General features: G+C 54.9%; 17 protein-coding genes across 17 annotated transcripts; 6 read left to right on the forward strand and 11 right to left on the reverse strand.

Annotated features, from left to right (window-relative positions):
* Positions 1-7,811: 7,811 nt before the first annotated feature.
* IUM83_14016 (Gag-pol fusion protein) lies at positions 7,812-8,663 on the reverse strand (the record flags this gene model as incomplete). The annotated part of the gene is made up of 1 exon (XM_067938731.1): positions 7,812-8,663. One exon carries the CDS (start codon positions 8,661-8,663, stop codon positions 7,812-7,814), a length of 852 nt encoding a protein of 283 aa, XP_067787425.1.
* Positions 8,664-8,795: 132 nt separating this feature from the next.
* IUM83_14017 (uncharacterized protein) lies at positions 8,796-10,210 on the reverse strand (the record flags this gene model as incomplete). The annotated part of the gene is made up of 2 exons (XM_067938732.1): positions 8,796-9,247; positions 9,319-10,210. 2 exons carry the CDS (start codon positions 10,208-10,210, stop codon positions 8,796-8,798), a joined length of 1,344 nt encoding a protein of 447 aa, XP_067787461.1.
* Positions 10,211-12,034: 1,824 nt separating this feature from the next.
* IUM83_14018 (uncharacterized protein) lies at positions 12,035-12,916 on the reverse strand (the record flags this gene model as incomplete). The annotated part of the gene is made up of 1 exon (XM_067938733.1): positions 12,035-12,916. The coding sequence occupies one exon, from the start codon at positions 12,914-12,916 to the stop codon at positions 12,035-12,037; it is 882 nt and encodes a 293-aa protein (XP_067787458.1).
* Positions 12,917-14,107: 1,191 nt separating this feature from the next.
* IUM83_14019 (uncharacterized protein) lies at positions 14,108-14,965 on the forward strand (the record flags this gene model as incomplete). The annotated part of the gene is made up of 3 exons (XM_067938734.1): positions 14,108-14,209; positions 14,293-14,422; positions 14,481-14,965. The coding sequence occupies 3 exons, from the start codon at positions 14,108-14,110 to the stop codon at positions 14,963-14,965; spliced, it is 717 nt and encodes a 238-aa protein (XP_067787459.1).
* Positions 14,966-15,422: 457 nt separating this feature from the next.
* IUM83_14020 (Histone-lysine N-methyltransferase NSD3) lies at positions 15,423-16,617 on the reverse strand (the record flags this gene model as incomplete). Its single annotated transcript, XM_067938735.1, has 4 exons — positions 15,423-15,506; positions 15,590-15,713; positions 15,775-15,882; positions 15,962-16,617. The coding sequence occupies 4 exons, from the start codon at positions 16,615-16,617 to the stop codon at positions 15,423-15,425; spliced, it is 972 nt and encodes a 323-aa protein (XP_067787446.1).
* Positions 16,618-17,195: 578 nt separating this feature from the next.
* IUM83_14021 (WD repeat-containing protein 91) lies at positions 17,196-18,771 on the reverse strand (the record flags this gene model as incomplete). The annotated part of the gene is made up of 3 exons (XM_067938736.1): positions 17,196-17,333; positions 17,410-18,102; positions 18,175-18,771. The coding sequence occupies 3 exons, from the start codon at positions 18,769-18,771 to the stop codon at positions 17,196-17,198; spliced, it is 1,428 nt and encodes a 475-aa protein (XP_067787546.1).
* Positions 18,772-18,868: 97 nt separating this feature from the next.
* IUM83_14022 (WD repeat-containing protein 91) lies at positions 18,869-19,894 on the reverse strand (the record flags this gene model as incomplete). The annotated part of the gene is made up of 4 exons (XM_067938737.1): positions 18,869-19,384; positions 19,462-19,543; positions 19,643-19,737; positions 19,820-19,894. The coding sequence occupies 4 exons, from the start codon at positions 19,892-19,894 to the stop codon at positions 18,869-18,871; spliced, it is 768 nt and encodes a 255-aa protein (XP_067787456.1).
* A 372-nt stretch (positions 19,895-20,266) lies between these two features.
* On the forward strand, positions 20,267-21,187 carry IUM83_14023 (glycoside hydrolase 31; the record flags this gene model as incomplete). Its single annotated transcript, XM_067938738.1, has 1 exon — positions 20,267-21,187. One exon carries the CDS (start codon positions 20,267-20,269, stop codon positions 21,185-21,187), a length of 921 nt encoding a protein of 306 aa, XP_067787547.1.
* A 2,444-nt stretch (positions 21,188-23,631) lies between these two features.
* Positions 23,632-23,967, forward strand: IUM83_14024 (glycoside hydrolase 31; the record flags this gene model as incomplete). The annotated part of the gene is made up of 1 exon (XM_067938739.1): positions 23,632-23,967. One exon carries the CDS (start codon positions 23,632-23,634, stop codon positions 23,965-23,967), a length of 336 nt encoding a protein of 111 aa, XP_067787549.1.
* Positions 23,968-25,063: 1,096 nt separating this feature from the next.
* On the reverse strand, positions 25,064-26,965 carry IUM83_14025 (PEK protein kinase; the record flags this gene model as incomplete). The annotated part of the gene is made up of 1 exon (XM_067938740.1): positions 25,064-26,965. One exon carries the CDS (start codon positions 26,963-26,965, stop codon positions 25,064-25,066), a length of 1,902 nt encoding a protein of 633 aa, XP_067787548.1.
* Positions 26,966-27,175: 210 nt separating this feature from the next.
* IUM83_14026 (Sterile alpha motif, type 1) lies at positions 27,176-28,435 on the forward strand (the record flags this gene model as incomplete). Its single annotated transcript, XM_067938741.1, has 1 exon — positions 27,176-28,435. The coding sequence occupies one exon, from the start codon at positions 27,176-27,178 to the stop codon at positions 28,433-28,435; it is 1,260 nt and encodes a 419-aa protein (XP_067787551.1).
* Positions 28,436-28,533: 98 nt separating this feature from the next.
* On the reverse strand, positions 28,534-30,701 carry IUM83_14027 (Phosphatidylinositol 4-phosphate 5-kinase its3; the record flags this gene model as incomplete). Its single annotated transcript, XM_067938742.1, has 5 exons — positions 28,534-28,655; positions 28,726-29,101; positions 29,162-29,323; positions 29,392-29,627; positions 29,702-30,701. The coding sequence occupies 5 exons, from the start codon at positions 30,699-30,701 to the stop codon at positions 28,534-28,536; spliced, it is 1,896 nt and encodes a 631-aa protein (XP_067787550.1).
* A 154-nt stretch (positions 30,702-30,855) lies between these two features.
* Positions 30,856-33,134, forward strand: IUM83_14028 (Hormone-sensitive Lipase; the record flags this gene model as incomplete). The annotated part of the gene is made up of 3 exons (XM_067938743.1): positions 30,856-32,383; positions 32,450-32,578; positions 32,641-33,134. 3 exons carry the CDS (start codon positions 30,856-30,858, stop codon positions 33,132-33,134), a joined length of 2,151 nt encoding a protein of 716 aa, XP_067787492.1.
* Positions 33,135-33,268: 134 nt separating this feature from the next.
* IUM83_14029 (putative secreted RxLR effector protein) lies at positions 33,269-35,567 on the reverse strand (the record flags this gene model as incomplete). Its single annotated transcript, XM_067938744.1, has 3 exons — positions 33,269-33,677; positions 33,748-35,051; positions 35,145-35,567. The coding sequence occupies 3 exons, from the start codon at positions 35,565-35,567 to the stop codon at positions 33,269-33,271; spliced, it is 2,136 nt and encodes a 711-aa protein (XP_067787443.1).
* Positions 35,568-38,869: 3,302 nt separating this feature from the next.
* Positions 38,870-39,307, reverse strand: IUM83_14030 (uncharacterized protein; the record flags this gene model as incomplete). The annotated part of the gene is made up of 1 exon (XM_067938745.1): positions 38,870-39,307. The coding sequence occupies one exon, from the start codon at positions 39,305-39,307 to the stop codon at positions 38,870-38,872; it is 438 nt and encodes a 145-aa protein (XP_067787471.1).
* Positions 39,308-39,933: 626 nt separating this feature from the next.
* IUM83_14031 (uncharacterized protein) lies at positions 39,934-41,409 on the reverse strand (the record flags this gene model as incomplete). The annotated part of the gene is made up of 5 exons (XM_067938746.1): positions 39,934-40,395; positions 40,451-40,648; positions 40,732-41,040; positions 41,196-41,220; positions 41,336-41,409. 5 exons carry the CDS (start codon positions 41,407-41,409, stop codon positions 39,934-39,936), a joined length of 1,068 nt encoding a protein of 355 aa, XP_067787473.1.
* Positions 41,410-48,074: 6,665 nt separating this feature from the next.
* IUM83_14032 (uncharacterized protein) lies at positions 48,075-50,618 on the forward strand (the record flags this gene model as incomplete). Its single annotated transcript, XM_067938747.1, has 5 exons — positions 48,075-48,148; positions 48,264-48,288; positions 48,444-48,752; positions 48,838-50,094; positions 50,169-50,618. The coding sequence occupies 5 exons, from the start codon at positions 48,075-48,077 to the stop codon at positions 50,616-50,618; spliced, it is 2,115 nt and encodes a 704-aa protein (XP_067787470.1).
* Positions 50,619-67,624: the final 17,006 nt, after the last annotated feature.

The following is a 67,624-nucleotide window of genomic DNA, read 5'->3' on the forward strand; positions in this document are numbered from 1 at the left end:
CCCACCGGGGAGAATTGGAGAGTGGGTTGTCTTGCCGACAGGACTGCGACGCCATCGTATACTTTAAACCAAAGAGACAGCGCGCACTTATCATGGTCGTTATCTTACAATCATAGAGCCATGCAACGCGTTGTGTTACGCACTACTAGTACATTTTGAAGATGCCAATCCCTGTCCTATCACTTGTTTTATGACGTTATGAGGTAGCCGGGCTCGAGTGGGCAGATGGAATGATGGCACAAGAGGCTATCACGCGAAGTCAGAGATGTAATTATTGCGGCTATAGTTTACCTGTCAGACGATGGCAAGTATAACACGTCGTCCGTCGGTGAGCTTTGAGTCTTTCTGGTCTTCTTAGACGCTCTTGGCATTTATTGCTTGCGCGACTTTTCCTAGGCGCAGCGCTGGTGTCGAACATCTCACGTGTCAATATTCTACCGGCTACGGTTGGTGTCCGTGAGCTCCAGCACCGAGCGGGTCAAGCCGTCAGGAAGCGCACAGCTCCTAGACCAGGTGCCAAGAGATATTCCGGTTTGGTGACCGGCCACACCGCGCGCTTCGTAGCTTGAACACGTGCTCGGGCGACAGGAAGAGCATCGGCGTGTGCGGGCGGCTCGAAGTACGTGGTTCTCTTCTTCGCCTGGATGTCGTACATGACTGAGTCGAACACCCAATCTGGCAGCAGTCGAGACTGCAGGAACTTGAGCGGCCCAGCGACAGCAGCACATCCGGCCGGGTCTCACGCTGGCACCGGCATGTAGATGCTCACGTCGGGGCATTGGCGGAGCTCTTCCACGAGTCTTGAGCCGCCGACGGTGTCGGGCGCAGCGTACGACACCGGCAGCACCGTGTTGTTCTCTGCACGACAGGCGGCCTGCAGGTAGGCAGGTTGTCGGACGACACGACGGTCTCCAGCTCGCCGAATGCCGAGAGGAACAACAGTCACAGACACGACAGACCATACGTGTAGATTCATGTGGGGTTGGCCTACCTTAGAGAGAGTATTTCGTCGGGAACAAGGTGAGCCAAGGCGCACAGCGGCACCACTTCACTTTATGCATATGTTGTTTTGCTCTAAAAACCGAAGACTAGGTAAGCAACGGCACAGACATGAGACGTTGGATTGGTCAAATAAGCATTGAAGCATTGGTGTTACCATCGAAGTTGTTACGATCTCAAAACACGGCACGTGCGTCTAACTACTAAAGGCCAAGCCCTTCCTAACTTGGCCCGAAAATTACCGTCGTTCATGGGAGTGTTGGCGCTTCCAAAGTTCACTGAGTTTAGTGCCCTGCGAGCATTTTCAGTAAGTTGGTCCCACATAATGAGGTCCTGGAAATCGCCCGCCTCCGTAGTGGAATCGAGGGCGTGATCCATGGGCCAATGGCTTTGGTACGCCACCTTGGTGGTCGTGCCATCGACTGTGCCAGCATTGGGAGGGGCATACTTATGGTATCCGCTGTGTGCCGACGGCGTCACCGCCAAAATCTTTGGGTTCTCAACGTCAGGGTTATTAATCCACACGACAACGTGCTCCCAGTCATGACGATGGCCAATGCCCGAGGGCGGTTCGTCCTTGGGGAAATACCAGCAGTACATGATGGCCCAGACGTCCTGGTACCAGCCGGAGCGGCCGTAAACTTGCGAACCCCATCCAGATCCCTTACAACCGGCACTAGGAGCGCCCTTGGTCTTGAGACCACCGCCGGTCTGGCCGGCTTCGTCCACCGCAGGGTATGCGTGGCACCCGTTGGTGATATGGAGTTGCGACTTGAACTTGACAGCAGCCTTTTCCGAGATCGTGACTGGCTCAGGTTGTGGGAACGGCTTCACCTGGTCGTGGTCAATGGTGATAGTCGTCCACGGACCCGGATCCGGAGTCGGAGCAGGAGTGGGTGCAGGGGTCGGCGCTAGCGTCGGTGCAGGCGTCGGAGCTTCCGTCGCTCGCGGGTCCGGTCTCACCGACGGAAGTGTTACATTCGCCGGAGTGGCCATAGGAGACCTGGTGTGGCGAAGTATCTCCGAAATGTTCAGGTACTTGATAGTGGGTGCCGGAGTGGTAATAGTGTCCTGCTCTTGCGATGCACTTTGGGTTTGAGTAATTTGTTGGATTTGGGCTTGCGTTGCAGGGGCAAGGGCCACAGCGGCGCCCAGGAAAGCGTAGACCTTCATCGTTTTAAGTAACCAGGGTGTTCCTCCGATTCGAGCCCAATTGCAGAATGGCACGGATGAGAAACTGTGGTAAATTGACCTTCCGACAGCAACAAAATTCGATCACACAAAGATGACCGATTCAGATCGTACATGTTTTCTTGGTGCACGCAAAGCTGTGCGAAGAGCTGTTTTCCTTGAAGAGCACATGTGTGACACATCATCTGTCACACATTGTGTCCTCACCCAGCGACGATGGCTGTGCTCACACTCTCGATAGAGAACTGTAGAGTGCCAACCTCCTCTACATATTACGACATTTGCATAAGCTGGTTGAGGTGAGGTGATAATAGGCTTTGCAGCATTCGCCGCTTTCAGTGTATCATTTTTCTCCTTCAACGTAACACAGCGAAAAGATGTGAAAATCACCACCATGAAGATAGTGAAGCAGACCTGTTACCTCGCTCGGCTGTGAAGCGAGTCGTATAGTCGTCGCTGCGCGGCCGTGTCTACCTCCTACGTCTCCAACGCCCAGATGGCCGACAGCGATATCAATCGCTGCGCCCGACCGTCCACCCTCGTGTCCGGTCGAATTTTATTAAGGTGGGGTTACTAGAACCTCTTTTACACTCAACTCAACCAAACACAAGCTAATGCCAACCCTCTGCCGACACTAACCCACGTCCAGTCCAAAATCACGCGTCCGTCGCCAGCCCTCGCTAGCCACTTTCCACGCTGTCCGTCAATTCCTCGTCGTGAGCCTCAACCGTCCAACGACAGTTTCTTGGCTTCGTAGCTAACGCTACGGAAGTCCCTCGTTCCTCAGGAGGACTAACGTCCCCGTTCTTCGTGTGCGTGCTCGCTGCGTCTCGCGATGCAACTCGCGCTGCAGGCGGTCTCGATGTGTGCTCGAGCCCGCAAATTCTGTTCTGTCGCCCGCAGTCTCGTGCCTCGGCCGCCGTGTCGAGTCAACCCTCGGGTGCCAACTGCAAGCCCCGAGTCCTGCTGACTGTGCCACTCTTCGTCAACTCGGCCACTTAGGAGCGTCCGCTTGGCTCCGCCGACCGCTCCCGAACCACTCCGATGCCGCCCATCATTGCCGTGCCCTCGTTCAACATGGGCGTTTGCTTCACGTCGCCGCTCACCGTCATCGCCTACGTCTCGCTCGCCGACATCTGCCACAGATGGGTCCCTCGGCTGGGCCCATCTGTTACACGACTTCTCCACTTGAAGGGTCTTCCACGACCCTTCCGGCCTGGAGGAGCGCGTCGTACTCTGTGACTGACAGCCACCATCCGCCGTTATCGTTCCCTCGCTGACCGTCTCTGTCTCGTTGTATGGGTCGCACCTCGTATTCGAGTACGTATTGCCCGGCTACATTTCTTCTACGCCGTCGTCGAACTTCCACCACTCTTTCACTCGATCCGATGCTTCGTTCCTCACTTGCCATTGCGTATCGCATTCTCTTTGCAGGTCGATTCGCCGTGGCTGCACGAATAGCGGCCGTCTCTGCTCCCACAAGCGCTCTTGCCGACGCTGCATCTTCTTCCCGTTCGAGCGAGCCTTCATACTCCAACTGGGCTTCAATATCGGCCGCTGCCGTCTTCAGTAGTGTAGAAGAAGGTTGATGGTAGCTAATCAAAAATGACACGTGGGCTAAAAATTGCTCAGGTTCGCCCGCGACGTCCTCCCTCTCGACCAAGTAGTTGTCATAGCCTGCGGCCTCGATGATCCGCACAGGACCCAGCCATTGATGCACTAACTTCGTTGCTTTGGGCCCTCGCGGGGGCTTGTACAACCACGCCCGGTCACCCGTCGTGAATTCTCTCTTCTGTCGCACTTTGCGGTCGTAGTACCGTCCTTGGCGCTGCTGCTCACGCTTCCTCGCCGTCTCAGCACATTCACGGCTGCTCCGCATGGCAGTCAAGAGCCGCCGGTGATAGCTCGCCAGCTGGCCAGCTTCGGTCACGCTCGCTCGCCTCAGTAAATCGTTCGGGTCTCGTAAGCGCCGCCCCATCATAAGCTCATTGGGAGATAGTAACACCGTAGAATGTTGACCACTATTGTAAGCATAAACAGCGAAATCTATCCACAAGTCCCAATCTCGCTGCTCTTCATCATGCATATAGGTCGCAATGCAGTCCTTCCACGTGCGGTGGAACCGCTCAACCAAACCAATCATATGTGGCCTGTATGGCACAGGGTTGATCTGTTGCGCTTGCAACATGACCACTAGTTGCTCGATGGCCTTCCCCGTCAACTCGGGAGCCCCGTCCGTAGGCAATTCGCGAAAAGCTCCGAACCGTAGTACAATGTGCCTCATCAAGAATGCCGCCACCGTCTCCGCGGTATGTTGTTGCACCGTTGTGGCAACAGCATATCGTGTCACGTACTCCACTGCAGCTATTACGTATCTCATTCCGCCATCCGTGGTTGGCAGTGGGCCAGCCACGTCTAATGCCCAGCGATCTCCCACGTCGCCACCTCCAATGCTCCTCAGGGGAGGAATGACCTCGCGCGGTTTGGCCTTTCGGCTGCCGCATTCCTGGCACCCCTGAACCCACCGCTTCACCTCCTGCCGAAGCTTCGGCCACCAGTACAGTTGTACAATGCGTGCGTGTGTGGGGGGGGCGTAAGTGCCCTGCCCACACAGAGTCATGGCACTCTTTCATCACCGGTGCCCATAATGCCGGAGGCAGTATAATCCGCTGCCCGTTCGGCATCTCAATAACGGCCAGTCCGTACGCCGTCGTCACGCGCTGTCCGCGGTGTTCACCAGCCTCGAGCAGTCGCTGCACAAGCCTACTGCGCGCCTGTTCCGCCGCAATCTCCGCGTCCGTGACTTGTAGTGTAGGTTCACCCAATCGCGAGTCTCGCGACTCACGCCGCTCGTCTCGTGGCTGCTCGCCCCGGGGTTGTTCATCGTTAGCTGCCGCTCGTTGCCGATTATCATCTCCGCGCTCGACGCCTCGTCGTGCACCGGCGTGGCCACGGGTTGCTGTCGTAGACATCTCCTCGTTCCACGACGTCGTCGTCGACGTCGTCCCCGTCGCCCTCGTCCGCGCTTCCGTCGCGGCGGACGCTGTTGTGGATGGTTGCACAGGTCGTGGTCGTTCACCACCTGACCTTACTGCTGCACCTTGTTTCTGCTTAGTCACCGCCGTGCCTGCGCTCGCCGCCCCATGTCGCCGTCGCGGTGCTCGCGCTGGTTCACCGTCGACACAAACTACTGCACGCGGCTCGTCGTCGGTTTCCAATGGTTCCGCGAACGTCACTCGTTTCCGCCGTCGTCCTTGGTCACCCATCCGTGCTGTCGCCTCGACTGTCCCTGCCCGACGCGTCGCCGTCGTCGTCGTCAGCGATGTCGGCGTCCGTGAACTCGCCGCCGTACTCGTCCGGCTGGTGCTCGTCTCACTGGTGCCCACCGCCATTGTGGTAGTACTACCTTATCATCGTGTGCTGCTGACACTTCGTCTTCAGCTGCCGCCGTGTTGCCGTCGCAGTTCGTCTCGGGCGCTGGTGTCGTCGCTCCACTCTTACCCGTGCTTCGGTCTCGTGGCCGGGTCTCCGTGTTCGGTGCTGACCGTCGCGTCACCGTCGTGCGGGCCTCCGGTGTCGATGGCGTATGGTCCATGGCTCGCTCCTCGCTCGCCGTTCCCGTGTTCACCTTGTCATGCGGTGTTCGGTTCGCCGCCGTTTCTTGCTCTCGTCTCTTCTCATCTTCAAGTCGCCACGCTTCCGCGCGCGTCAGTGGTCGCGTCCCTTCATGCCAAGTCTTCGTTCGTCGTGCTCGCTTCGCCTTGACATCGTCCCGTGTCGCCTCCGTGACCTCTCCCGTTACTGTCGTCGCTACCGGTACTGCTGCATCTCGTCCCTGCTGCTCTGAGCCATCCGCCGCGCTGCCTACTACCTCTATGTTGTACCCGGCGTCCTCGGGCTGTCGGAGGCCCGGCAGAGCCCGTCCCGCTGGCCTTGCGACCGCATTTCGTCGCGCAGCCGGTTCGTCCTCAGTTGCCATGGCTAGTCCAGCCGCGATTCCCGCGTCGCTTGCAGTGCTCACCCTCATACCGCCCGTTGCCGTGTGCACCGTTGAAGCTGCTGCTGTTTCAATAGTTGGTGTAGCTGCTGCCCGTACAGCACCTCGCTGCCTCGCCCGCCGACGCCGTCCGATTGCCGCCATCATTTTCGCAGCTACCGGTGCTCTGGACAAGGCGTCCGCCACCACGTTCGTCGTGCCTGGGCGGTACTCCACCGCGAAGTCAAACTCTTGTAAGGTAAGCGCCCAGCGATGTAGCTTGCCGGTTAAGTTGGGGCTCGTCATTAACCATTTTAATGCTGCGTGATCTGTGACGATGATAAAGCGACGACCATACAGGTACGGTCGAAACAATTTGATCGCCCAAACCACCGCGAAGCACTCAAGCATACTTACTTTCCGTACTGCTGTTGACTTTGCTAGCATATGCAACAGGTTTCCAGCCGTCACCATGGTCCTGCACCAGACAGGCACCAAGTCCCGCCTGACTCGCATCCGTGACTACTCGGAACGGCAGCTGAAAATTAGGATAGATTAGTAAGGGTTTCACCGTAAGGATAAACTTGATCTGTTTAAACGCCGACTCTTGCTCCTCTGACCATATCCACTCAACATCTTTCCTGAGCAATTTAGTGATAGGCGCCATCATGGCCCCGAAACCTTCCACAAACCGGCGGTAGTAGCCGGCCAAATGCACAAACCGCTTCGCCTCAACAGCATCTGTTGGTCGTGCGAAGTTCCGCACCGCGGAAACCAGTCGCTCTAATGGCCGCACGCCATCACTGCTCAACTCGTGGCCCAAATACTCCATGGACCGCGTCGCAAACATGCGGTTCTTGAGTTTCAGGGTCAGCCCAGCCTGAGCTAACCGTTCCAATACATTAGCCAACTCAATTACGTGACGCTCAATACCACCGCGTGTGAACACTACAATATCATCCAAGTAGACTAGGCATGTCACCCACGTTAACCCTCGTAGCACTCCATTCATCATGCGTTGAAAAGTAGAAGGCGCATTGGTTAGACCGAAGGGCATGCTCACGAACCGATAAAGCCCCTTTTTCGTGGTAAAAGCGGTTTTGTCCCGATCGTCAGGTGCAACTCGAATTTGCCAGTAGCCTGCTCGTAAGTCGAGCGTAGTGAACAGTAGGGCATCACCCAACGCCTCGAGCGTCTCGTCAATGCGGGGGAGAGGATAGACATCCTTCTTCGTCACCCTATTCAACGCACGATAGTCAACACAAAATCGCACTTCGCCGTCCTTCTTCTTGACTAGAACTATTGGGAAGCCCCAAGTACCATTGCCCTCTTCAATAACACCGGCTTGAAGCATTTTCGTCACATTCTCTTCGATAATCTCATCTTCTGTATGTGTTTGGCGTCGCCGTTTCATCATGATGGGCGCCGAATCTGCAGCATCGATGTGGTGCTCCACATCCAAGGTCGTAGCACGAGGGCACTCACTATCATTCGCAGTCAATGAGCGGTAGACACGAAGTAGTTTAGTAACTAATACACGTGCATTTGGCTCATCAACTCCAATATGTACATCACTTTCGTCATTCAAAGGCGTGGTGCTATCGCCAAGCTCGTCGATCCATTGCTCCACTCGTTCCGCCTCCAATTACCCACTCATCGCTAGCATGGACATATCCGAGTCCATCGGCACCCACGTGCCAAGTTGCTTCTTGTTCGGGAGTTTCGCAGGCAGCTCACCGCTGTTGATCGCCGGCACCCAGGCGCGCCCATTGCGTGCTGTAGTTACCGTGGCCGCCAGCATCACGACGCCAGTATAGTGTGTAGGTAGGAATAGACCACACTCGCCATCCGTTGCTGCCACTGATACCTCTACCGAGGTCACCGCGTGCTCTTGGAGTCGCGTCTTGCCAACCATACGCACTGCAGCTATCCGTGCACTACCACTGCTGTCGTGGGTGCGGAACGGAATAACCACGGCTCGCCCATTGTCGTGATATTTGACTTCGTTATGCTCGAAGTCCATTGTGGCGCCTCGTGACCGCATAAAGTCTACACCTAACAGGAACTCGTCCGTACATCCTGCTACCACGCACGCGTCGACTTCAATATCTTCCTTGAACACACTGCGGAATCGAAACCGCCACACGCCAATCACGTCGAGTAGGAAGCCCCCAATACCTTCTACGTAGTCTACAGGTGCCTCCACGGCTATCTTGTCTCCATGTTGCATCCACTCGGTGCCCGCAATAGTGTACCGTGCGCACCTGTCCAGTTTCACTCGTCGCTGAACGCCGTTCACTTCCAGGAGGGCCGTCGGCAGCCCATCATCGGCACCTACGTACTCCACCTCGTCGTCTTCAGTAGCTTTTGGTGTGCTCATCGTTCCGCGTCGCTGCTTCACGAGGCTCACGCGCGCAGCCCCCGTCTTTGTCTGGTCCCTGGAAGCCTCTCTGACTTCGCTGGAGCGCTCTTGGCGGCGCCGCTCGAGCTCCACCATTGCCTCAGCTGCTGCTCTCCGGCGTTGTTCAAGTTGTTCCGCGACTACACGCTGCTGCTCGGCTTGCGTCTCGTACCCCTCGCGCCGTTGTTTCGCTAGTAGCATCTTCACTCGTCGGCGCTTCGCGACCTTTCATTCTCGACGTCGTGTGCGTCGGGTTCGTGCGAGGTCGTTCATTTCCTCGTCACCGTTCGTCGATTCGTCGTTTGGGCTCGCGGAGTCGTCACTCACAACCGCGGTGGCCTCGCCCACGGCCGTGTCGTCGCCGTCCGTCGTGATCACCATCGCGTCCGTCGTCTCCGTCGTCATGGACGTCGGCTGAGTCGCCTCGTGCAACTCGCCCGGCGCGTCGCCGTCGGGTCTGGTCATTGTCATCGAGTTCACCTCGTCGCTCGTCGGCCCGATTCCTCGCGCCGTCATTGACCCGTCTTGCTTCTTCTCCGCGATCGTCTCACTCGCACCCAAGTACGCCTCGTGCCCCGCAATCGGTATCTCGTTCGACTCGGCCGATGTGAGTGCGGCCTCGTCCACCTCCTGCGACTCGCTGACCGTCGTACGCGTCGTCGACGTGCTGGACGGCGCTGCTATCCGCTCGCCGACGGATTGTCGCCCAGCCTCCGACTTTCGCCCTCGTCAGAAGCCGCCACCAGCGCACAAGCGGCTGCCACAGTTGTCGTCGTGGATGTCGTGATGGTCGCCGACCCGCTCGACTGCGCCATGGTCATCTCATTTGCTCTCGTTTCGTCCGTCTCATGGTCCACCGCTGCCGCCATGTCCGGAGTCTCGTCCATCGCGTGGGGTCCGCCTGCTGCCACCATCGTCACCGCCACTACCGCCGCCGTCGACGCTCCATTCGTAATGGTGATCGGCGGGTCGCCTTCTCCAGCTTCGTCAGGCCCCAGTTTGCACTGCTTAGCCACCGCAGAGACTGTAGTGTGCCTGGTGCTCGCGTCCTCACTGTCCCGCTGACGTCCCTGGTGCGACGTCGCCGTCGCGCCTTCTCCAGGCCGAAACAGCTCGCCTTCTCCAGGCCGAAGCTGCTCGCCTTCTCCAGTCCGAAGTCGCCTGTTAGTGTACTTGGTAGGGGAACCACCGCACCCCCGTAGTTCCTTCTCCCGATCCGCGTGTGCGAACCGAACCGTCGCCATCGCTGGCCGAACCGTTGCGACGTACCGTGCAGCCCGCTCGCCATCCTGCGAGACCGCATCGTCCTTCATCCACTGCACCACTTGGTGCACCTTACCACGGCCTGCGGTCACTGCACACCGTGCCTCTCGTACCGCTCCCATCATTGGTCCGTCGTCGTCGAGGTAAGCCACCTCTGACACATCCATCTCGTTCTGTCTCATCTCACTCTCATTCTCATTCGCGTTCAGCTTGTATTCGTTCGTACTCATCTCATTCTTGTTCTCGTTCATACTCATCTCACTCTCGTTCATCTCATTCATCTCATTCTCATTCTCGTTCGTCTCGCTCTTGCTCGTTGGTGCTTCGTCGTCGAAACACTTTTCCTTCGACTCGGCCATCAGCACATTCGCCACCCCCAGTCGTCCTCGTTTCTCGTCCACCACCGCGCCCCTGCTTCCCGCTTGCCACCGTTCTCGGTTCGCGTCGGCATAGCCGCTGCTACCATCCGTTCGTCCTCATTTGCACTCAATTGCCGGGGATCCTCGGTCTGATCCGAACGCCATACCCCCGTTACGACGTCCGGCTGGCATTTCCCGACGTCGCACGAGGTTTCCCCTCACGTTGCTGTAGGTATTCCACATTCCTTGCTTTCGCCTCGCTATCGGTACAGTTACGTGCGTAGTGACCAGGCTGATTACAGGCATAGCACTTGACTTCCTGTGTACACTGAGACGCCCAGTGACCAGCCTGTCCACAGTGATAGCAGTTGCCGCTCGCTTGCCCGCCGTCACTGCCACCAGACGTCACACTCCGGCGTTCACTCGTTGCACGCTCAGTGCTTGACTTCCCTTCCACCACTGCCTGCTTTACCGCGGCCTTCAGACGCTTGCGACGCGGTTTCGCGTCGGACTCCTCGCTGCTCGACTCGACCTTCTCCTTCTTTGGCCTTGCCTTGACAGCCGACGCCGTCCTGTGGCCTGCGGTCGTAACCGTAGTAGACCTTCTCGCCGCCTTCCGTGGCTCGTACCAATACTTCCCATTCCACACGTGGCCTGGAGGAATATCCCACGTGCCGGAGTAAGCATTGTATACCCCATCGGATTCGTGAATAGGGCCACCTGCTCCATTTCTGACCGCACCATGGCTCCGCCATCATGTCCCCCAATCATATCCGTAGGCAACCCCGTTCCGCTGACCTGGGATCACATTGGTGTCCCCGGTCGTGCCACTCATTGGGATCACGTAGCGACTAGGAGCTGTAGCCCAGGCTTGACCTATGTTAATCATACCTTGAGCAACATTATCCATCGGATCATCGATTTCAGTTGCCTTATCCACTGCTTCCTCAAGGGTTCGCGGCTTCGGTTCTTGACGGACCAGCTTTTTCGTCGTTTTGTCAAGACATCTGTAGAATTGGGCTAGTAGCACGCGTTCACTAACCTTGTTTCTACCGACCACGTCACGCAGGCCAGCCGCAAAATCGGCATGCGTTTCGCCCGGCATCATTCGTCTCATGCTGACACGCCACTCAGCCGCGGACTTGTCAAGCTTCTCCCCGTACCGGCGCAAGAGAGCTTTTTTCAAGTTAGCCCAGGTGCGCTTCCGTTCAGGTAGGCGCCGATCCATGTCTACCCACCATTTGGCAGCGTTTTCCATCAACTTATTCCCCAAAATGAAGTACAGTGACTTATCTGACCATCGACCTCGCCCAGACTCAGCAGCTCCCTTCAGTGCCAGATCAACCCTGTCGATCCAGGTCGACACCGAAACTTTCGGCGACGGAGTGAAGGTAGGAAGTTCGAGGTCTTTCACACTCTTGCGCCTTGATTGTCTCTCAAGTGGTCGTCGGCTTCGTTCGTGTCGAGGTTCATGCTCCCGCTGCCGTAGACGTCGTTCACGCCGATCGTCGTCACGCTGGTCGTCATCGTCACTGCTCGAGTCGCCATGGTGGCCGTCGTCGCCGCCGGACTGATCGTCGCTCTCCGAGCTGCTTCCGCTGCTCACTTCTCGCTGCCGCCCACGTCGCTGGTGCCGGTAGTCGTCGCTGGACGACTCGTCCGAGCTGCTGCTACTGCTACTTCCACCGTCCGAAGATGCCGGAACCGCTCTCGACGTTCGTCGTGATCCCGCACGGCCGCCAGCATGACGTCGTCCGCGCTGCGCCGACGCTTGGTCGCCGTCTCTCTGCTCACGCCGAGCATGGCCGTGATGTGTGCGTGGTCGGGAGCCGCTCTCCGCCGCTGTCATTGTCGCGGGCGCGGGCGCCACTGCTGCAGTGCTGCAGCCACGGCTGCCAAGTCCGCCCCAGGTCGCTCTGGAACGCGTCTAGCTTCACTCGCTGCTGCCTGCAAGCCATCGATCCGTCCCGCCAGCTCTTGGATCGCCGCGGTCACCGCGTTCCAGTCTCCCGTCGCTGTCACTCCGTCCATCGTGCTCATCTCGTGACTCGCCGAAACCGCCGTCGGCACTCCGGTGTACGGGTGTACCATCACGTTCGTGCCGCTCATCGCCCTCGCCGCCGGAACTACGGGCACCGTCAGCCCAGCATTCGTGTGCACTGTCCTGCTGGTCGTCGCTGCGCTCGTCGTACTCGTTGTCGTCGCGGGAGCAGGTGGTCGCCGCTGATCGTCACCCGTCGCCTCGTCCGAAGCCGTCGTCACCTGCGGTCTCTCGTGACCGTCAGCGCCGAATGCCGCTGCAGCCACCTGCGCGCGTTCCTCGTTTGGCTCGTCACCTCGCATCGGTGCCTCGGCAGGCTGCATACCGGCCACGATTGTCGTCAGCCGCCGCAGTGTAGCTGCGATCGCCTCCATCTCCATGGACCTCGGGGATGTTGCCGTGCCCGGTGCCCTGACCGACGCTTCGGCCGTCCTTGGGTTTGCCAGCTGTGACCCTCCAGGTGCGTGCGCCTGGGCCTCGACATCCATTGCGGGTCCTTCACGTGGCTCGTCTCGCCGTTCTTCGTCTCGTGGTGCGTCGTTGCGATCCTTCCGTGGAGCCGTCTCGCCCTCACTAGAATTCTCATCCTCATCATCGTCGTGTTTCGTCTTCGACTTCACGACGCGCTTGGACTTGCCGCATCTCTGCGCCGTCTTCGATCGTGCCGCCGGAGACATCGTCGCCATCGCTCGTGTGATGACACCCGTAGTTTCGAAGGTAGACGACGAAGTAGGCCCCTGTATGACCACCATGAAGCAGACCTGTTACCTCGCTCGGCTGTGAAGCGAGTCGTATAGTCGTCGCTGCGCGGCCGTGTCTACCTCCTACGTCTCCAACGCCCAGATGGCCGACAGCGATATCAATCGCTGCGCCCGACCGTCCACCCTCGTGTCCGGTCGAATTTTATTAAGGTGGGGTTACTAGAACCTCTTTTACACTCAACTCAACCAAACACAAGCTAATGCCAACCCTCTGCCGACACTAACCCACGTCCAGTCCAAAATCACGCGTCCGTCGCCAGCCCTCGCTAGCCACTTTCCACGCTGTCCGTCAATTCCTCGTCGTGAGCCTCAACCGTCCAACGACAGTTTCTTGGCTTCGTAGCTAACGCTACGGAAGTCCCTCGTTCCTCAGGAGGACTAACGTCCCCGTTCTTCGTGTGCGTGCTCGCTGCGTCTCGCGATGCAACTCGCGCTGCAGGCGGTCTCGATGTGTGCTCGAGCCCGCAAATTCTGTTCTGTCGCCCGCAGTCTCGTGCCTCGGCCGCCGTGTCGAGTCAACCCTCGGGTGCCAACTGCAAGCCCCGAGTCCTGCTGACTGTGCCACTCTTCGTCAACTCGGCCACTTAGGAGCGTCCGCTTGGCTCCGCCGACCGCTCCCGAACCACTCCGATGCCGCCCATCATTGCCGTGCCCTCGTTCAACATGGGCGTTTGCTTCACGTCGCCGCTCACCGTCATCGCCTACGTCTCGCTCGCCGACATCTGCCACAGATGGGTCCCTCCGCTGGGCCCATCTGTTACAATAGGATGGATGTGGGAAGCATAGCTTACTCCGGCAAGGTCTGACACCGCCTCGTTTTGCTGTTCGCCCAGCACAAAAAGCACGCTCAATCGTTGGGCGTCACGTTCTTCAAGTGTCGGAAACGCATCCAGTTGGAGTTTGACTGTTTGCCGACGGTGCGCAGTCATGCTTGAAATGTTGCCCAGCACTGCTCAATCCTACTGCTCAATCTGTTCAGTACTTGGACGCACATCCCTTCAAAAAGTTATTATTCGAGCAGCAGGGCAGGCAGACGTGTGCATCTCAATCGGGATTGAAGGGCTGGACATGGTGTGAACCACGATACTCTCAATAGGTAGGCGCACGCAGTATTACATGTATTCCTCCTGGATCAACGGTGGAAAAATTCTAATCGTGGTTTATCTTTGCCTACTCGTGAAACTGCTGCCAATTTTTGGTTGGCGTCACATTCCCCAGGTTTGCTTCTAAGCAAAGTTATCCTGGTTCGGATGGCACCGACCAAACTAATTCCCCATCGCTGGGATATGCACGCACTACAGGCGCTATCGAAGAAGGATCCGAGTGAGTTGGCACGCGTCTTCACCGAGATTAAAGGCCTTGCCGCCACAGCAGTCGATACTCAAGTCCGAGTGTTCGGGTACGGAGCTCCCCTGCAGTTTAACACATTCGGTACGCCTGTGTGTTTATCGGCTTGATAGGATGCGAGACTAACTCGATCGGTTGCCAGGCTTCTTCGATAAGACTAGCTCTGTTTCTTCGGCCATATTCGAACGTGTCGTCGAAGGAGACACTATGCTGCTACTGGCGCTACGTCACCATAACCCGCTATGTGCCATCACACTCCTAAAGCTAGGTGCCTCATTCCACACATCGAATTCGATCGCAGAGTACCCGCTGCGAGTTATCTTCGACGCGATGGCGTTCTTTCGGCTACACCCAGCGGGAAGTAAGGAAGAACATGCCCGTTGTCCCAGCAATCCAGACGACAAGCTTCTAGAACTGCGCACCGAGTATGAGGCATTATTTTCGATCTTGACTGAGGAGCTTTCAGTTTTCTACAAAAGCAAGAGAGAGACAGCCGAACGAGAGCTGCGTGACCTTTACCAGCAATGCGCACCGGACCGCGTATCCAAAATTCCGTCTCAACTTGAGGCGTATGCTTACCGTGAGCACATTCTGCTTGAGGATGTTAAGAAAAAATATCTATCTTGACACTCGCTCCATTCGTTTGGATGGGTTTACTAGCCTTGTAGTTAGTTGCCTCTTCTAAGGGAGAAGCGGCGATACTGTCTTTTCCAGTAGTGCAGTCACCGTCAGTGTACCCCCTTCAAGTTGCCGTAGCAGTTCTTCCATCTCGGTGATGCTATACGAGGTTTCAACTAACGGTACGTCGGTGTCGCTTGTTGACCCAACTCCCATCGTCTTTATCGTTTGTATGCCAGTCTCCTCTTCGAACCACGAGGAAATGAGATACATCGCGCGCCCCTTGCGAAGAACTGTGCGCAAACGCCGCCCATCTAAGTTCAGTAGTGCTGCCGTCTTACATCGAACGGCCCAGTCGATCTCAAGAGGGTCCGTGTCCGCTTCAGCGCCAAACATTTGTCCATCACTGTTAAAGTCGTCTTGGTAACCATCCTCGAGCTGATCACAGTTGTGCCTCTGTCCTTCACTATCGCTCACAATCGTAGATGGGCATGTCCGCGGTCTTAAGCGCTCCCGTGGTGAATTCGAGCCACCATTTGCGCGTCCTCCGCTGTCGTTTGGACCTCGCATCGGCAAGATCCACGATATCAACAGCTGCGAGCTAGATGCGGTGTTAGGTGGAGTCGGAGCAACCTGGAAGCGTAATTGCTGGACCACACCGACAAGAAGTTTTTGAAGCTCATCATCGATCAGCAACGACGAAAGACTTGGAACATTTCCTGCCTTGGGCACCTGAGACACCGTCTCGAGCTTTATCCTGCCAACCAAAGCAAGATCAGTGGACCCGCTTCGATCCTTATGAATTGGGATTCGCTTACATGATCTCCAGGTCATCCACGATTTGAGCCACCTGCACCAGCTTTTCGTGATCTACCAAAAATTCACCGAGAATGTTGTCTTTCCAACATCCACGAATCAACAGCCCACTAGAAAACGCAATGAAAAGAGTTGTGAATGTTATCCGCAAACCGGCCAGCACAGAGTGTCATTCGAATATTTGCGTACCGGTCTCCAAGTTCAGCAATGGAAGAGCGGGTAAGCTCGATCTGCAGTTCGTCTACCATGACCTCAACACCTTGTCGAGTAGTTGCCTCCAAGAGTAAACAAGGTGGCAGTTCCCGGAATTGCGGACCATCTTCTTCATCTTCTAAATCAATTTCATCTTCATCTCGTGCAGATGCGTTCGAGCGGCGGTTTTGCAGTTCTCTTAGTCGCCCTGCACGACTACCGTTTGACTTACCCTTACTTTCAAGTGACGGGAGTCCCCGCATGTTCAAAGCATTGCCCCGTGACAAACCGCGCTCGCGAGTAGTTTTGCAGCTTCCGCGCGATGGCAGAGTTGCCTTCCTCGATGGGGCTTTGGGGTGTGGTAACAGGTACCCGACAGTGCCATCTTGGCGCAGATGACTGAATTTGTGTGCATGTTCCTGCCATTCGCCATCCCACTTCTTCGTGTTGTAATAGGGTTTCAATTGTGTTAGTCGCTCCTTTAGTCGCCGGTTTTCTTGATCAATAGCGTTCTGTCGACGCTTTTGAACGGCACGATTCACGAGTGTCGGCTTCTTGCAGGCGTCTCCGCGGCCCATGGCGTACTCGGGGGATAGATGACAATCCAAAAGAGGAGTCTGCGTTGCATCGAGGCGAATTCCAGGCATGTGCATGTGGGCTGGACTGTGCACAGGCTTTCTTGGCGATTGATGCCTAGGTGAGGAGGTTGTTCCTGGTGTATTCGCTCGAGATGCTGTATCGCCCATGACTGGCATTTTAGGCATCAAAGGCTCACTGGGCTTGGGGTGACAGCGTGGAGGCAATCGAGGTCGAGTCGACGACGAGGCGGAGGCGGCCAGCACAATGTTCTCTTGCCGGTTCATGATCTGGTCCATCTTGTTGGCAAGGCGTTGGTTTTGGTGGTAAATATCGAGCTGTCGGTCTCGTTCGATCTGCTGTCGCTTGGCATTGGTGGCCAAGTGAGGCTGGGGTACAGGAGCGTTGCTATCCAGGTAAACTCGTGATGGTGAATGGCTCGTGGGCACTATTTGTTCAAGCTTGCGCTGGTGCAGAGCTTGCTGTCGGATGACATCGCGCTCATAGCACAGGCGATTATCGAACGCTAACCTCCTGTTCATCGTAGGGGCTGCACCGCCACTAGACGTGCAGTGCAAGGCTCGACACTTACCTCACTTGGTCAACTATCCTATTTTGACTCTAGTGGTGGTCAAAATAGTTTATTTTTGAGGATTCAGGCGGTCATGCTCCACAGCGCGATGGCTCCGTCCTGGTTAGCGGAGCAACACACAGGCAGCTTCGGATGCCAGTCTAGGTCCGCTACGCTAGCTTGGTTCGGGATGAAGCTTGAGAGCGCACGTTTCTCGCCACGCTAAAGGTCACGCAAAACATGTTAGCTCAGCACTCGACACCAAATTGCACAATCAAGAAGCGCGACAATTTCGTACCTTGAAGATGTGGAGTCGAGCAGAATCGGCTACCACGAAGTATTCGCCCGCTGCTAGAAAGCGGAGCGTGGTGTCCACTTCGGAATCTTGAGCTGCCGACGGCGTGTCCAGCTCGTATGTGAATACCAGCGATGGCTTCACGTCTATTACACTACCTCTAACATCGCTCGCATCAGCTGGAGAGGTGACAGCTACCAAAATTGAGCCGACCGACCATTCCATCACGGTGCCACCGTTTTCATGTACACTCAGCATTGACGTTCCGTCCGGAGACAAGCAAATTGCTGACAAACTCCCGCCGTTGATGCGTGCAGAGCCACTGCAGGAGACGAGGTTGCATCGGTGTATCCGCTCAGGACGGATCACGTCGATAAACTCAATCTCCCCCGTCCGACCTCCAGTGATGAGTACGTTGCCCATATAGCCCCACGCCAAACAGGTAAGCTGTTTATCTTCCATCGGGAAATAGTCTTGCATTGGCTCCTGCATACCTCCGTGCAAGACGAGGACTTGTTGTAGTGCATTGTCCTCTTCGTCAAGACTGGTGAATAAACACGCAGCGATTGGGGCTTCGCGGGCACACATTAGCTGCTGAACGTGCAAGTTATCTTCGTTTGGAGGACATGTGATAACTTCCTGTCCCTCAGCATCCCACAACATCGTAACGGCATCTTCCAGTGTGCATGCCAAGAGCTACATATTCGTATACGATTCGCATTAGATACCCCCACTCTAAAACCTGATGCCAGCCTTCGCATAACGTACCTGCTTATTTGTCCCCGGACCCAACCACTCCAAGCCGGTCAACTTTGCCGGTAATTTGATAGTGGACGTCGGTGATAGTACGACAGGATTCGCAGACCAAATGTCGATGTGGGTGTTGCCAAGCTTCGCGATCGCAAGAAACTGTCCGTCTGGTGAGAAACGGCTTCTAGCTGTCATCGCTGATTTTGTGGGCTCCCAGTCGTTGAGCATGTTAAATTCCCGGATCAAAGATGCCTGAACGCTGCCTATCGGATTTTCGGAAACCGCAGCAGCCCACGAAGGCTTGTCAATTGGTGTCAAACTAGATTGTGCGAGAGCTCCGTCGCTTTTCAGGGGACAGCTCTCCGCAGGAGTTGGCGAGAACATGGGCGACGGCGTATTACTACCGATTCCATTCTCTGGAGGCACATCTAAGATATCATCATCGACCTCGTCCTCTTCGTCATCTTGGCCCAGTACTTCGTCATCACTCAGCTCATCTACTGGCAGGTACACTTCTGCTACGCGTGGCATATCTCGCGGATCGACAGGAACAGGAGGGTCAACATGAGGGCATTCCTCGCTGCTGATGCCGAAAAGCTCTCCAATCTCCTTCATCTGCTTGTTCGAGAGTCCAATGCCCGGTATTGGCGCGCCGTAGCTCCGGCTCCGGCTTCTGCCTTTGTTGCGATTATCGCTCGTCACATCCACATAACTAGGGGGTCGACGCGGCGAAGTGCTCCATAAAGTTGTGCTGCACCATGATGCGCAGAATCGAGTGGAGCTGGCGTCCCGCGTCCTCCAGCTTCTTAATCTTGGCCGTAGCCTCGCTGTTGTATAGTCTCAGTCTCGTCGCTTCCGACTGGCTCACTTTAAGCCGTAGCTTGAGCGTCGGCTCCTCCAGTCTTGCTAGCTGGAAAGCCAGCAGCTTCGGCAGCGGCAGGTTCCGGAACACGAGCGACAGAAAGTTGCGGAACGACGTCACGAACGCTTCGAGCCACGGCTGGCTGAAGAACACCTGGAAGTACGCGTCGCTCTCCGGGCGCTCGATGTAGGGCAGGATGAACCAGCGGCTCCACGAGTCGGCGCCGGCGCCTCCGTGGGCCGCCACCGAGGCGTTCAGCTGGTCCGCGTGGAGCTGGAAGAACTCGGCGGCCTTCTCCCGGTGGCCCGTCTTGACTGCGTTGACCACGTAGAGTCTCAGCAGCGACGTCTCGAGCTGCTGCAGCGTCTGCATATAAAAAAAATCACAATAAATAATAGTTAAACAATAATTTTCACCTAATAACTCTGGTAAAAGTCTGGTACCGAGGCGTAGGACGCGTCCAGGTGGTTGAAGAACCTGGCGGTCAGGAATTTCCACGTCTCCAGCACGGAGTCGATCTGGTAGCTGAAGAAATATCATAAAACAACAGCGTTCAGTAAAAAAAAACGATATATCGGCTTGTAGGGCGGCTATTGACGCCGCTCCGGCGTGAGTGCGACGCACGTTTGCACGGCTACCAGCAGCTGCGAGATGATCTGCTCCACGTCGAAGCCCCGCGCGCGGTCGCGCTTGCGCTCGGCGCTGAACACTTGGAAGCTCTGGCGAGGCACAAACGCGTTAATATCTCGGCCAGTTCGCGGCCGCCGCGGCTGCGAGCGGCGCGGGCAGACGCGCCTGTACCTTGGTGAAGCCTCGGAAGAGCAGGTACTCCATCACCAGCTCGTCCACGTGCGGCAGCAGGCTCGGCGGCTCCATGCTCGCTGGCGCTCTTCCACCTCCCTGTTGTGGCGTTGCGGCCCGAATCCTCAGTCGAAGTGGCATACAAACTTCAAGATAACGGCGTAATTCGTGTCTCTTACATATGAAAACTATATATGTTCATAATTTAGTGTGGTGCACCGGAACGACCTGACGTACAGACTCTAGCGCGCGGGGCTTCAACGTGACAGTTGGGGCTTGAAGTAAAAGGTGGAGAATGAGGAGCCTGAGACCCGGCGAGGAGGACATGGCAGCCCCATGGGTTCCCCGTCACGAAGCATTAGATTGGAGGTTTTGACTGCCATAACGCAATTTGCGGCTTCGAGCGTGGACGTCTGCGGGGGTCCATTCAGTGGGTGGTCGAGAGTGATGGTGCTACTTCAACTTGTGCTGCTGGCAGTTGCAGTTGCCTGTGACAGCGCCCGCAGCGACGTGGTGGACTTGGTGCCTGATGCTATTGCGACGGCCACGCCCAAGTGCGCCGAGGAGCCGATGCGGCGTGTGGACTGCTACCCGCCCAGCGCCAACTTCCCCGAGCCGACGGAGGAGTTGTGTCTGGCTCAAGGCTGCTGCTGGAAGAGTCTGGAGAACGAGGGCGTCCCCTGTGCGTTCGCAGTGGAGGAGCCACCGTCCCGAAGCAAGTGCAAGAGCGTGGCCAGGCCGTCGCGGCTGGCGTGTCGGAACCCGAGATTCGCTTCGGCCAAGGTGCTGGAGGATCAAGACGCCTGCGAGTCAGCGGGCTGCTGCTTTGACGATGGAGAGTGTTTCCAGCCCATGAGCGACGGCTACGAGCTGTTGACGCTGGACGAGACCAGCAACGGCTGGCGCGGGACGCTGGCGCTGCGTCATGGCAATCATGGACCTTTCGGCAACGATGTGCCGCTGCTGGAGCTGCACGTGGTTCGAGAGTCGTCGAGCCAACTGCGGATCCGCATCACCGATCCCGCGTTTCCGAGATATGAAGTGCCCGATCTACCTGTTCGACAACAAGAACATGAAGATGAAGTTGAGGGAGATACTGGCAAGGAGAGCGACTACAAAGTGCATTTTACACCGTGGCCATTTGGCGTTGCGGTGACTCGTCGACACTCTGGGGAGGTGCTGTTTAACTCGACGCCACCCATTGAACGCAAGGACGACGGTGCGAGCTTCAGTGGATTGGTGTTTGAGAACCAATTCCTAGAGTTCTCGACGCAGCTGCCGGAGACTGAAGACGGCGACAAGCCAATCCTGTATGGACTCGGTGAACGTGTCGGACCCGCACGCCTTCATGCCGACGAAAGGGGGTGACCTCTACCCCCCTGTTCGCACGCGCACCCAATGCGACGGCGCCAATTCATACACGAAGCGGAGGGGATAATTTGTACGGAGTTCATCCGTTCGTTCTTCAGGTGGAAGATGGCCACTCGGGCAGTGCGCATGGCGTGTTTGTGCTTTCGTCAAATGCGATGGAAGTCGTAGCGCGGCGTGAGGCACTGACGTATCGGATCACGGGCGGAATTCTCGACATTTTTGTATTCTCGGGGCCAACACCACGGAGTGTCATTGAACAGTACACAGGTGTTGTTGGTCGACCAGCTATGCCTCCGTACTGGGCCCTAGGTTATCATGTTGGCAGAAGTGGAGGCGGTGACACATCGGTAGATGACGCCATAAAGGTTGTCGCGCAGCTTCGAATGGCAGGGGTGCCGATGGATGCGTACTGGCAGGACTTTGACTACATGGCTGACGGCGGACGCACGCTCTCCTTGGATGAGCGCAAATTCCCTCACCGAGACATGAGTTCTTTCATAGACGACCTACACTTCCACAGCCAGCACTTCGTATGTGTCCAAGTTCCAGCCGTCACCTCGTCGAACTCTTCCGGTGCGCGCATGGAGGGTGGACGTGGTGAAAAAATGGCAAGATACAGCGTTACAACGAACTTGAAGCATACCAGAGATGGTAGAGAAAGTGGTAGCAACGGTGGTGATCACATCGGTCGCAGTCACAGCCACGGCAGTAGTGAGCGGAGTCGCCACCATGACGACCGAAGCGCTAGTGAACGTGGTGAGCACGGAGATGGAAGTAGTGGGAGTGAGGCAAACCGTCATACTGGCAAAAACGATCGTGAATGGGATCCAATAGCTCGGGGTGAAGAGCTTGACATTTTCGTGAAGGGTGTGAATGGCGAGCGGTATGCACAGAAAGCATTCAAGTCAGGTTGGGCAGTGTTCGTGGACTTCTTCCACCCGGAAGCATCGCGCTACTGGCACGAACAGCTCGCCAAGTTCCACAAGTATGTGCTTGCTTTTGACGGTTTGTGGCTGGATATGAACGAGCCGAGCAGCACCTGCGACTGTGACCTCGCCGCCAAAGACGATATTTGCGCCAGAATGTGTAGTGAGCGTCGTTCGATCGATCACGGAGAGAAAAGTGCAATGATGTTGGAAGAGATTGCTGTTAAAAGTGATGGTGGATTTATTCGCACACGCGATGTGAACTTCCCCTTCGATCCGTACCGTCAGCCGTTCGCACCGGGACAGAATGAACCTCGTCAAGGTGGTCATGGCAATTTGAACTCGGCTACGTTACCCATGGCAGCGCTTCACCATTCATCTCTGCACTACAATCTCCATTCGCTCTATGGTCACGCTCAAGCTCGCGCTACTCGCCATGCTCTCGACAAAATCATTAAAAAGCGCAGTGTGCTGCTTTCTCGCTCGACTTTCTCCGGCAGCGGCAAATATGCAGGTCACTGGCTGGGAGATAATACTAAGGCGTCTTGGGAGCAGCTCCGGCTGTCGATTTCTGGTACACTGCAAATGAACTTGCTGGGTGTTCCACTGACGGGTCCCAATGTGTGCGGCTCACGTGGCCAATCTTCGACAGAGCTTTGCGTGCGTTGGCATCAAGCCGCTTCGTTCCTTCCACTGCTGCGCAACCACGCTGAAAATGACCGAGGAAAGCAGACTCCTGTGGACTTTGATGCGGATGCGCTGAATATTTTGCGATCGACATTGCTGAGACGCTATCGCTACCTGCCGTACATGTACACGCTGTTTTACGAGGCTCATCGCTCAGGTAGCCCCGTGGTTCGGCCGCTATCGTTTGAGTTTCCAGGCGACAAAAGCGCTCGAGACATCGAGCACCAATATTTGCTGGGTCCAGCTTTAATGGTGTCGCCCGTGGTTCATGAAGGTGCTATCTCGACTGAGGTGTACTTCCTGATGCTCACTGGTACGATTCGCATAATGGGAAACTGGCACTGGATCCTGCTGCCACCGAGAATCGACGCGTGAGTCTGCTAACTCCGTTGCCCAAGCTGCAAGTGCACCTCCGAGGGGGCTACATTGTGCCGACGCAGCAATCACTTACAACAACTGCGCTCTCGCGACGTGGATCGTTCACTCTTCTTGCGGCGTTAGACACATCCGAGAAGAACCCTGCAGCTTTGGAGAGCTGTACGTGGACGATGGAGACTCGCTTTTCGCTGTAGAAGACCACCGCTACTCTTTGGCGCATTTTGGCGTGTTCCAGACCTCGAGCGACACGATCGAGTTCAAAAGTTCAGTCAAATTTCACGGGTATGCTGGACCAGAGATGCAGGCAGACCTAAGCGAAGTTCGTGTGTACGGTGTGCGTGGAGATGGTTTTGCCGCAAATTCCTCGATAGACTCAACACTCGTGACATCTAGTGGTGAGGGACCCCGAAGCAGTACTCAATCAAGGCTGACTACTTCGCGCAGTCAGATATGCTGGTTCTGTCACGTCTCGATATGCGTATTGTGCAGGAATTTCATGTGAAGGTGGTCGCAAAGCCAGCGGAAGCACCGGGAGGCGAAAAGAAGAGAGCTGACGGCAAGTCAGTTGGTGCCAATGCTTCTGGGAAGTCTGGTAGTGGTGATGATGAAGAAGGCGGGAACACAGGGCGCAATGGCAAGGGTAAGGAGAAGTCTTCTGAGAAGAAGAGGAAATCCAAGTTTTCTATCACAGGGATCGTCGGAACAGTTGTGGGCTGCGCCTTCCTTGCTGCGATCATCTTGGTCTTCCTGCTGCGTTACCGCCGTCGAGAATACAACACTATTTGATGAGAATGGACGACAGAATATCCCAGATGACGGCCAGAAGCGCTGGATAATGTCCGGCATGTTGCCTGTTGGGTAGGTAAAGGGTCGCTCGTTGTTTGTTGTTGCTTACTTGTTGATTTGAAGCGAAATGAGTACATCCCGAGGAACTACGGAGCCTATCTTTCTTAGCTTTTGTGTGTGTCCTAGTCTATCCGAGTTATGCTGATAGCCCACTTAACAACATTTCACACCTTCCTAGCTATCGCTGGCTAACCAAAACAACACCTTGGACTTAGCTACCTTGGCTGTTGTGTCATGTTAATTCTTCCTCCGCATACCGGAGACGCACAGTTGTGCTTGTTGCTATCAAGTACCTCGCCTCTAAAACGCTACACCACCTACTTGAGTTGTGGTGCAAGTACTAAGTTTTTGAATCCCCTTTCATTTAACAGAACTGTAAATCGCTAGCAGGCATGCTTCGTTCTGTCTGTATCCTGGCATTACAGTATCATAATGTGTTCAGCTCACAAGCCTAGGCAATACAATCATCTACCGGAAAGAAATTGCGTGGTGCTCAGACGCATTGTCAACAGTTGAGTGTACTACTACTTGTACTGCATGAAACTTGGACGGTGTCAAACCGAGCAACTTTACGACTTTCGGAGAGAGATATTATGCCAATTGGAAAAGCCTCAGAATTGCAAGGTTAGATGAAGCTAGCTACGGGGAAGTCTACTCAATCAGGTAACAACTGAAGTCTCGCGGAATATCAATCGTAGAGTATGCGCTATTTTTCGATCCCAATTGGACGAACACGTGATCGGGGCTGTGCCATTTGCTAAAACTTCGACAGGTTAATTTAACTCATAGTAAATAGATATATTTTGTATTTCAGCTCTCGCAGTTCCTCTGCTCAATACTACCGGTAAATGCTCGCATTCGGCAGTGACCAGATCTGTGAACTCATTGATTACATTGTGCAGCAATTATAAAACACTTCTAATGCAAGTAGTCATATGCAACCCAACGCTTTACTGCTGAAGTTCGTGGAAAGCACTGTCCAGTAGCTGGCGCCGTTCGTTGCCCAGACGCTTCAGTTCGTGAATTGCTTTCACGGTCAGTGCACCGAATGGTGATATTTGTCCAGTAGGAGAGACTCGCAATTCCGACACAGGGGAGATCGGGCTTTCCGACACGCTCTCCACCGGACGCAAACCATCGTCTGGGAAAATACCTGAATCTTGTGCTTATCGGTCGTCTCAAGGCTGAGAAGCAGCGTCTCCTCCTCTTGTTCGAGCCGCGCAATGGAGCGCAGCAAGTTTAACACGGTCGAGCTGCAGTTACCATGACTCAACAGAGCACGAGCCAGTGGACTCACCCCAACGGAACCGGAGCACGGACTCCGAAGATTGAAATGCAACTTCTGGTGCTGGAAAATACCGCAGTCCATGATGTCGGCGCAGGTCGGTCGCAAGAGAGGATCTTCTTGCACCATGGCACAGATTAGCTCTGCAATCTGTGGGTGCTCGTCAAGAAGTGAAGGCGGCAGTTGACCCTTGCGAGCATTGCTCAGCACCACGTAGCGCTCCATCTGCGTCGTGAAAGTGCAAAACAGCTCGCAAAGCAGGACGCCAAGGCTGAAAACATCACTAGGAGCAGCACACGTCTGGTGTCCGTGTGTTTGCTCCGGGCTGCTGTACAGTGGCGTACCGACGCCCACCGATAATTCAGAGACCTCCTCCATTTCTTCGTCGGTGCTGTTGTACGTCAAGGTATCGAAGCTGTCGTCACCCTCTTCACAAAGGTAACGCGAAGGGTGGAGATTCAGACTAGTCTGCAGCGTGTTCTTGGACAAGCCGAAGTCACCGATCTTCACACACGACTCGCGAGTCAGGAAGATGTTGGCTGGCTTGACATCGCGGTGAACGAGACCCTGCTTGTGGACGTATCTCAACCCGTTCACGATCTGGTGGAAGATGTGCATGTTCTTCACGGTGTCGATCTCACCAGACTTTCGCTGCTCCATCCAGTCTCGCAGCGAATTACCCTCGTAGAGAGACATCTGAATGTACACATCGATCTGCGTGATGAAGGCTCCTGGAGTGGATGCAGACGAGTCCAGTGGCTTAGGACGAGGTCGCTCCGTACGCTGCTGCCGGTTGAACGTGTCGTCGCCGTCCTCGTTAATCCGTTGTGGGCTGTTTTCCCCCGCTGCCAAACGCTGTGAGCGAGCAAGCGATATCCGGGGGCTAATATCGCGTTCGTCGTCTTCAGCCGCCTCCATCTCAAAGCCCAGGTCTCCGAAGCTAGCGACGCCCTCTTCATCTGGGTCGAACGAGTAGGCGTCCGAGTAGTTGGAGGAGCTCATGTCGACTTCATCGTCTTCACCACCGATGTCGCTCACGGAAGAGAAGCTGGATCGTCCGGTGGGGCTGGACGATCCCGCCGGACTACTCGTTCGTCTCGTTAGCGTGTACGTCGGGGAGTAACACGGACTCTCCGGTTGCTCGACCTCTTGACCCTTGTTCACCGCCGGAATCAGCGAGCCCAGTACCCACGTGTTGTAATATCGGCAGACGTTTTCATGATCAAGTCCGGCAAGCACAAGAGCCTCGTTCATCATCACGTCGCGCACTTCCGACGGATTGAAGTACGTCTCCGGCTTGAACCAGAACTGCTCGAGCTTGACCGCGTACCAATGGCCATCCGTGTTCGACTTGCACTTGTACACTTTGCCAAAGCCGCCCTGGGCGATCAATTCCTTCTCCGTGAAGTCCGTTTCGAACGGGCTGGACTTCTCGAACAACCCGCTGCCCGACCGCTCACCCGGTCGTTCTTGGCGACGCTGGGGTGGTGGTGGAGTCATCGACGACTGCGGCTGGATGGGTTTACCGTTCTGGACAGGGGTTGATAAGCACCGCGCGAGTGGCAGGATGACCGGACTCTGCCATGGTTTCGGCGGCGTGGTCGAGTCTCTCTTCTTGTCGACCCGAGACGGAATTTTCGAGGGTCTGAGCATCGCACTCACGCAGTGGTTGGCGCAATGAAGGGTGCCGATCGAGCAATCTCAAATCGAAGAAGGAGAAGTTCTCTACTTGCTCTCAAAAATAGAGGACATCGCCTGATCTGATCGCACGGGGCTACGCTATTATGGCTATCCCTCGATCCGTTTCAATTGCAGAGTCGCGGAGTACGTTGGGTTTGTGGGACTTATCGTGCAGTCAGCACTATGGCGAAGGAAGGGATCAACGGTGTCTTTGGGAAGCCCAAGCCTGCGCGAAGCAAGGCGGGCAAGGCGTCCGACCGACTGGAAGAAGATGCGCAGGCCATGGAGGCGCGACTGCTGCAGCTTCGGGTGAGCATGATGGAGGAAAACAGAAACGGGATGCTGAACTACCCCCTCAAGCACGCAGGAAACCGGTGGCGGAGTGCTCGCGAAGATCGAGGGAGTATGAGGCAGTACGCAAAGGATGTCCAGCAGAAAAAGACGTCCAAGAAGCAGAGCAAGAAGGAAGTGTCTGAAAGCGGTAAACCGTCTGGTGCGTCAACGAACTCCAAACCCAAGAAGAGTTCATCGCGAACCAAAGTGGCGATACTTTCACCAGCCACGGTAATGCAGTGGACAGTTCCTCAAGTTCTGGAGTGGTTAGCGGTGATCGGCCTGGAGGAGTTCCAGAGTGGATTCGAGTTCCACCAAGTTACAGGCCAAACGCTGCTCGGTTTGACTCCAGACGGATATGAAAAGCTTGGTGTCTTCAAGCTGTCCGCTCGCAATCGACTCCTCGCAGAGATGGAACAGATTCGTGCCCAACACGCGAAGACGCGAAGCGAAAGTCAAAATGGTGGTGCGGAGGCAGCTGAAATCATTGACCCCAAACTGCGTGACACTCCGCTTGTGCCGGAAGTATCATCACCTCCGAGCAGGCTGGCGGCAAAGACCCATTGGTCTCACGTTACGCCGCTTTCGGGAAATGCTGTTGCAAGTGGCGAAGGCCAGGTGCCTGTCAATTTGGCCGATGGAGAGTTTAACGAAGAAGCGAGTCACGCTTCATTCATGAAAGCGCTACTAGAGTGGAGAGAGAGTGACTCAAACCAACCTTCTGCAACATCAAACCAAGAAGAAGAATGGGTAAATCCCGTGTTCAGTGGCAGCAACCTCGACAAACCTGGGAATGAAGTGAGCGGTGGTGCTCTGTTGGAAGGCACATACGACGAACAAGAAGCGCACAAATCCTTCCAAGATGCTTTACTAGCATGGAGAAACGGGGGAAGTTTTACTACATCGGCAGCAAACCGCTCAGCTACTCCCGTCGAACAAGCCGAAACTGGGTGCACACCGGAAGAACGCAAAAGCTGCTGGCAGTGTTATCGTGTCGTGCAAGTGGATGATTTAGTTCATGATGACCAAACTAGCAAGGCATTCTGCAGCTCCGCGTGTCTAGAAGCATACCACGAGCAATATTCCCGCTTCTACACAACGCCATCGTGAGCTGTCAGCTTCTTGTATGAAAAGAAAAAGCACACAGCAGTGACGTTATGTTTTAATGAATAAGCTAATGGAGCTTCGTCCAGTGATTTGAGCCAGGCCTAGTGATTGTTATCATGCTCGACATCCTTGCTCTTTTTGCCGGTGCTTGTACAAACTAGCACCGACGAAATGCGCTTCACCGTACACCGGTCCATTACGTCAAAGTCAAAGTCTTCGGGTTCTACAGCATGACATACAAGTCTCGTGAGCTAGACACACCTTCAAATGACCATGAACACTAAATTACCCACCTTTGCCGTCATCTGGGGGCTTGGCCGCCGGTTGGATTGTATTCACTCCGAGCACATAGTACGGCTCCTTCGGCTTCGGTGGAATGCGAATGTTGAATGGGGATGTGAAGTTGTCTGCAGATACGACGCCCAGTTTCACAATTGCCTTCGAAGGGCTAGTAGGCTCCCCTTCTGTACTGACGGGGGCGGCGTCATTTGGAGATTGCGGTTCGTCCGTCGGTGGCTGGTTGGACGGGCTGTCCGAATCCTGCTGAGTCTCGCGCACGAGTTTCATCATCTCTTCGATCGAACCCATGAGCGCGTTTTCTATTCCAGTCATGTCATCGACATTCACAGTCTCGTTGGTGATATTTTGCAGAATTTGCTGCAGTCCGATCTAATGCGCAGAACGTATTAGCATTCAAGTAGCTCAAAAACAGTGTATGAAGTTCCAAACCTTTAGCGGCCGGACACTCTGATCAACAAACATGTACTGGTCAACAACAGTCGCCAGCGCACGCTCCACACTTGAGATTTCAATCTCTTTCACCTCAAGACGCTGCGATGTGCCGCGCTTTGATAATGGTATTTTCTCGGTCGCAATGTCTCGTGATTTTGCCTGGCGGCGACAACAGAGAAGAAGGTGAGTACATACTACCACATTTAGCGCAATTTATCTGTACTTACAAGTTGGTCGCGCAAAATCGCAATGCGCTCCATGTCCTCATCGTGCTTGGCATCCAACTCCTTCTTGATCTCTTCATGAGAAATGCATGTTCGAATGATTTCCTCCGGATCCACGCCCTCGTTATAGTGCCCAAAGCCCATGCGGAGGAAGGCTTGGCGGTACTCTTCTTGTGCCCCCATCTCGTCTGATGAATTCAGTGTCATAACGCTATTTCTGCGGGTGTTGTTTGGCGAACCTGTGGAGTGCAACAAATTATGAGCATACAGTATCCTCGGTGAAAGTGCCAGAACTTCATTTTGGTCGACTCACGAGGTCGGGAGATTCGACGTCCATTTGGAGAGGTCGCTTTGCCGTCTCCAGCGCCATTTGGTGCCTCTGCTCCGGCGCTCTGTGCATCCAGCAGCATTTGCATTTGGTCGTTGTAGTACTTTTCGAACTTGGCCTTCTCGCGTGCCCACTTCTGCCGCATCTCTACTTCACGCTTGTACTTGCGGAGGTTGGCTGCCATGTCTGCTTTCTGCTGAGCGAGTCGCGTCTGTATCTGATTCACAGCCTCGCTGGCGCTGATCTCCTTCTTCTGCAGCTCCTGCGTCTGATGATTCAGTTCCGCGAAGCGAGCCTTCAACTCGTTCGTCTCTTGCGTGATCTCGACGCGTTCGTTCAGCAGACGCTTCTTGATGTGCTCGAGGACCATCGTACTGCGCATGACCTCATGCGAAGCTTGCGCTCGCTTCTCCAGCTTGGCCTCCAGCTCGTTGATCTTCGTGTGTTTGGAGTACACCGGTCGTCTCGAGATCGACGCGATAGGCTGCAGGCGGTTGGGCTCCTCCACGATTTTGTCGTCGGGAGCATCTACAGCCTTGGCTGCCTGTCCTCGAGCAGCGTCTTCGACTTGGTTCCCGCCGCCAGTGTAGTGCAGCCCGAGCGCCCCGCTGTCCTTGATCAGGTCCTGCAGGATGAGCTTGGCCTTCTCCACCGCCTCGCGCTTCTTGGCCACTGCGAAGCGCAGCTTGTCGCTCTTGGCGCGCTTGAGCTCCACCACCTTGCGCACCTTGTGCTCCAGGTCGCGGATCAGCTCGTCGCTCGTGGCACCCACGCGCTCCCCATTCCCGCCGGCAGCAGTCGTCGGCCCCCGAGTTGGCGACTCCGGCGCAGCAGCAGCAGTAGCAGTAGCAGGAGGAGGAGCTCCAATGAGCAGCGCCGCCGAATGCGGCCGCAGCTTGCCCTGCAAAGGCTGCTGACTCGCCACCAACGACGACGCCGCGGCCTTCCGCTGACTACTGCCCGTCGCCGGACGCGGCGGCGACATCGCCGCAATGGAATAAGGCGCCACAAACCTCCGTCCGTTTCACAGATGGCTACACGCACTTCAACTTGCGTGTAGCCATGTTCGCTTCAGCATCCCACTGGTTTTCGACGTGACGAGCGCGCGAAGGGACACGGAGCTCACTAGCGCTGTAGCCATGAGCGACGCGGGCGGCGGCGGCGGCTTCCGCGGCGGCCTGCGCAGCCAGAGCTCGGTGCAGCTCATGGGCTTCATCGACCAGTGCGTGCGCGTGGACGTGCGCGAGACGACGGAGGAGGGCGAGCTGCGCATCCGCGGCTACGAGACGCTGCTGGGCGCCAGCACGGCCGTGCTGTCGTGCATCCAGGTGCTGCGCCGCATCATCCGCGAGTACGCGTACGGCCGCGTGGGGCGCGAGCTGCAGCACCTGTCGCTCACTGTGGCGTCCTTCGAGCGCGTGCTCTACACGTTCATCAAGGAGGAGATCGTCGTGGCCTCCAAGCACTACGCGAGCCGCCCGCCCGTGGACTTCCGCGCCAAGACGGCGCTCAAGGACATCATCCCGCTCATCCCCACGGACGAGCGCTACACCATCCTCTCGGGTGGCGTGGCCTCGCTGCTGCGGCACGCCACCAGGTCGCTCGAGGAGACCCGCCAGGTGCTCGAGGAGCTGCAGTCCGGCTACAACCCGGACCGCGAGAACCGCTGGTCGCGCACGTCCGTGGCGCTGCTGCTCGCGCTCGTGTTCTTGTACAAGCGGTTCCGCATCCGCACGTCCTTCCGGCAGTTCCTGCTGCAGGTGCTGCCCACGCGGCAGATGGTCAAGTGGGGCGTCGTGCTGCTCGTCGCGGCCGACTACTGGAGCCGAGCCATGTACCGCTTCTCCAACCTCAGGCGCATCAAGGTGCACCACGCGCGCGTGCTCATGGCGCTGCGGCTCTTCCTGCTCTGCCAACACGTGCTGCAGCGCGCGCGGCCCATCAGCAACGCGTCCGACCACCGACTGCTGATCGACAACCCCATGGAGGCCGACATCGACGACGACCTCAAGAACGCCACGACGCTGCTGGTCGAGCGCGTGCCGCTGCCTGCCGAGTACTACGACCGGTCGTCGGAGCCCTGGGGGTTCACCGCCTTCAAGATCGGCACCAACGTGCTGACTGCCTCGAGCGCCTTCGCCCACTCGATCCTCGGACTGCAGAACAAGCTGCTGCTTAAGATCTTCGGCCCGCCGCTTATCGTGATGGCTATTCCGTACTACGCCATCCGCAACGCCAAGGCGTCGCGCTACACGACCCGCACGCTCATCGATCAACCGAATGTGGACGTGATCCGCATGGGGTGGCAGGTCTTTGGCGAGTCGAGGCTTGTGCGCCTGATTACAAGCCTTCAGTGCCCCAAGATCCCCGTGTTTGAGGAGCAGTTCCTGGCTGCAGACGGCTCTGGCTTGAGCAAGAAGCGGAAGGATGCCTCCGATATCGGCATTTACCTATATAGTGCTCGACCGATGGAGTCGGTCAAGGCTGGGACTTGGACAAACGCCTGCACGCCATTGACCACGAGGATGATCGCCTGCGGGTTGCCGTCGACACGTCCTGTACTTCTGTACATTCACGGCGGGGGCTTTTTCGGGCGGTTTATTGCGAAGGACTTCTACAACCTAACGAATTGGGCGTGCGTCTTGGGGGCAGTCATCGTCTACGTCGGTACGTTTTGTTTTCTCCTGTGGACAAGAGATACATAATGGTTGACGGGGCTGTCCGCTTTTGTAGATTACGGTCTTGCGCCGGAGACACAGTACCCTGACTCCATGAACCAATGCTACACCGTGTACAAGTGGGTGCTCAATGGTGGATTGGGCTTCCGACCTGGCAAGATTGCACTCTTCGGTGAAAGTGCTGGTATGGATTTTGTTTCGCCTGAATGTTAATATGTGATCTAACTTGGGTTGTTCCGCTTGCAGGTGCGAACATGGGAGCGGCGATGTGCATTCGATGCATCCAGGACGGCATCGAGCTGCCGAGTGGGAACGTGTTCATGTTCCCGGCTTTGAACTTGCATTTGTCTCCATCGCCGTCGCGATTCTTGCACCAGAATGACCCGGTGCTTCCGCGCGGCATCCTCGAGCTGGCACTCACCTCGTACTACCCCTCGCACGGCCACTCGAACCAGTACAAGTTCAACATCCACGACCCGTGCGTGTCGCCGGGGCTGGCCGAAGACTCACTGCTCGAGAAGTTCCCGCCGACGTCGCTAGTAGTCGGTGACCTGGACCCCTTGCTGGACGACAGCGTCGACTTCTACACGCGGTTGTCCTTCCTAAAGGTTCCGTCGACGCTGAAGATCTACTCGGGGCTCTCGCACGGCTTCCTCATCTACGGCGACCTGGTCCCGGAGGCTCAGAAGGCGATCGACGAGACGTGCGAGCGCGTCCAGAACTGCATCCGGTTGCGGTGAAGTTGGTAGCAATTAATGAGAAATACTTGCAGTTGTGGTATAGCATTGAATTGAAAGGCAACATATCTTTCTTCTACATGCATCTATCGATATGCAGCAAAAAGGGTCGAACAGAATCTTGGCCACAGCGGCACTTATGACCTCACGCCGCTCCCCAGAGCAGTCTTAGTATCACATTGCGCCTCCAGGACCTCTTGTTCACGTTGTGTTGATCTCCGATCTTGCTTGTCGTTGTTGTTACGGTTCCGGAACCGACTGAGATCCATCTGGCCACGCGGGGTTGAGTGCCGGCCGTTCGCAGCACCACTGGACCATCGCGTCTTCTTCTCCTCGCGGTTGTACGTCGTGTTCACAAGACCCTGCTCCACAAGCTCCAACACCTGCGTTTTCAACTCCAGGGCCAGGTCCTTCTCCACGAAAGTCTCCTCAAAGCGGAATGACAACCAGAGGTACAAGTCGATAATCTTTGCCTTGATCTCGACATCACCCAATGCCTCGGCCGTTCGCGGTGGATACTTCGGCAGGTAGATATCCAGTTTGACACTTTGGCCGAGCGAATGAGCCCGGGCGTACTCGAGGAACACCTTGCGAGCGAGGGGTTGCGCAGGCTCACGGGGACATACAGAATGTGAAGCGGTCCGAAAGCGTCAGCTCCGTGTCTCGCAGCAGCGTTGCCGCATCCTTCATGTCCTGGTGGTTGCACATGAAGTAATCACCATCCAGACGTGCCAACATCACGTACTTGTCCACGAGGTCAGCAAGATCCGTGATTCCAGGCAACTGCTTGGCGAACTCTTCCATTTGCTCTGAAGACGGGAACAGACCTGCTGATGTAAGTGGCGTCGGTACTTCATCGTACGACTCCTTTAGATACTCCAAATCCTCTTCCAGTAAGCATGTCGCCTCGCCAGATGCAAAATCGCTGCCATAACGACCTGCACGTCCAGCAATCTGCTTCGCCAACGAAGCCGGAATATCAACCATACCGCCACTGCCGCCTGAGTACTTCTTCACCGTTGCGAACACGACGCGCCTGATGTTCAGGTTCAGCCCCATACCCACGGCATCGGAAGCGACCAAAATGTTGAAGTCGTTGTTGCGGTCATTGAACAAGCGAGCCTGCTGAGAACGCGTCTCGGGCGGAAGCTGACCGTAAATGATACAGCATTTCTGCCCAGTCTTGATTTCAATGTCACGCTTGATTTGGAAAATGTCGCGTCGCGAGAACGCCACGACACAGTCTCCTGGGCGGATGTTGCTGTAATTGTTCAGGTGGGTCGTCGAGATCTCCAACGGAGATCGGCGTTCGTACGAACGCAGTTCAAAGTCGTCTCCAGTGGTCTCCGCGAACTTCCTGACGAGATGCACAGCCTCACCTGATCCACACACGTGGATCTCCTTCGCCTGCAGCCCGAAAAGCGCGCGGGTCCACGCCCAGCCACGCTGTGGGTCTCCGATGAGCTGGATCTCGTCGATCACAGCCACATCCCACGGCCTGTTGATGTTCGCCATCTCCACCGTGCAGGACACGTGGGTCGAGTACGGCACGATCTTCTTCTCCTGTCCGGTGACCAGCGACGTGTAGAGTCCGTCCATGTTCATGCGCTCGAAGATCTCGAGCGCCAGCAGACGCAGCGGGCCGCAGTAGATGCCTCCGTCCTCTCCAGCCTGCTTCAGCCTCTCCAGAGCCTGGTGGGTCTTGCCGCTGTTGGTCGGTCCTTCGTGGTAGATGATCTTCCGCTTCATGGCCGTGGCGAACGGGTACATCTCGTGTGGCAGCCTCAGGTCCGTGAGCTGCTGGAGCGACAGCGCGTTGTCGTTGTCCTCGTCCGTGGCCAGGTAGCTGTTGGCCTTGGCATAGTCCAGGAAGTACGGGTAGAAGATGAAGGAGCTGTGTCTCTTGACGTGGTCCAGGTCCTGCCAATACACGAGAGAAAGAGAAAAGGTCAATATACCTGGGCTTCCAGAGCTCTTCTGGGCGCGACAAGGGCCGCGATCGTTGGTGCTTACCCTGGCGAAGGCGGCGAGCTCCTCCTCGTCCTCGAAGTACTTGGCCGGGTCGGACAGGAAGGACTTGCGGAAGCTGGAGGCCGCCAGCGCCCACTCCGCCGGGTTCATGCCGGCCTTGACCACCAGCTCCTTGGCCTCGAAGTTGCGCGGGAAGTTGCGCATGCGGCGGTGCACGCGCCGCGCCACGTCCGACGGCCACTTGATGCGCTGTTGCTGCTGCTGCTGCTGTGGCTGCTCCGCCGTCGCCGCCGCCGCCGAGAAGCTGCGCGTGTGCAGGAGCAGCAGCAGTCGCTCGACGCTGCAGGCGCTCGATTGTGCGCGGAGGCCGCGCGTGGCGGCTGAGGCCGGCGCTGTCAGCAGCTGTAGAGACGGGTGCAGGGTGCGCAGCGGCGCCCTGGAGAGCTGCCGGGCCGCGCGCAGCATGGTCGGGCAGTCAGTCGCAGCCAGTGGCGGAGTGTGGCCAGGAAGAGCTCACGCACGTGAAAGGTGGTGTGGCGTACGTAGAATTGCGGCTCAAGAGCCAAAGGCGTTACAAACCCCTATCGGTTACGAACCCGTGGTGGAGACCTCCCATTCGACCAGCTGAACGATCGCCGAGCAGCGCAGTCATATGACGGAAGACGGAAATGCCAAAGGCGCGAGAGAATGGACGTCGCTGTACATATCAAGGAGCAGCCAGCTGGCGAGCGTCTCGCGACGCAAGACGCACCTTACGGGGACGTGACTGGGCTCTGCACGACTATTATAGCGCGACGAGGCTCCTTCTTTAGCTTGCTGCACGCTGGTCTGGCGGCATTCGAGGTCTTTCGTGGCTTGTAACGCTGCCAATGCGCCACTGTGAAGCCAAGCAAATGCAACGGGGTGGGGAGACGTTGCTTCTCCTAGGAGTGAATCGGTCGCAGATTTCGTCGGTGCCGTGGTGTCAAATATGGGAAATGCATCTGCGACTGGGCTACATAGGTGGTTGTCGCCGCCGATTTCCACCTGAGGAAGATGAGCGATACAGCAGGAGTGGACGCAGCGTATTCAGTCCTGATGTTTCGAGTTCCGTTGGCGGACTAGAGTGGCGTCTGCTGCAGCAGCTGCTGCTCGATACGTTACGACTTCCATGCGGGCTAGCGTGTCATAGTTTTTGGAGTTGACCTGGCATGTGGCTGTGCACATGAAACTGTTTCGCGGTGAACGCTTGTCACTTCGCTTGACAGGACAATCGTCTTCGCTGTCGACCCCGCTGCCTCGATTGATTGTGACACTACCGGCACCTGCCAATTTTGAATTGTGCGTGGATGGACGGTTAAGGTGCTTGGCTTGTCGCGGGCCCGGATTTCAACACAGTTCTGAAGATCAATGCAGCTTGCCCAAGACTCGCGCTCTGGAGAACTGCTGACGAGGTCAGTCGATAATAGTTGCTCTGGATTATTGGGAGATGGTGTGCAGCGAGGCCATATACGAGACGCACAATGCACACCAAGGACACCGCTGCGGCATTACGCTGGACGATACTTTCGATATCGTTATGTTGCTTCTTGCGTACATTCTCCACCTCGGCGCTTTTTGCCAGGTGAAGCTGTGGCCAGGAGCTGAGAATCTTCAAAACACGACGAAGCAGTGGAAGTCTCCTTTGTAGCTCAGCAAGTCCGACGTCACGGTCACCTTAGTACACTGAGGTGGTAAATGGCGAGCTTATGATCTTGATGAGTTATACAGATACATGTACACTTCACCAAGCAAAAATGTTATGCTTTCGGGTGGGAGGAATACGTATTTCTGTCCTGTGGTAGATGACATGATTGCTTACCATCAGACTGGGCCGCAGTCACTGATGCCGTTTTAATGAACCTCCCCATGCACGGACAAGGAAGGAAACCACCGATGAGTGCCATGGGGTGTGCTGCATGGTAATTGCATCGTATATTATCACAATGACTGGAGATTCTGGTTGTTTTTCGCCGTGAACAGTTCTCATCTGGCTTCACACAGAGTAGCTCGCTTTCACAAAAGCATGGTGACCAAGTGAAATCCTGGTATCTACCAACAGCACGTGCGCGTGCAGGCCTCCCTTCGATCAGCAGGGGAAATGCGCTCAAGTGCTGCTACATGGGTAATGCACCCGCTCAGGCTCTACATCCGCGGATGGAGCAAGTGCACGCTGGCACAACACCACTACGAGTACTTAGCAATACTACAAGTTCCAGGCGGTCAGACTCATACCTGCGCATAGATATATCTGCCAAGTTGTCACTTGCGCGTGGGAATCACTATCGATTGGTGCTCATAAAGAAAGCATGGCGTCGCAGGCACTTTATCCCTCACTGACGTTGTGACTGAGCTTTCGGATCAGAGCTACAGACTACAAACACAGCCCGACTCTATTCGCTGAAAACCATTGACGTCGCAGTTGCACGTTAAGGAGGTTCAACCTGTCAAACGTGCACTTTGCTTATTCGTCGGATGCCGGTAGCTGTCGTATCGCTACTGACAGCCAACGCATGCGCAGATGCAGCTACATTTACGCGAGCACCATTGACGGCGGCCCGATACACGCGTGCATATGGATGTTGGGGTTACTACTGCGTATCCGCTCGACGAGAAAGGAGGCAATCACACCGGGATGATCTTCGTGCGGCAGCCAATGCACGCGTCCTGGATCAAGTTTTTCAGTTGAAAACAGTGCTGTTCTTTGGGCGTCGCGTGATGTTACTAGCTGTTTCGCAAACACAATGGAGTGATCCGCGGTGGTAGACAGCGCTTGATGGGGTAATATTCGGTGGCCACGTACGAGGAGGAGTAAGCATTTTCTCTTCGATTTGTAAGATGAACCCGAAGAGCTACGCCCAGTTGGACTTTGATTATCATCTGCTCGAATGATACTTGGTATGTTTGAAGTGCGTTCAAGGCCTGGGTCGAGTCAAAACACGCAGGATAATGCAATTTCAGTTTTGCCTGACACATACGACGACTGCGCAAGATTATTTCATGATGGACGGGAGTACCACGTCATTCCTCCTGCTAGGCGAATCTTCTTCGAACTGTCAATTTATTTGCTCTGAAAAGACCTTGTTGCATGGGGTGGCAGGCTCTTGCGGATGCGAGTGAATACCCTTCCCATTCCAACTGCTCTGTGCACTCAACAGTTGCATGGCAGTATTCTGGGCAAAATTCGTGTTGGACAATTGCTTAGGAGCATACTACCCTGTAGCAGATTTCGGGCTCGTAAAATTGTTATGGACTGGGTCAAGCATCGAAAAGTGCAGCGGGGTGATGGCATCTGCTGGCAAAAAACAATGTGGAGGTCGAGTGGGATTAGTGAGGGTTTTGCTGTCTACCAGTGTCCGGAGAGCAAATGTGCAAGTGAGGGAGGTACAGATATGATACTGTTGACGCGGCTCAGTCTCTATAATTGCCTCCACCACAAAGTATTCTCCAACTCTGGCATTTTGTCTGAATCGTGAGCTTTGCCCGCTACCCAATCAATCGCTTATCTTTCTTTTTCTTCGCGTGAACCTGAACCGTGATGCAAATCTTCACTTGAAGCTGCGAGGTGTCGCTGTCCACGAGGTGATGCGGGCTACTAATGATGTAATCCAACTTGGCAGTTCAGCCCAGTTTCAACGAACAAAGTGCAAACACAGTTCTGATGTACCCCAGCTATGATGCACAAGGGACGAGATCGTGGTATCTGATACTGAGCATTAATCAACTACTACATTTCCTCGCTACCGATCCTATGCAACGCGGTCGTACATTCCAATCATCTCGTAAGTAGGATACCACGCTTCCACAACATCATGCTTGGAGTTGAATGACATCGCTTGGAAATCTGGAGCGTGGTTGTTGCTGTCCATCCTCCAGATTCCCTCTTCAACGATGGCCTTAATCACAAGGCATCTGGGATTGCCTGCGAAGTCTCGCTCCTGGTTGGCCGCTCCCACATCGATCTGCAGTTTCCACCGCAGAGCTGGTTGAGTGCCGTTGCCGTTGAGAGGCCACGAGCTCATTTCCACGACGAAGCTGCTTGGTGACATGAGCTTACCGCGGTAGTCCCCGTAGCTATGCGCGCCAAGGGGAATGGAGCTGGAGAGGCCACTTGGGAAATGACTGAAGATTCGTTGCCGGCTATCCAGCACTAACGTCATCCCAGACGGGTTACTTGGCGCGGCCATGCGTGTCTTCCCCTATGGACGTCACCACGAACGTTCCAGTCCGAGTAAATTTCCAGTGACTGCCCGTCCACCGGTCTGATGTTGACACGGGCCATCTCGCGCATGAACGTCAGCAAACAACCAATCGAGACGTTGGTCGCAGAGGAGCCTCGGATCGGCGTCAGCAACGAGCGATGCCCGTTGAAAACCCACGAACCGTCAAACATCGACGCCTGACTCTCATCTCTGCGCCAAATTGTTGCGACTTGGCGTCAGGTTGGCCTGCTGTAGAAGGAACTGCGCTCGAAGTTGCGCCACGAACTCATGCATGCCGAACATAGTGCTGGAGGACAGAACATTCAACACAACGGACCGCAGCGGCTTCAGGTGGTCATACTTAAACACGACCGTCGTGATCTCTTCACATAGGAGAGATAGCGATGTAGACGACGAAGCAGACAGATCTTCGCTCCAACCGATGAAACGATCCACCAGCTTGCACATCAGTGTGACGGCTTCCACGTATCCAACTCGCAGTCGGCGTTTGTCCAGCAGTGCTGCGCTGTACGACCGGAGGAAGCGTTGGTACAGGTCCAAGTTCGCACTGTCTAGCGCCAACCACGCAGCCAGGTTACCACAGATACCCACTAGGCGTTTGAGTGGTCCGGGTGCGCCTTCCGCACTCGCAACTTCGTCGTCAAGTCTGCCTCCATCTCTACTGGCGCGAGCGAGTGGCTCGAGGAAAGCCCACGAAAGTGGCGGCCCTGCTTGTGGCTGAACGTCTTTCTCGTCGTCGCTCTCCCCAAAACTTTACCAGCTACCGAGCGATAGCCTGCAGTTTGATCTCTGAAAAGCAAGCTCAGCTGCTCCAAGAACGGTTGAAACGACGAGGCATTCATGTAGCGCAGAAAGTAGTACAGGATGGCGAGCTGCTTCGAGGACGTCATGACGTCCGGGTGGCGGCACTCCCACAGCTTCCGGTCCTGCCAGAGTGCCTCTGCTTGAACCTCTGCTACCTGTTGCACCCGGGAAGCTGGTGGCCTGTGCTCAATAGCGACTGAATCGTGCGTATTGGCGCTGTGCGTTTCGACGTCCGCATTGACGCTGTGCTGGGTCCCCACCGCCGCACGCAGCGCCTCCAAGGCCTCGCGTTTCCGCCCGCACCTCGCTCGGAGCTCGGCGATAGGACACAACCATAAACTCGGACGAAGAAACGAGACCCACGACGCGCAACTGTGACTGGACGCGCTGGAAGACGTAGACCCGCAGCGCGTGCTTCGTGAAGCGCTGCGCCTTGGTGGCGGCGCTTTCCCACTCGTAGTACCATCGCGCGCCAGGATTGATCTGGAAGAGGCTGCTGTGCTGAAAGAGGGGAGGCGCAGGTCAGAAATGCACTACTACACCCCACACAGTGCTGACAGAGGGAGGAGATCGGTCGCACGTACATCGGCACCAGCAGCGTCGCGCACCACGGCGCCTTCGATCCACGTGCCCTTGGGGGTCTGCTCCGTCTGGATGGAGCTCGCGACGTCGTCGTAGTCGATCGTGGCGTTCAGCGCCAGGAAGTTGGTTTGGGCCTCCTCAAAGTGCGCGTACACCAGCAGACTGCTGGGGTTGGCCGTGGACACCGTCGGCGGCGTGTCGGCCTGTTGCTGCTGCGCGGGGCTGACGAGCTGCACGCGCACGCAGAGCGACGAGCCGCAGTAGCTGCGGTTGAGGTGCTCAGGGCAGCAGTGCGGGAAGCAGCGCAGGATCTGGCAGGCAGGCAGGACGGCGCACGCGCGCCAAGCAGTAGAACCAAAGGGCGTCAGACTACATGGTGTACTGCATTTTGGTGTGGGTGACTGGCCAGCTAGCAGCTCGATGGCTAGCAGCCAGGTGCAGTGCGTGGCAGCCAGAGGTGGCGCACCTTGGTCTTCTTGGTGCGATTGGTCCTGCGACAGCAAGCAGCATGGACATTGCAGGCGGACTTCAGTACTCGAGGACCCTTTTCCCTCGCCCCTCTCCCAGGATTATTTAGGTAGGGGCTATCAGAATGCGAGTGCATACCGTTTGTACTCGCCCAGGAACAGCGCCGAGTGGCGGCAGCCCCGCCGCTCGAAGTGGCAGGCGACGGCGCTCATGGCCGGCGGCGTAGAGCAAGAAATCTTGCTCTACCCGACAAAACGGCGACTGGCCCGCGCAGCGGCGTGGGCGTCCGCCAGAGTTGGGGCCATCTTTTTATGACTAGCCACAACCCCTTCAGCGAGGATGCGCGAATCGGTCCTTCTTCGGCGCGCCGATTGGTCCTCAGGAGCAGTCGCTGGCTTCACGTCGCGTACACTCGTTTCAGTGTCCTTCAGCCGCTCCGATTGGTCCCCCCGACGTGATACTCGGGCAGGATTGGCGGATTACCGCTGCCAATTTTCGCGATAAAAGCCGACACAGTGACGAAAACCCCGGTTGTCGGACGTGGCGTTACGAACGTGTGTCGGTTACGTGTTTGAAACTGTTTCGAGCTGGCAAGCTGCTTCAACGCGCTGTGAAGCGGCTGCGCTGGGAAAATTCGGTTCATTAACTTTGAAGCGGGACCCCACTTTCCGGGTGTGCGTGGCTCCAACGAGCTGCACCCGCCTATTCGCCCATGGGTATCGAAAGGCTCAGCAGCAGCGAATGGTGCACTGCTTTATAATTTGCATTGTAGTGGAGTTTGTGCATCCTTTCTCATACACCGAGTTCGAGTTGTGGTCGACTGGATTGAGACTGAAGAGCTGCGGGCCGACCGCAACTGCGCTGCAAGCAGCTCGGTCCGTGCCATAGTGTTACGAACCTCCCAGAAGCAGTTACGAACCGTCTGTGCTCGGCCCCCGCAGGGGTGGTCTCGGAGTATCTTACTTGCGCGGCCTGAGCACTACGAGGTTCCTCGGCGACGGGAGTTCATCCAGGCGAGTGCACTAAATAGCACCTGCCACGTGGTGTGTCCGCCATGGCCAGAGACGTGGCACAATAAAGTCAAGGCCAGTTGACAGCACCAGGGAGACGCTCAGCTTTTCGTTAGTCGCATGAGAATGCGTTGACTGCGCTCTCGCCGTTGGGAACGGAATCTCTCAGAGACGCGCGGGAGGTAACGAAGGTGTCTACTGCTCCAAGATGCTGTGTGCTGTTGCTGAGTGTTTCGCTTAGGTGCGGATTGAAACAGGATGCTGGCGAGTTTGATGAATGCGGGTTGCTGAAGCGAACAAGTAGGTACTGTGTGAGGGAAAAGAAGAAACTACAACGGTGCGGCGTCTCGACATCGGAGGTACTTCTACGTGCAGCGGAGCTGGCGATAGCTACACTAGTAGTGCATCGCAGTACAGTGCACCGTGCCTTGTATCCGCGGTTTGCTTAATTCCCATGTCGATATCTACAGTACTTCCTGCGTCTGACTCGCCGCAACCCCGTTATGTCGTTTCGTTTCGTTTCGTTTCGTTTCGTTTCTCAGTGAGGTACGTTGATGTCACTTAGTTCTAGCTAACGACGTCCTATGTCCGTACCAGCAGAAGCCTCTTTATCTTCCGTTGCCTACCAAAACTCTAGCCGTAGCACCTGGCCCAGCCTAGAGTTGCGCTATGATTTACACCGTGGCATTCGCGGGTTCCGAAGATCCCTCAGTTAAGGTTCGGGCTATCCAATGCCCCACGTCATTCTGGGTATGAGCTGCAGCAGCTTTCCACTGGGGGTTGAGGACCTCCTACGTGTATGGCGCTCGTTGTGCGCTAATTTTCGAATCCACCGCAATCTTCGCAAGGGTGTCAGCCATTTTGTTGTACGCTCTGAGATGATGTTGCCACGAGAGCACGCAAATAGATCTGCTATATCATACGCAGCGCTCTTTCTCGGCGTGGAACGAGATGCCATCAAGCCCGGACTTCGGCAATAGCGGGAAAAGTGTATGTGATTGACCGTCCATTCAGTGCGTGGGTCATTTCTCTGTTGACTGCTTACACGTGGAGCTCGTCTGTGCAGTTTTGTTGTTGTTGCGATGTAGTTGTTTGTGCTTTATTGGCAATGCGGAGTTCGTGCGGTACCAGTGATACCGTACTGACAAAAAAGCTCGGAACGCGAAGAAGAAGAAAAAAGCTTTGAGCTGACGGCGGCGGTGCGCAAGAATAGTGGTTGCATCCCTGCGCGATTTTGATTTTCTGACATCAAGTGTGTTAAATGCGTGGCTATCGATCATTGCGTGAGCGAAAACGGCATCCGTGATATCTGGATGTTGGTGTCCGTAACACAGCCATTTGGCGTGACGGAATGATCGATGCTTGCAAATTTGCTGACGCGTGCCGTTTTCGCTGGTGTGGATCGTGTTCATAAGTATACAGATCTGTCAGTAGATACTTATCGAGTTGAGAAGATATTTTCAACGCTATTAATCGATATTAGCTATTTATCGATTGAATAAATAGGCATCGTTATGGATGTGGAACGAAAACTGGGTTCAATCGATGTGCTGCATCTGTATATTACCGAGATGATCAGACGAGGCCGGTATTAATTTCGCCGGAGGTATGACGGTGATATGCGGAGGCCGTGGTTTTATTTATGAGGGTATGTTACTTCAGCAGCAAAATATCTTTCGGCAAGGTGGGTGGTGGCGGTGCGTGATTTTCGGCTCCTGGAAATCCAACATGCACACTGAACTAACTCGAGCTGACAAATTGGCAGCTTCTCGGTGTTGACGAGGTTCCTCGGAGCCCTCTTGGCTACCCTTTACCATTGTCCTACGCCGCAAGGGGATCCCCGCTGCCATATTTGGCTCCGGGGTCCGCGATTTTTACCCCGTTGGCATATACGTATATACTCCACGTTCTCCCAGACCAGTGCCAGGGTGTTATTGTATTCTGAGGGGATATATAACTTTTAGTCCACGTTTACCTCTACCGGTGGAACTGGTCTTAGGCGGCCATCGAACTAACTGCAAATAAATACATTTTCTTTAAGTAAAAAGAACACAGCTATCTGAGCGGTTGGAACAGTTATGGATCGGTAGTCATTGTGAATGATGAGTAGATTATATCATCCTAATATCGAGTGATCCCTGGCTGTGCTTGCCTGTGTTTTATGGAGGTCTGCTTGTAGATCATGCACGCACAGGGACGGACGCGGTCTGGTACCCAGTACTAGGCTAGCACAGTCGAGCAAACCTCAGTAAAATACTATTTCAAAGTAGTTTGACAGACTTGAGCGCATGTATTGCAAATCTCAATCTGCCAGTTCAATTTTGCATCGCGAATGCCGCTGAGTTGACCGCATTCGTGTATAGTAGCCCAAAGCATCTTAATTAACTACTGTAGTTCTTCGTAGTTAACCCCCAGCGCATAATGTGCTGTTACTTGACGTTGGTGGAGGCCAACTAGATTGAATTTCCATACTGCTGTGCTAGTGTACTCCCTAACACTAACATGTTAGTTACTATACATGTTAGCTAACTGTTAGTTAGTGTCTAGTATTTTGAGCTAACATGTCAGTAGAAGTTAGAGAGATAAGCGTGAACTCGACGGCTAGAAAACTTGAAAGTGAGCTTGTAGTCTCCTTTGCCGCATCTAATAGCGTACAAAATCGAAGTCATTTTAGTAACACGCTAGCTAGTGAGCTGTTAGCCAAATTGTCGCTAAAGTACAGAATTTTGGCCCTGACATGGGTGTTTTTTATTAAAAACGTTGGAGTGTTTTCCTATAATGAACCACTTAAGTTATCTTATGGTCTCAACTTATAAAAACTTATCCAAGACTGTGAGAGACATTGCAAAAGCAAATATGGCTCACGATTCCTCCTCACGTTAAGTTGAATCATAGATTGGGTGGTTACCATAATAATTTTTCGTCCTGAATTCCTCGTGCACCATTGCTATTCATGGCACGCGCTTTGGATAGGTCCTAAAATACGTCTTATGTATCAAGCAGAGCGCATTAATGTGCGTAGTCACCATCCACTCCATTTAGTTGAATGGGTAGGTTGGGAAGACCTGACTTGGGAGCCCGCTCGCAATTTGCCTGCACAGATGATCGCAGCTTTTGAAAGAGAGGAAAACCAAGGGGCATGGCCAACTTACATCAGAGTTCCAGGAGGGCATTGGCGCGCAGAACTACGTGGAGACTCACTGCCTAAGTAAAAATCCTGCTTCGCAGACTACTTTAATCAATACATTACTTATTGTTCTTACTATACAATACTAACAGGCACTAACATGTATAGTTTTGAACTAACATGTTAGTTAGTGTCTAGTAATTCGGACCAACGTGTCAGTGGAGTACACTATGTTGTGCGAATATCAACAAACATTTGCCCTGCGAGCTGTAGTGTATTTTAAGATACCCATTTTGGTCAGATTTCATCGCCAACTGTTGCGTCATATTCAGGTTTGTATTGATCACAACACGCCATCTACGCCATACCCCCGTCGAAATTAATATCAGCCTCATCTGATCGTTTCGGCTTTACAGATACAAAATTCGATCGCACTTACCTTTGGCCCACATCTTTTGTTCAATCTTCATTTACGATGGTATGGCAAACGGTGAATATCAAGTATGTTGGGGACTGTGTGTGTGTGCACTCACCTGTATACTTTTGAAGTCGATGCCCCCCAAAGCAATTTGGCCGAGACCGATGAAAATCATCCATTCCATCACGTGATCAATGCGCTTGGTCTCCAGCATCCAACCGTTGCTAATGCCGTTGTTCACTCACGCAATGATCGATAGCCACGCATTTAACACACTTGATGCCAGAAAATCAAAATCGCGCAGGGATGCAACCACTATTCTTGCGCACCGCCGCCGTCAGCTCAAAGCTTTTTTCTTCTTCTTCGCGTTCCGAGCTTTTTTGTCAGTACGGTATCACTGGTACCGCACGAACTCCGCATTGCCAATAAAGCACAAACAACTACATCGCAACAACAACAAAACTGCACAGACGAGCTCCACGTGTAAGCAGTCAACAGAGAAATGACCCACGCACTGAATGGACGGTCAATCACATACACTTTTCCCGCTATTGCCGAAGTCCGGGCTTGATGGCATCTCGTTCCACGCCGAGAAAGAGCGCTGCGTATGATATAGCAGATCTATTTGCGTGCTCTCGTGGCAACATCATCTCAGAGCGTACAACAAAATGGCTGACACCCTTGCGAAGATTGCGGTGGATTCGAAAATTAGCGCACAACGAGCGCCATACACGTAGGAGGTCCTCAACCCCCAGTGGAAAGCTGCTGCAGCTCATACCCAGAATGACGTGGGGCATTGGATAGCCCGAACCTTAACTGAGGGATCTTCGGAACCCGCGAATGCCACGGTGTAAATCATAGCGCAACTCTAGGCTGGGCCAGGTGCTACGGCTAGAGTTTTGGTAGGCAACGGAAGATAAAGAGGCTTCTGCTGGTACGGACATAGGACGTCGTTAGCTAGAACTAAGTGACATCAACATACCTCACTGAGAAACGAAACGAAACGAAACGAAACGACATAACGGGGTTGCGGCGAGTCAGACGCAGGAAGTACTGTAGATATCGACATGGGAATTAAGCAAACCGCGGATACAAGGCACGGTGCACTGTACTGCGATGCACTACTAGTGTAGCTATCGCCAGCTCCGCTGCACGTAGAAGTACCTCCGATGTCGAGACGCCGCACCGTTGTAGTTTCTTCTTTTCCCTCACACAGTACCTACTTGTTCGCTTCAGCAACCCGCATTCATCAAACTCGCCAGCATCCTGTTTCAATCCGCACCTAAGCGAAACACTCAGCAACAGCACACAGCATCTTGGAGCAGTAGACACCTTCGTTACCTCCCGCGCGTCTCTGAGAGATTCCGTTCCCAACGGCGAGAGCGCAGTCAACGCATTCTCATGCGACTAACGAAAAGCTGAGCGTCTCCCTGGTGCTGTCAACTGGCCTTGACTTTATTGTGCCACGTCTCTGGCCATGGCGGACACACCACGTGGCAGGTGCTATTTAGTGCACTCGCCTGGATGAACTCCCGTCGCCGAGGAACCTCGTAGTGCTCAGGCCGCGCAAGTAAGATACTCCGAGACCACCCCTGCGGGGGCCGAGCACAGACGGTTCGTAACTGCTTCTGGGAGGTTCGTAACACTATGGCACGGACCGAGCTGCTTGCAGCGCAGTTGCGGTCGGCCCGCAGCTCTTCAGTCTCAATCCAGTCGACCACAACTCGAACTCGGTGTATGAGAAAGGATGCACAAACTCCACTACAATGCAAATTATAAAGCAGTGCACCATTCGCTGCTGCTGAGCCTTTCGATACCCATGGGCGAATAGGCGGGTGCAGCTCGTTGGAGCCACGCACACCCGGAAAGTGGGGTCCCGCTTCAAAGTTAATGAACCGAATTTTCCCAGCGCAGCCGCTTCACAGCGCGTTGAAGCAGCTTGCCAGCTCGAAACAGTTTCAAACACGTAACCGACACACGTTCGTAACGCCACGTCCGACAACCGGGGTTTTCGTCACTGTGTCGGCTTTTTATCGCGAAAATTGGCAGCGGTAATCCGCCAATCCTGCCCGAGTATCACGTCGGGGGGACCAATCGGAGCGGCTGAAGGACACTGAAACGAGTGTACGCGACGTGAAGCCAGCGACTGCTCCTGAGGACCAATCGGCGCGCCGAAGAAGGACCGATTCGCGCATCCTCGCTGAAGGGGTTGTGGCTAGTCATAAAAAGATGGCCCCAACTCTGGCGGACGCCCACGCCGCTGCGCGGGCCAGTCGCCGTTTTGTCGGGTAGAGCAAGATTTCTTGCTCTACGCCGCCGGCCATGAGCGCCGTCGCCTGCCACTTCGAGCGGCGGGGCTGCCGCCACTCGGCGCTGTTCCTGGGCGAGTACAAACGGTATGCACTCGCATTCTGATAGCCCCTACCTAAATAATCCTGGGAGAGGGGCGAGGGAAAAGGGTCCTCGAGTACTGAAGTCCGCCTGCAATGTCCATGCTGCTTGCTGTCGCAGGACCAATCGCACCAAGAAGACCAAGGTGCGCCACCTCTGGCTGCCACGCACTGCACCTGGCTGCTAGCCATCGAGCTGCTAGCTGGCCAGTCACCCACACCAAAATGCAGTACACCATGTAGTCTGACGCCCTTTGGTTCTACTGCTTGGCGCGCGTGCGCCGTCCTGCCTGCCTGCCAGATCCTGCGCTGCTTCCCGCACTGCTGCCCTGAGCACCTCAACCGCAGCTACTGCGGCTCGTCGCTCTGCGTGCGCGTGCAGCTCGTCAGCCCCGCGCAGCAGCAACAGGCCGACACGCCGCCGACGGTGTCCACGGCCAACCCCAGCAGTCTGCTGGTGTACGCGCACTTTGAGGAGGCCCAAACCAACTTCCTGGCGCTGAACGCCACGATCGACTACGACGACGTCGCGAGCTCCATCCAGACGGAGCAGACCCCCAAGGGCACGTGGATCGAAGGCGCCGTGGTGCGCGACGCTGCTGGTGCCGATGTACGTGCGACCGATCTCCTCCCTCTGTCAGCACTGTGTGGGGGTGTAGTAGTGCATTTCTGACCTGCGCCTCCCCCTCTTTCAGCACAGCAGCCTCTTCCAGATCAATCCTGGCGCGCGATGGTACTACGAGTGGGAAAGCGCCGCCACCAAGGCGCAGCGCTTCACGAAGCACGCGCTGCGGGTCTACGTCTTCCAGCGCGTCCAGTCACAGTTGCGCGTCGTGGGTCTCGTTTCTTCGTCCGAGTTTATGGTTGTGTCCTATCGCCGAGCTCCGAGCGAGGTGCGGGCGGAGCGCGAGGCCTTGGAGGCGCTGCGTGCGGCGGTGGGGACCCAGCACAGCGTCAATGCGGACGTCGAAACGCACAGCGCCAATACGCACGATTCAGTCGCTATTGAGCACAGGCCACCAGCTTCCCGGGTGCAACAGGTAGCAGAGGTTCAAGCAGAGGCACTCTGGCAGGACCGGAAGCTGTGGGAGTGCCGCCACCCGGACGTCATGACGTCCTCGAAGCAGCTCGCCATCCTGTACTACTTTCTGCGCTACATGAATGCCTCGTCGTTTCAACCGTTCTTGGAGCAGCTGAGCTTGCTTTTCAGAGATCAAACTGCAGGCTATCGCTCGGTAGCTGGTAAAGTTTTGGGGGAGAGCGACGACGAGAAAGACGTTCAGCCACAAGCAGGGCCGCCACTTTCGTGGGCTTTCCTCGAGCCACTCGCTCGCGCCAGTAGAGATGGAGGCAGACTTGACGACGAAGTTGCGAGTGCGGAAGGCGCACCCGGACCACTCAAACGCCTAGTGGGTATCTGTGGTAACCTGGCTGCGTGGTTGGCGCTAGACAGTGCAAACTTGGACCTGTACCAACGCTTCCTCCGGTCGTACAGCGCAGCACTGCTGGACAAACGCCGACTGCGAGTTGGATACGTGGAAGCCGTCACACTGATGTGCAAGCTGGTGGATCGTTTCATCGGTTGGAGCGAAGATCTGTCTGCTTCGTCGTCTACATCGCTATCTCTCCTATGTGAAGAGATCACGACGGTCGTGTTTAAGTATGACCACCTGAAGCCGCTGCGGTCCGTTGTGTTGAATGTTCTGTCCTCCAGCACTATGTTCGGCATGCATGAGTTCGTGGCGCAACTTCGAGCGCAGTTCCTTCTACAGCAGGCCAACCTGACGCCAAGTCGCAACAATTTGGCGCAGAGAGATGAGAGTCAGGCGTCGATGTTTGACGGTTCGTGGGTTTTCAACGGGCATCGCTCGTTGCTGACGCCGATCCGAGGCTCCTCTGCGACCAACGTCTCGATTGGTTGTTTGCTGACGTTCATGCGCGAGATGGCCCGTGTCAACATCAGACCGGTGGACGGGCAGTCACTGGAAATTTACTCGGACTGGAACGTTCGTGGTGACGTCCATAGGGGAAGACACGCATGGCCGCGCCAAGTAACCCGTCTGGGATGACGTTAGTGCTGGATAGCCGGCAACGAATCTTCAGTCATTTCCCAAGTGGCCTCTCCAGCTCCATTCCCCTTGGCGCGCATAGCTACGGGGACTACCGCGGTAAGCTCATGTCACCAAGCAGCTTCGTCGTGGAAATGAGCTCGTGGCCTCTCAACGGCAACGGCACTCAACCAGCTCTGCGGTGGAAACTGCAGATCGATGTGGGAGCGGCCAACCAGGAGCGAGACTTCGCAGGCAATCCCAGATGCCTTGTGATTAAGGCCATCGTTGAAGAGGGAATCTGGAGGATGGACAGCAACAACCACGCTCCAGATTTCCAAGCGATGTCATTCAACTCCAAGCATGATGTTGTGGAAGCGTGGTATCCTACTTACGAGATGATTGGAATGTACGACCGCGTTGCATAGGATCGGTAGCGAGGAAATGTAGTAGTTGATTAATGCTCAGTATCAGATACCACGATCTCGTCCCTTGTGCATCATAGCTGGGGTACATCAGAACTGTGTTTGCACTTTGTTCGTTGAAACTGGGCTGAACTGCCAAGTTGGATTACATCATTAGTAGCCCCGCATCACCTCGTGGACAGCGACACCTCGCAGCTTCAAGTGAAGATTTGCATCACGGTTCAGGTTCACGCGAAGAAAAAGAAAGATAAGCGATTGATTGGGTAGCGGGCAAAGCTCACGATTCAGACAAAATGCCAGAGTTGGAGAATACTTTGTGGTGGAGGCAATTATAGAGACTGAGCCGCGTCAACAGTATCATATCTGTACCTCCCTCACTTGCACATTTGCTCTCCGGACACTGGTAGACAGCAAAACCCTCACTAATCCCACTCGACCTCCACATTGCTTTTTGCCAGCAGATGCCATCACCCCGCTGCACTTTTCGATGCTTGACCCAGTCCATAACAATTTTACGAGCCCGAAATCTGCTACAGGGTAGTATGCTCCTAAGCAATTGTCCAACACGAATTTTGCCCAGAATACTGCCATGCAACTGTTGAGTGCACAGAGCAGTTGGAATGGGAAGGGTATTCACTCGCATCCGCAAGAGCCTGCCACCCCATGCAACAAGGTCTTTTTCAGAGCAAATAAATTGACAGTTCGAAGAAGATTCGCCTAGCAGGAGGAATGACGTGGTACTCCCGTCCATCATGAAATAATCTTGCGCAGTCGTCGTATGTGTCAGGCAAAACTGAAATTGCATTATCCTGCGTGTTTTGACTCGACCCAGGCCTTGAACGCACTTCAAACATACCAAGTATCATTCGAGCAGATGATAATCAAAGTCCAACTGGGCGTAGCTCTTCGGGTTCATCTTACAAATCGAAGAGAAAATGCTTACTCCTCCTCGTACGTGGCCACCGAATATTACCCCATCAAGCGCTGTCTACCACCGCGGATCACTCCATTGTGTTTGCGAAACAGCTAGTAACATCACGCGACGCCCAAAGAACAGCACTGTTTTCAACTGAAAAACTTGATCCAGGACGCGTGCATTGGCTGCCGCACGAAGATCATCCCGGTGTGATTGCCTCCTTTCTCGTCGAGCGGATACGCAGTAGTAACCCCAACATCCATATGCACGCGTGTATCGGGCCGCCGTCAATGGTGCTCGCGTAAATGTAGCTGCATCTGCGCATGCGTTGGCTGTCAGTAGCGATACGACAGCTACCGACATCCGACGAATAAGCAAAAGTTCACGTTTGACAGGTTGAACCTCCTTAACGTGCAACTGCGACGTCAATGGTTTTCAGCGAATAGAGTCGGGCTGTGTTTGTCGTCTGTAGCTCTGATCCGAAAGCTCAGTCACAACGTCAGTGAGGGATAAAGTGCCTGCGACGCCGTGCTTTCTTTATGAGCACCAATCGATCGTGATCCCCATGGGCAAGTAACAACTTGGCATATGAGACGGCGGGGTACCAAATGTTACTAATAGACCTCCAAATCAGAATTTGACAACTACGCGGTGAGCTGTGCAATAAGGGAAAACGAAGGTGCGACATGTTAGGGTATTCATCTCTCGGCCGAGAGCTGACCAAGGGATTGATATTGAAAGAGCTGAGAAGATATGATCAGTCGTTCACTTGGTCGGCTCCTTCGTGCGTGCACGAATCGCGCGAATTCTCTCTGCTTTTCACTCAGTCGCTGCATGTCATTCTTCAAAATCCCATCTCGCTACCGATCGTCATGGCTCGCACCACTCCCAGCACCCGATCCTCGCTTTCTTCAGCCCGATCTGGCCCGACTTCGAGCTCTCTTCGTCCCGAGGAAGCCTCGGAAGAGAGGCACATTGCTCGTCGGGGTTTCTTACAGCTCCAGGAGCTGGAGAGTTTACGCGCGAGCAAGCGCGCGCGTCATCACTTCGGTCCATTATTGCCTGATAGTGACGAAGATGAAGACGTGGACCACGCCATTTTGGACAACTTCCAGGCGCTTGGGTACCGCGTACCAAGTTCTACCGTCACTTTCACTGCACGAAAATCACGATCTGCCCATTTAATCAGAATCCGATCGTCCAACTCGGAATCTTTCGTATTGTGCTAGCCGTAGTGGAATAAATGGAGTAGCTGAGCTCGTGTCATCGTAATGGTACTCTCGATCAGTAGCAGGCGGAAAAGGGAACAAAGGTTGTGCTTGGGCAACTAGGCCCTAACGTGCAGGGTAGGCAGCTTCTGACCTCGAGGTCTAATCAGCCATTTGGTCTTTTCGAGAAAAACGGCTTGAAGTTGGCCAACCGTTATTCGTACATAACTGAATTGCTGAGTTAGAGCCCCTTTTCACTGTTCAAAAATTTGAGCGAGGTGTATCACTCTCAACGGTGCCATGCTGTGGACGCCGCTGCTGGCCACAACGACGCCTTACCGCTCTCTCTTGCGCAGGACCCCGCTCCTGTCGTTCGTACTGATGCTGCTGGCAGTGCTGAAAGCCGTGACGAAGGATTGGAGGACGGTGACTGCAGTATCGACAGCGATGAGCTTGATGACAGCGGGGACGAGGACTTTACTCCTGACTCCCAGGCATCCAGTGACGACGAAGAACCCCTGACTGCCGCAACAACCCGCTTTACGCAAAACCCAGCGTGCAGGAAGGTCTGGACGCTAAAGCAGCCAAACAGGCTCGTCGAGCTCACCGTGCAGCTATGGCTGAGGCAGCCAAGGAAAACCAGGACCGCCGCGGGCGACAGCAGACGGAGTCAAGCGCAAGCGAAGGCCCTGCGAAGAAGCGGAAGGCGTCCTCCTCGTAAGCTGCTGCAGCGTGCATCAGGTGACTGCAGGTTTAACCATTAAATCGAAATGATACTTACATCCTCCTTTGTCTGATTTTATGAATTTCTGAAAAAAATTCAGAAACTACACTTGGCTACACGGGAGTGGCCACACAAATAAGGCAAAACAGGGCATTTAGAGCCCGAATTAGCTAAACCCGAGACCACCACTGGATTCCTTGGACGATTTCGGGCTAGGCTCACCAATAAAGAAAATTTCGATTTTGCCTTCTCGGACCGAGATTTTTTTTTTCGTCGGCCGATTTCTCCGGCATGGCTGAATGGATTTCTTTGTTTAAGGGCTCTCTGGAAAGGCAAGATAAGGGCTTTACAACGGTGTGCCCAAATCCACTTTTAATTAATGGGCGATTAGTAACCTTTTGTTTGACGCCGTCTCATATATCACTGCGTAGGTATGAGCCTGACCGCCTGGAACATTGCAATCTCCTATTTAAGTAAGTTGTGAGCATTTCAGCTCATAGCAGTAGGCATCCCACATAGGTTTGGTTGATTTGCCAGCTTAACGACTGGCTCGCTGATTAGGATGCTCTTAAGTAATTCAATATACCTCATCATCATCCTATTTACGGAAGTAATGGATGGGGCTCCCTGCCAAATCGTCGGCGTTTCAGTTTCTTTTCTGGAATAGATGTATTCCTGAACAATCTTTGACTGGAGGTAACTATTGGACGATCAGAGAACAAACTTTCTGAGAAATCGTAAGTCGCGGACGCTGACGTTAAGGCGCAACTACAATTGGCCGAAATCATTCCCGATCTCGCATCCTGGTGCTAACATGGCATCACAGGACGCTGCAACCGAGGCGTGAGCCATACGTGATGTATGCATCGCCCCCGAAACGAGAAAAAAGTACACAAGCAACCTTAACGCCATCAAGAAGTGGATAGGTGAAGTGTTCGCTTTGACGCTAGACGACAGAGACCGCAATATAGCTGGATTTTTTGAAGCGAATGACGACCTGAATGTTAGAAATGGCGAGTCGGGTTGCAGGTTGAACTGCAAGTTGCAGCAGACGGGAGGTCGGAAGGTGATTTGCGCATTGTTTGTGACGGCTTCATCGCTGTAGTGGGTCTAACTTGACTCACTACTTTAGCTTACACGTTGCGCAACGTGTATGAGGAAGCGTAAGTACTTAGTAGTTACTTAGGTTAATTATATTTGAATACACAAATATAAGTTAACTTAGACAAGACTCCAAGTAGCTAGTTTAAGGTAAAATGAGAACTGTATTGCTTGTAAATTGATCTTCCTCTAAAATCTGCTAAAAACTGTTTATCATCTATGAAAGGGTTGGCAGCGGCTGGCTGTCAGAGCCCCGCTAATATGCATGTCTCTGATTGGTAGAAAGATGCTGCTTTCTACCAATAGGATCTTTTGGGTATGTGTGGACCACTCACTGTGGTGGTCCACTTCAATGTATCCATCGGTGTGTCTTACACCAATGTGAGGAAGTATCCAAAACTTTTAACAGATAAATTATCTGTTAAATTCACAAGTGGCTTGCAGCCACTTGTACGTGTAACCCCGTTACACCATCCCCCCCTTAAGGTTAGACGCGCGGGGTCTCCGCACGTCAATCTTTGGAATTGACCATTCGTCAATTCTCCGCGTTTGGAGAAGAAATCCGCGCTCATTCAACGATGAGCGCGCCTCAGAAGAAGTCTTCAAAGTTGGTGGGGAGTCATCTCTCCATCGACGACTACTTCGAACACCAGTTGGCGAAGTATGGCGACGTCGTCGACTTCAACGACGACGATGAAGACATGGAGGGCGAGGAAGACTCGCCCTCAAAGCGCAAAGACTCAGTGTCGAGCGAATCGCTCGACCCTCATGCGAAGAACATTCGCCCGCGTGAAGGGGACGAATCAGACGCTTCGAGCTCGAAGCGTTCGCGAACTGAGAGCGATACCCCACTCGCTTCCGCTGGGGCTCTCAGTTCTCCGCCCGCTGCAACTGCAGCGCGTGATTCCAAAGCTCAAGGCTCTCCGCGCGCTGCGCCTGCAGCGCGCGATCCGTGGATGCCGTCCGCGTCCGAGATCTCGGACCGGTATGGGAACTCGGTACCTCCGAATGAGGTGCCGTTATACGTATGCAGCGCCATCAAAGATGACGCCGTGGCTGCCGAGCTGCACTTTGACGCGGAGACGCATCAAAGGCGCGATACATAGGACTCTTCCATGAGCTCCGATGATTTCAAAGCAAGAAACATCTTCTCGCAGCAAAGTGCCCGAATGGCAGGCACTTTGTCAAAGCTGGAACGCCTTTGTTGAAAACTTCAACAAGAGGCCGAGTGCTTACCGTGATCGGATTAAGCAAGCGCTTGATCGCTTCGAGACGTACTCGAAGCGCGGAAAGCTGGAGCAACTTCATGTTGCTGCGGAGGAGGCTAATGTGCCGTGCGCTGTGCCCGAGGGCTTTCAGTGCACGAAGTGCTTTCCAGGCGCGGTCCGCTTGAGCGACCGCGACCTGAACGGGTACACGTCGTTCCGTGTGCCCGAGAGTCTCAAAGAGCTCCGTGCTAAGTTCTTAGCACGTGAAGGTTCGGGCGCTGGCGATGATCGCAGCGCTCGCACTACTTCCGCTGTGCCAGCGTGTACTGCTCCTCGTACGCCCTCACCATTTCCGGAACGTCCTCCAGCAAGACGTTCCGCGGCTCCCATGTATCTCGATGGGGAGGAAATCCTCTCCAACGAATACGAAAACGAGCCCCTTGAGGGTTCGTTTTCGGGATACTATGGTCAACAATCCGCTCAACAATCCAGCGGGTTGAGCCGCGGGCGTCACGGATCGGCGGTGGCGGGGGTGGGAACACGCCCCGGGTATGATCAGCCCCGGGCTGATCAGTATGCGCCTCTCCACGACCGGGTGACCGTCGTGGAGCGTCTGCAGGGCGCTGAGTTCGCCGCCCTGAAGCAGGAGCTGGCGAACCAGAAGGCTCAAGTCGCGGCGGTCTCGCAGACCGCCTCGAATATCCAGGTCGAGTTGGGGGCCCGGATGAAGGAGTTGCTCCAGCGCGTCCGCGCGCTGGAGGGGAGGCTGCTCGTCGCCGAGGCCAAGGCTTCCGCTTCTGCCTCGGCAGGAGCCGAGGTTTGGGTCAGCCGAGCTAGGTGACTCGTGCTGCAGGTATGGCTTCAGCCGCCCGACGTAATAGGTCGGATGGAGGCGCATGCTAGACGGTATGTCTAGCGTGTAAGCGTTGCCGTGCCGTGCCAACACAGTGAACGGCCCGATGAAGCGCGGAGCAAGCAAGCTTGCTCCGAAATCCGAAACTGCATGTTTAGGCAGGTTTTGTGTAGCTAGCAAAACCAATGAACTAACTTTGAATTCATTTGTGTTGCCTCTGCCCACATTGTCTGCGTTCAGCTTCTGTTGATCAACAGAAGCTGCTATTGCATCTTGGACAAACCGAATTACGGCTTGTCTTTTGGTGATGAAGTTGGTTGCATCCGAGCTGAAGTCATTCAGCTCGCTCTCCGCTAGAGGCCCGGTCTCTGCGTGGTTCTTCGCGGTGTCTGCGCCCTGCGCAGATTCATGCGTTTGATTCTTTGTTGTTGCAACTGATACTGTGCAAGTGTCAGCTGTTTTCTGCGGTTGCTGCATTGCAGTCGTAGATCCTCCCCCACTTAAAGTGGGAGCCATCACTCCGAGTAAACTCGGTAGACGTGGATGCCGCATGGCATTCACGTAGAACGGCGTATGCCCGGTCGATGCATGCACTGAGTTGTTGGTGGCAAATTCTGCCATCGATAAGCACCCGCTCCAGTATTGGAACGAGTGAGCGTAGCTCTTCAACATATCGACGAGCACGCGATTCACGCGCTCGGTTTGACCGTCCGTCTGCGGATGATCCGCAGTCGACATTGAAAGTTGGCTCCCAAGAAGTGTAAACACTTCTTGCCACAGGTGCGCTGTGAAGCGCGGGTCTCTGTCCGACACGATGTCGGTCGGCATGCCATGGTGTTTGAACACCATGTCGACGAACAGACGGGCCGTCTGCTTCGCGGTCACCTCTGCTGGCACCGCAGCAAGATGTACCATCTTGCTGAAGCGGTCGACGAAGACCACAACACCGGTATTCCCTCCGCAGTCCGGGGGGAGACCAAAGATGAAGTCCAAAGACATGGACTTCCAACACTCCGACGGAGTCGGTAGTGATTGCAAAGGAGTCTGCGCGAATGGCGCAGGCTTTATGCGTTGGCATACCTCGCAAGCACGGATGTACTTGTGCACCCACTTATACTGGTGGTGCCAGTAGAAGTCGCGCGTGAGAAGGACGTATGTCTTCTCACGTCTGAGATGTCCCGCAGTCGGGGCATCGTGATACTCGCACATGATCCTGAGTCGCTGGTCATGGTCATTCGGCACGACAACGCGATCCGCGTTGTCGTCGACTGCATTATAAAGTAGTAGTGTGCACGCGCACAAAGGTGCTTGGGCAGCTTCTGACGAGACTTGTCAAAGGCGTTGTGCCATAGGCCAGCAAGAGTTTCGTGTCCGTGTCGTGCGCGTACGCGGCCTTCACGTCGCCCAACAGAGACGACGTGGGTTTGCTCGATCGCATGGTGCCAATGGCATTGACGTCGGCAGTTCCTCCATAGTCCGGCCGACGTGATAACGCGTCGGCCACCACGTTCAACCTTCCGGGTTTGTATTCGACCCGGAAGCTATACTCCGCAAAGAATGAGAGCCATCTCGCCATTCTTTGTGAAATGTGTGGCGACTTCACTGCGGTGCGCAGTGAAGCATGGTCGGTGTAGACCACAAATGGTCTACTCCCAAGCAAATACACTCGGAACTTTGCGAGTGCATACTTCATGGCAAGGAGTTCCTTGTCATGTACCGGATAGTTGCGCTCAGCTGGCTTCAGCTGATGCGATTGGTAGTAGACGACACGATCACGGCCCTTGTGATCGTGCTGTATCAACGTGCATCCGATCGCGAAATCGGATGCGTCACACACTACGTGAAATGGGCGATCTTGGTCAGCCACTGCCAAGATCGGCGCCTCAGTTAAGCCCCGCTTGACTGCATCGAACACCTTTTGGCAATCGGGTGTCCAATTCCACACAGCTACTTTCTTAAGAAGTTGTGACAGCGGGCGGATCTTGCCCGCGTAATCCTCCACGTACTTGCACAAGTACGTGGCCAAGCCAAGGAACTGCCTCAGTTCCTTGACACTTGAAGGCGTTGGCCATTCGTTGATCACGCTGACCTTTTCCGGGTCAGGGCGAACACCATTCTTCCCTACGAGACACCCGAGGACGGGTATCTCGCTCGCCCCGAAGATACACTTCTTCAGGTTCGCGTAGAGCTTATGCTTTCGCATAAGCTCAAGTAGCTTCCGGAGATGCACCCTGTGCATTTCTACGTCGGTTTTCCCGTCCACAGCTCGGCTGTGGATGAACATATCATCGAAATAGCTCGGTGCGAAGTCGCGCACCGAGCGCAACAAGTGCGTCACGCACCTGTTGAAAGTCGCAGGGGTGTTCTTAAGCCCCTGTGGCATTACTAGCCATTCCCAGAGCATGCCGCTTGGCGTGCTCACTGCTGTGAGAGGGATATCGCTCTCACGCATTAGGATTTGATAAAATCCATCTCGCAAGTCGAGAGCACTGTAAACGGTGCTCCCGGCCATCGAATCGATGATAACATCTTTTCGCGGTATCGGCGTCTGCGCCGGTACCGTCGCATCGTTCAGCTTGTTGTAGGCATGAACGATGCGCCATCCGCCCTGTGGCTTCTTGACACAGAACGTCGGAGCACTGTGCGGGGACTTTGATTCCCGCACTTGTCCTGCTTTGCGACGACTTTCAAAGAAGTCGTCGATCGCTTTTACTTGCTCTCGCGGCAGTGGCCACTGCCGCGTGACACAGTACTTCGTGCCCGGCACGAGATCAATCTCGTGCTGAATGCCCTTATCCTGCGGAAGCTCCGCAGGAGTCTCTTCCGGGAGTACGTCTTTGTACTCCCTCAACAATTCGTAATAGGGACTCGACTTCAGCGAGTCCCAACCTTGTTCCTCGAAGCGCTCTCGCTTCGTCTTCGCACTGGGAGTGTCTTCCCTCTCAGTGGTACTTCCCATGAAGAGCTGCCTCAGCTCTTCGCTCTCGCTCGCCGTTCTTTCGCTGTCCGAAAGAACGCAGACTTGCTCGATGCGTCCATCGTGCAAGTCGCGCGTGAAGCGCTTCCAGCTCATGGCTGGAAGCGAAGTCAACTCCGACGCCGTCGTCGGAGGACTAGCGAGTTCCATGTCACGATACTGGAATCCAGTATCGGTGCGCGTCAAGACGCTTAGCGTCTTGACATTCGGCGTCACCGCCTCAGTCTGCCCAGCAGACTGCTCTTGTTGCGTCTCGGTCCCGGACCGAGACTTGCGCAGCGTTCTCCGCTTGCGCCGTCTTCTTGTTGTGCGGAGCGGGGCTCCGCACAGTTGTTCTTCTTGTCCAGGCCCGGCCGTGGACAGTTGTTCGCCGGCCGACCCTGTCCGCGGGCGCGCGGTATCAAGCCCGGCTTGATCGCATGGCGCTTCGTCGTGCAGCCCGGCTGCACGACAGCATGCAAATTGCGTCAGTGCGGTACGTTTGCAACCGTCCGCACTGTTTGCAGCGTCAACTCCCGGAGTTGACACGCCTTCGTCACCTCGACGCCATTCATTGGCGGAGCCCCTCATGACCGAGGGTGCGTCGGCTCCCGGAGCCGACGCGTCGTTGTCGACCTGACCTCTTCGGGTCAGGGACTGTCCCCTACACGCTTGAACGTGGGTATTGGTTCCCGGAACCAGTACATCTTTTTCTTCTGACGTCGGCAGCATTGCCGACGTGGGTCTCACTTGTGCGCACCCTCGCGCACTTCCTGGGCACTCTGGGACAGCAGCATTAAGCGCTGTCTCGACTGGTAAGCCGCGCGCACCTGCTGGTACGTGCGCTGCGGTAACAGGGCCATCGCTCTCTGTTCCGCTGTTGCGGCGCGAGTGTGCGCTTCTTCCAGTCTATTACAGGATCATGCCGTGCAAGTCACAGCATGCCTATTACCACGTCGAACTTATCGTCCAGGTCCAAGACGATAAAGTGTTCGACAAACATTCGTGGTTTGTACGAGAAGCGCACGTTCACGACGCGCTTCTCAGTCTTCACGATGGCACCTGTTGCCAGTCGTACCTCCAGAAGACTTCGAGGTACATTTACCTCCTCGAAGTCAAGTCTCGGCAGGCTTCGTAGTCGAACAAAGTTGTTCGACGCGCCTGAGTCTACCAATGCTCGAAGAGAGTCACTCGCTCTCTTCGAGTAAACCTTCAAGATGACTAGGTTTGGCCTGTCATCTTGTTTCTTGCAGTGAGAGCTAGTCTCACTGGGGGCTGCAGTCCTCAGTGTCGCGTGCCCGATGTCGGCACGCGCGACTGCATTACCAGTAGGGCGCCCCGCGCCTACTGGATGTTCGCGTTTTTTGTTGGTCCGCGGCGATGCCTAGCATCGCCACGACGGCCACCTCCAGGGGGCATGGGAGCTGTGCACTCCCGTGCAAAGTGACCGATCCTTCCGCAACGGAAGCATCGCACGTTGCCTCCCTGCTGCTGGTAACCCGCAGTTGTGCGTTCGAGAGGTCCATTGGTTCTGGACCTCCCGTCCTCGCTACCGGGCGCGGTTGCGGCCTCGGCACGTTTGCATGGAGTTCAGCCTGCCGCAGGCTAAACTCTTCTTGCATTGCGAGAGTAATCGCAGCTTCGAGAGTACTCGGGTACTCTCGGAAGAGATAGGTCTTCACGGGCCCATCTCTAAGTCCTTTCATGAACGTGACGACCTTGGTCGCCTCGTCAATCGGGTTAGTCACGATATTTGATACCAAATATCGTGCGCGCTGCGCGTAAGCATGGACGTCATGCTTACCCTGCTGAAGGTCGAGGAACTCCGCCCTCGACCGGAACTCGTTTTGCGGGGGCTCAAACGCTTGTTTGAGCTCCTCTTTGAACACTTCGTACGTGCTGAAGCACGTAGGATCGGAGAGTCGGCGTCCATACGCCCAACTCCTTGCGCGTCCGCCAAGACAGGACATGGCGAACGCGACCTTCGACAGCGGGTCGACGATGCGTCGAGCCGCTATGGCTGTGTCGAGTTCAACAAGCCATCGGAGGAGTGGCTCGCCCTCTCTCCCCACGTAATTGCTTACGCTCAACTTTAATGGTTGAGCACGCGGTGTCGTCCCTGACGACGCCGTCACTGAGGAGGCAGCATCACGCTGCTCCTTCATGATGAACCCCAGAGCAACACCATTTTGCTCCGTCGGCGATAGCGTACGCAACATCGTAGCTATCGCCGCTTCTCCAATGACTGTTGACAGTCGTTGGAGGGCTTCCCACTCTGGGTCGGACAGGTGGGAGCAGTCGGCGCGTGCAACATGCGTTGCAGGCGTGTTGGAGCTCTCCATGGGTACCTCCGTGCTCATGTGGTTCTCGGCTCCGCGTTCGTACACCTCGTACGAACGTCAAGCAGTCGGTCGTTGAACGGACTACAAAGTGCTACCAGGTGTAGTGGGTCTAACTTGACTCACTACTTTAGCTTACACGTCGCGCCACGTGTATGAGGAAGCGTAGGAGTTTATTAATAATTTGAGTTAATTATACGTGAGGACACTAGTATAATATAAATCAAATAAAGACTCCAAGTGACTTAGATTAGGTAAAATGAGAACTGTATTGGTTGTAAATTGATCTTCCTCCTAAATCTGCTAAAACTGTTTATCATCTATAAAAGGGTTGACAGCGGCTGGCTGTCAGAGCCCCGCCAATATCCACGTCTCTAATTGGTAGAAAGATGCTGCTTTCTACCAATAGGATCTTTGGGTAGTTGTGGACCACTCATTGTGGTGGCCCACTTCAATGTATCCATTGGTGTGACTTACACCAAGGCGATGAAGTATCTCAAACTTTTAACAGATATCCTATCTGTTAAAATCACAAGTGGCTTGTAGCCACTTGTGCGTGTAACCCCATTACAACTACGTTGCATTAACTTGCGAAGGCGCTACTCCACACCAACTCTTGTCCTATCCTAGGCGAACTCTCGCTCAAATAATCTTAAGCTCCCCAACAGGTATCCCCACGCAGCCGAGCATGCTCAGGCACTACAATAAGCCAGCTACACCTACCGAAGTCGGACGTGACCCTTGATGGCTTTGGGGGAAGACTGCTCTTTTTGTCTGACTGTCCAGAGGCCAGGAGGGCCCCTGTACGTCATCATATGGTTAGCCCTATGTCGCTATACAAATATCTAATAGAAACGGACTCAAAGATGGTGAATAGGTACGACCTGGTCTATGCTACCAAGTCCGACTGTACCGAAATAATGGTACATGATGAATGCGAGTCCTCGGTCGGGGTTTTATTAGGGCCCGCCAAGGCTCCTGCTCGCTTCACCGAAGAAAGTGTATGTCGCCACGTGCAGTCGCGTACATTCTTCACCACGACGCTCCGAACCAAGTTCGAATCGCTGTCGCCAGGTTGACTCGAGTCAATTACGGGCGGTTCGCATCTTCACAACTGCCCCCGCCTCGACGCGATCCGCCACACTGGCGAGTGTCTATCAATTCCTGGATGAGCTGTGCCCCCCCCCCCCCCCCCTCCCAAATCTCCTCGAAAAGCTGTCCCCCCTTTTGGGTTTGCCATATACAGTGATGGGTAAGATTTGAAGGGTCTTTCCCGAAAAGCTGCCCCCCCCCCCGCTGTATTTTCAGCCAATTAGCTCTCATTTCATTTTCAGCTGAAGGGCACTGATGTACGTCCTGCTGTTTCGCTCACCGCTCCCTCTCCTGCGGCTCTAACTTCTATTTAAAACAGGACTACGAGCCAGCGCCGTTGGACGTCGCATGAAGCATGTGGCAAGCATATAAAATTCGACGACATCATCGTTTTCAGGGGGGGGGGGGGGGGGCGATTGGCGCTCAAGACGGAGGCCTCGAGTACGTAGTCAAGGCGTACGTTATCCGCTTGGGGTTGCAAACGTGCCGTGTGATTTTTGTTGCCCCATCGGCTCTTAAAAACAACGGGCAGCGTACGAAAACAAGATGGCGACCGTAGCTGAGGACCTGTGCAAGTCGGACAACAGTCAAAACCGAAAGCTCTCGGATCGGAACCGAGGCACCGTTCGTTGTTTAATGCTTACGGATGTGGAGTACCACTTTCGACCCTGTGAGGCAGCAGTAAATCATGCTGTTCAATCGCAAATTCTTCTTCTTCATCTTGTGCAGTGGGGGCACTTGTCCAGCTTGGGCAGCCTGCTGAGCGGTTGCATTTGGTCTGTATAACCTTCGACTCCAAATCAATAGAACAGAACGTGCTGGTAATGGTGTCGCTCATGATTGAGTTCCAAGCAGTATAGAGTCATTGAATTATATCCTTGCAGTCAGGATCAGGGGCCTTCGTGTCGCCAGCCAAAGCGTCCGTTTTGTGGACTGCCCAGTCATTGTATTGGTTTCAAATATAACCGTTTAGCGGTTTGTTGATTCCAATGTCACAATGCTGCGGCTCACAGATATACCCACCTGGAATTATCTCCACTTCAGCACTGATACTATTGAGCGTTTTGATGAACGACGCCTGAATATGGTATTTGAGCTCTTCGAGCATCAGCAAAGATGATGGATGAGCGGTGGTGTAAGGCTTCCAAACCTCCTCAAACCAAAGTTGGCATCCCCGCTCATCCATCCATTCTCTTCACAACACCCAAATACACCAGCGGGGAGCACTCTAGCAAGGCTCTGCCCGATGGTAGCACCAGCCTTAGCGTTAAAAACAACAAATAAAGGAGACTTTGTGTCATGCTGAGCAATTGTAACACACGCTGTGAGCCCTCGTGAGTTAGATCCGATACCACGAATCGAGACGGTGCGAGCATTGACGGCATTAATAGTTGTGTCAGATGTTATCTCGAAAAAATATCACTGTTTCATCCGTATTCACTCGCAGCGAAGTCGGTGTTTCTTCTAACGTGCCTCAAGGCTCATTTACAGCTGTAACGTACTCGGTTCTAATATGCTGCAAGTGGCCACAAAGCTTCTGGGCGACGCGAGTTCTCCGCCGAATACTTAGACGATGACAATGTACGAACGGATACATCCATTTCCACATAACGTTTGGTTGTCATCGCGAAAAGAGGGGTTGATTGTCAGTCACCTGGTTCGTGGAGACGGCCAGCTCATGCGTTCTACGATTAACTATCCACAAGTCTTCCTGGAGATCGGCGTCGTATCGGAGGCGCCCAGCGGTCGTTGTTCTTGCTCGAGAGTTCCGTGAAACTGTCCGCTCCACCTTGGCCCTGTTCTTCGCCCAGCGTCTGACCTGAGAGGCATATACGCCATGCTCTCGTGCTACCACTTTCACACTCTTCGTTTCGGATTCCAGTAGTATAGTTAGCTTCTTCTTCACACTAAAGTATAATCTCCCCAACTTGATCAATGGCGTCCACCCAGCGGCTAGTCAAAATCCATTTTATTTTACCCATTGAACGGCTTGTAGGATCTGGATGATTTCCTCGATGAGCTTTCCCCCCTTTGACAATGTACCACAGGGGGACAGCTCACCGAGGAACTCGGTAGGCGTCATCAGTTCCGGTTTTCACCATGTCGCGCTTGTTGTCTGACGCGACCACCCCGGCACTTCGCGCTATCCGTTGTTCTGGTCCGGTACGTGCCTTGCTGCCACAGTGCCCGCTGCTACAGCTTCTTAAGAAGGAAGCTGTGTGGAATTGGACCGCCGATTACCGAAAGGCATTCGATGCAGTCAAGCGGGGCTTAACTGAGGCGCCGATCTTGGCAGTGGCTGACCAAGATCGCCCATTTCACGTAGTGTGTGACGCATCCGATTTCGCGATCGGATGCACGTTGATGCAGCACGATCACAAGGGCCGTGATCGTGTCGTCTACTACCAATCGCATCAGCTGAAGCCAGCTGAGCGCAACTATTCGGTACATGACAAGGAACTCCTTGCCATGAAGTATGCACTCGCAAAGTTCCGAGTGTATTTGCTTGGGAGTAGACCATTTGTGGTCTACACCGACCATGCTTCACTGCGCACCGCAGTGAAGTCGCCACACATTTCACAAAGAATGGCGAGATGGCTCTCATTCTTTGCGGAGTATAGCTTCCGGGTCGAATACAAACCCGGAAGGTTGAACGTGGTGGCCGACGCGTTATCACGTCGGCCGGACTATGGAGGAACTGCCGACGTCAATGCCATTGGCACCATGCGATCGAGCAAACCCACGTCGTCTCTGTTGGGCGACGTGAAGGCCGCGTACGCGCACGACACGGACACGAAACTCTTGCTGGCCTATGGCACAACGCCTTTGACAAGTCTCGTCAGAAGCTGCCCAAGCACCTTTGTGCGCGTGCACACTACTACTTTATAATGCAGTCGACGACAACGCGGATCGCGTTGTCGTGCCGAATGACCATGACCAGCGACTCAGGATCATGTGCGAGTATCACGATGCCCCGACTGCGGGACATCTCAGACGTGAGAAGACATACGTCCTTCTCACGCGCGACTTCTACTGGCACCACCAGTATAAGTGGGTGCACAAGTACATCCGTGCTTGCGAGGTATGCCAACGCATAAAGCCTGCGCCATTCGCGCAGACTCCTTTGCAATCACTACCGACTCCGTCGGAGTGTTGGAAGTCCATGTCTTTGGACTTCATCTTTGGTCTCCCCCCGGACTGCGGAGGGAATACCGGTGTTGTGGTCTTCGTCGACCGCTTCAGCAAGATGGTACATCTTGCTGCGGTGCCAGCAGAGGTGACCGCGAAGCAGACGGCCCGTCTGTTCGTCGACATGGTGTTCAAACACCATGGCATGCCGACCGACATCGTGTCGGACAGAGACCCGCGCTTCACAGCGCACCTGTGGCAAGAAGTGTTTACACTTCTTGGGAGCCAACTTTCCATGTCGACTGCGGATCATCCGCAGACGGACGGTCAAACCGAGCGCGTGAATCGCGTGCTCGTCGATATGTTGAAGAGCTACGCTCACTCGTTCCACTACTGGAGCGGGTGCTTATCGATGGCAGAATTTGCCACCAACAACTCAGTGCATGCATCGACCGGGCATACGCCGTTCTACGTGAATGCCATGCGGCATCCACGTCTACCGAGTTTACTCGGGTGATGGCTCCCACTTTAAGTGGGGAGGATCTACGACTGCAATGCAGCAACCGCAGAAAACAGCTGACACTTGCACAGTATCAGTTGCAACAACAAAGAATCAAACGCATGAATCTGCGCAGGGCGCAGACACCGCGAAGAACCACGCAGAGACCGGGCCTCTAGCGGAGAGCGAGCTGAATGACTTCAGCTCGGATGCAACCAACTTCATCACCAAAAGACAAGCCGTAATTCGGTTTGTCCAAGATGCAATAGCAGCTTCTGTTGATCAACAGAAGCTGAACGCAGACAATGTGGGCAGAGGCAACACAAATGAATTCAAAGTTAGTTCATTGGTTTTGCTAGCTACACAAAACCTGCCTAAACATGCAGTTTCGGATTTCGGAGCAAGCTTGCTTGCTCCGCGCTTCATCGGGCCGTTCACTGTGTTGGCACGGCACGGCAACGCTTACACGCTAGACATACCGTCTAGCATGCGCCTCCATCCGACCTATTACGTCGGGCGGCTGAAGCCATACCTGCAGCACGAGTCACCTAGCTCGGCTGACCCAATCCTCGGCTCCTGCCGAGGCAGAAGCGGAAGCCTTGGCCTCGGCGACGAGCAGCCTCCCCTCCAGCGCGCGGACGCGCTGGAGCAACTCCTTCATCCGGGCCCCCAACTCGACCTGGATATTCGAGGCGGTCTGCGAGACCGCCGCGACTTGAGCCTTCTGGTTCGCCAGCACCTGCTTCAGGGCGGCGAACTCAGCGCCCTGCAGACGCTCCACGACGGTCACCCGGTCGTGGAGAGGCGCATACTGATCAGCCAGGGGCTGATCATACCCGGGGCGTGTTCCCACCCCCGCCACCGCCGATCCATGACGCCCGCGGCTCAACCCGCTGAATTGTTGAGCGGATTGTTGACCATAATATCCCGAAAACGAACCCTCAAGGGGCTCGTTTTCGTATTCGTTGGAGAGGATTTCCTCCC

The sequence above is a fragment of the Phytophthora cinnamomi genome, assembly GCF_018691715.1.
Source record: "Phytophthora cinnamomi strain GKB4 chromosome Unknown Contig60, whole genome shotgun sequence".
NCBI classification, from domain to species: domain Eukaryota; phylum Oomycota; class Peronosporomycetes; order Peronosporales; family Peronosporaceae; genus Phytophthora; species Phytophthora cinnamomi.